Source organism: Thalia democratica, chromosome 2, assembly GCF_965202585.1.
Source record: "Thalia democratica chromosome 2, ktThaDemo2.hap1.1, whole genome shotgun sequence".
NCBI classification, from domain to species: domain Eukaryota; kingdom Metazoa; phylum Chordata; class Thaliacea; order Salpida; family Salpidae; genus Thalia; species Thalia democratica.
Genome location: NC_139166.1, coordinates 71137115 through 71209203, shown reverse-complemented (window position 1 = coordinate 71209203; position 72089 = coordinate 71137115). Strand labels below are relative to the sequence as shown.

Genomic DNA, 72089 nt, shown 5'->3' with positions numbered 1-72089 from the left:
TTGACAACAACCTATTTTGTATGGGAAATTTTAAGTTAACAAGTTAAAAATAAATATATAGTTAAAATTATTCGTACCTTTTATATGTAACAGTAGTTTTACTTGTGTAGAAATAAGATTACTTAAACCCAGTAATTGACAATGGGGTTCAGACGTGATACTATGACACTTTTACAACAAGAAATTTTGTAACTTTAATAAATAAAGGGTTGCCTTTGGCTCTTTGATGCAAAAAAGTCAGCCTGAGTTAGTTTTAGTTGATTGCATGAGATTAATTCTAAAGGAGTATTGTGAGATTAACTAACAACTTGAAATATCTATTATTCAAGCTTTAATACCTTAAAACACAAAAAATAATAATAGATAAAAAAATCATAAAAGTCAGCCACAGACTTAGTAAAAATATGTTAAGTAGTCTAAGTTTTTCAAAAATGTTTAAACTATCCAACTAGGCTTTAGTCAGTCATTGAGTTTTTTCTAATTTCAAGTTATCCTGAGTAGCTTGAGTGTGCAGAAATCCTGAAAATAACATCTTATTTAAAAAAAAGTTGGTTACTAATACTAAAAATTTAGTTTTAAGAACTGTAAGCATTATAACGAATCTAAAAAATAATTCAAAAGCTATTTAAGTATATATAAGCATTTATCTACTTATAAAACATAATTCTATTATTTAGCAAATGTTTTACTTGCGTACTATTGTGCAAACTTTAACTTCAAAATAAGTCAACAAATTACTTGACAAGACAGGCTGTGACTAATTTTGAGAACATAAAAATAGTTTTTTGTTAATATGACAGTTAAAGTAACTACAGTTATAATTACACAAAATATTTGAATAACTTTTATTTTTCATCTTCCACTTATAAGACTATTAATGCTTCAACAAATATTTCAAGAAAAAAAAAATAATTTCATTTCTACTTTAAATGCCTGATTTCATAAACTTAGTATAAAATGACATATTCATAAGTATAATTTACAGTCCAAATATTTTATCTTTATAATTTGAAAGACTTAAAAACTATATACTAATTCATCTTTTCATAAGAAGTTTAATACATTACAAGTTATGTATATAGTAGTTCTTTTAATTGTGAAGAGTAGAATGTACCTATTTCAAAATAGCATGCGCCTGTGCCCAGTAGAGAAACATTGGTATGAAGTACCAAGTAAGGTTACTAAATTTTTAATACTGCTCATAGCAAGCTTAAATTTTCTAGCATAAGTTCCAAAACATATGAATAAAAATATATATAATGTATTTAAATTATTAATTTATATTTACATTTTTTCTATTTAAAAAGTACAAAAGTTTTTTGATGATTACATAAAAACTTATTCAGTATTTTTCATGAATCAATATTTTGTTAAATACTGTTACTTAGTAGACAATTTGTATATTTAAAGTATATACTATAAAAATTAAATTAAATTATAACACAATCATTGGTTTACAGAACCTTATTACTAAAACCTTATTAAATGTTACTAAAACAATGTTAATAAAAAGATGCTTGTTTGACCTTTGTTTGTCCACACAAAGTTAGTAAAGTTTTATAGGTTAATATTGGGCTCTGAATCTTTAAGTATATCTAATACCATAAAAACAAAAAACACTACATTACAAAGTATTATTCTCTAAGTTTTAGCTAAAACCCTAAAAAATATTACTAACCAAGCTTTATTGCCTAAAAATAACAATAAATTATTATTAAAACACAACTTTTAAGAAGATTATTGACTTGAATGTCAAAAAAACTAGCCTGAGATTTTAAAATATATACTTAATTTAGCCCGAGTTTTACTGAATATATTCAAACAACCTTGTGTCAGCTAGAGTTTTTCATAAATAGCCTTAGCTGAGCTGAACTTTAACAAACTTTTAAACTAGCCTGAGTGTGTAGCTATTAGCCATTATTATATTACTTTATATATCTACAATTTACTAAGTTTACAGTTGAAAAAATTATATTACAGTTACTAAACTAAGTATTTTGTTTTAAATTCATTTCATTTATAAAATAAATTTATTCTTTTAATAATTTATTTTACAAATTAAGTTTCAGTCAAAGACTTCACCAGTGCTTAATTTCATTAATAATATATTTTACAGTAATTTCATTTATAAAATAAGTTGACACAAAAATAAAAAAATATTAATTGTGAAATGGTTGTCACTCTTTGAAGTAAAAAATCCGGCCTGAGCGACCAAAAATTACCCTGAGCAAAACTTTTTTGCAAAAAAGTTCAAACTACCCTGAGTTATCTTTAGAGCGTGGCAATCCTATTGTAGCTTATTTTCATTATTATAGACAGCTTCTTACTTTTTAAGCTGTAGTTTAAAGACCCTATAAGTTTGTGATTTTAAATTTGTACAATAAGGTCATTTTTCACTTAGATATTTTTCTAATAGGTTGGTATAAATATCATTACAATTCTTAAATATATCAGTCAGTTAATAACAGGGTTGCCAGTCTTAAGAGTCAAAAAAAAACTATCTTGAGTGATCTTAAACTATGCTGAGTATCAAAAAAAACTTATATCTCATACTAATTTTTCAACTAAATAATAAAAACAAAAGCAGTATGTACATTTGTTGTTTATTAAACTGACATAAAATACTGTTTTCAAAGATTAAAAATTTAAAACTTAAACCAATTCAGAACTATTAATTAATATAAACATTTATTATAAATTAAAAAAAGTTTGTTGGTAGTCCAATATAACCATGGTAGTTGAATTTACACTTGTTTTAATATTATTTTTAAGAAACTTTTATATGTCTAATTATATTTCTGTTTAACATTAATTTAAGTCACGATAAGTTCAAACTTTTGATTTTAAATATAAATTATATTGTTATTTCTAAGGTAGTGAAGAGCTAACCACAATGTTAAAAAAGATTGAAAGACTATTTTAAATTTAATAAAATTAAAGTTTATAAACAAATTTAGTTAAATGAGAAAATATTAAAACTTGATCAACAAAATCTCATTTAAGATGTAGAAAAAATGTGTTTTCAGATTTTAAAAAATCTTCTAACTATCAAGAATATTTAATTAAACAAAATTGTATATATAAATATACTGAGTCAGTATAAGTTCAAAAAACTTACAATATTTTGAGTTACCTTAGATTTTTTAAATTTTAAAATATTGTGAGTGTGTGGCAATCCTGCAATTAATAACAAAATCATGAAACTTAGAATTAAAACATATTATGTTTATTTTTTTTATATTAAAAATAGTTTCACATATATATTTCAGTCTTTTTTCAAGAAGGTTGATTTATATAGCAAGAAATTTTAATTATTTATTTATAAAAACTTTCTGAAAATTTAGGATGTCCAACTTATAAAACATTTAAAAACAGATTTTTTGTTAAACTTGAAACTTTGAAAAAAACACATATAAATTTTACCAAAAACTTTTTACATAATAGATTATAATTAAAAACTTTGCTTTTGTTTTTTTTTTCTTAAACATTTTGATAACAAATCTACAACAATTTATTTTACAGGGTTGCTTTCTATGAAAAAAGCCATGGTTAGAAAAAATAACTAGCTAAAATTATAACAACTTTTTAAAAAAAATAATAAGGGCATAAAACTTAAAAAGCTATTACATACCTAAAAATATCATTGTGACAAATTAAGGACTTAACCTTATGAAAAAACGTGTAACATGTCAGAAAAGCTAGCTCGAGTTTTGCAATGTTAATTTTAAAACAAAGACTTGAATAATTTTAAAAGCTTGGTTAATTTAAATAAATACTTGGTTCTCTTTTATGGCTTTCACATATTTGTGAATCTCTCAAGTTTAGAAACTTATTACTTTTGTATATTTGTAGTTTTTGATTTGATCAGTACTTAGTTTCACTTATATATTCCTGGGTACTTCTTCTATTATGATAGATAACAAGTACTACTTTATGCAGAGGTAAGCAAATTGCTGCCCATGGGCAATATGCAGCCCTCACAATTGAAATCTGCAGATCGCGACGTACATTTCAGCTCAAAAATACATCAAAAAAAAATTGTTGTAAAAGCTTACAATTAGGCTCCTAATTTTGTAATTAATCATCACTAGTGCTCTACTATTGCTTATTTTATCAAAACCCAGATTTAAAATATTATTTCTATGCTGATTAAAGCACACATTCTGAAATAAATAGGGCGTTTGAAGATTATTTTTTAATACAGTGCAGCCTTCAAACAACTTGACAGTTCAAATTTTTCTAAAAAGAGGAACTGTTTTATTTTTATTTAAGGGCATGGGGGTATAATAAAAACTTTTAAACTAATTTTTTAATTATTTCAACTAGGTCTAAACACATTTTTAAATTTTATTTAATTTTCAATAACTTTTTAAATAAGTTTGAAAGTGTAATAGGTTCCTTTAGAAAGGCAAAATTCAAAGAGGTAAATAGAAAACAAGTTCATTAAAAAAGTTTCCCTCCTATAAATTTAGAGCAATATTTTTAAAACCTTTCCAGTCCTTTTTTAATTTTATATAAATATGAAAAAAAAATTGTAAAATTATAAATTCAAGTGTAATTTTTTAGTTCCTTTTTTAATTAAACAAAAACTAGGTTTTTTACATTTTTATCTTGAAGTTGTTTTTGTTCAACTAAAAAATTACATAATATTTTTTTCAATGTTGCATGAAACACTTTCTACAAATTTGGAGTCTCTTGCTTAAAAAATAGAAATATTTTTAGTAATTTAAATTCTGATAGAAATTGACTTTAATAAATTGGTGTTCATAGTTTTGTAGTGGTTGTCACTCTTTGATGCAACTGAGCACCTAAATGACTTAAAAAACTTCTCTGTTACAAATTTGAATAAACTATAATATGGATGAAAAATAAAAAATATTTAATCATGTTCAGATATGTTAACAAACAGATCTTTAAAAGCTATTTTCAAGAAAAAAATTATCCTGATGTTTAAGAAAAAAATCTAAAATAGCTTGAGTTTTGCAAAACAGCTTAAAACAAGTTTATTTCATCCTTTTTTTAATCTAAAACTGGCCTAAGTTTGTCAAAGTATTTTTTACTAGTATCAAACTAACCTGAGTTACCATGAGCAGCATAGAGGTGTAGGAAAACTGTTGTACTAAATTTCATTTATAAATATGACTTGTCTCAAAGTTATATAAGAATTTTAATATTCAAAAAAAAAATGGACTGCTACTCTTTAAGACAGAAAATTGGGCTACTGTTGGCTTTAAAATTTTAAACTGTTTAGTTTTATACTACTGTTCTATACTAATGCTTAATAAAAATGTCTTTTTACAATTATAAATAATGCTTTATTGTTTATTGTAAGTTACCATATATATTTTTAAATGTTTCAGTAATTACCTAGGATGATGTTGCACCAATATCAAGCTGAAATTCTAATTCATTCAATGCCTTTTTCAACCATAATTCTAGGCTAAAGATTTATATTTTATAAAGACATAAATAAAATTAAAGTAATAAAACTTAAATTTTTAACTGCTGGATATTTTTCTACATGGAGAGATTATATATCAATACAAAAATTCATAATGACTATGATACTGTAAAATAGTATCAATTAAGAGCATAGGGGGAATAAAACACTTTTTTTCACAATTTGATTTTATTTTATATAGTTTTTACTAAGCTACAAGATGCTTTTTACAAAATAATAGAACTAAAAATAATTTTTGAGATATAACTGGCCAAATTTGGAGGCAACAATGGGTTCCTTATGGGAGGCCCATATAAAACGGCAAAAATAGACTATTTCACTAAAAATCTATATTTTTCTAGGTATTTTGTAATAGCTATCTCAATTTTTCAGAAATGTTCCTTGATATATTTAGAAAATTCTGTTAAAAAAATTATTTTAATATAAATTTTATATAGAAAATAAACAAAAAACAGTTTTTTTTTTGTTTTATTTGTTATAAAATTTCTATTTTTATTTTTTTTTAAATTACTTTCCAACAGAACTTTCTTAATATATCAAGAAACACTGAAATTTTGAGGAAGTTATCTCAAAAAACAAAGAAGAAGATAGATTTGTAATTTTTTCTATTTATTTGCCGTTTTAGTTTGCACCTTCCATAAGAAATGTATTGTTGCCTCCAAATTCGACCAGCAATATCTCAAAAATTATTTTAAATTTTTATATTTTGTAAAAAGCATCTTGTAGCTTTGTAAAAATTTTATAAAATAAAATCAAGTTGTGATAAAATCGTTTAACCCCCCTATGCCCTTCAATATTTTAGTCTAGAATAATTTTTCCTCTGTATTTATATAGCTTCTTAAATCAAAGTATCTTTTTAGATTAAACATATTAGGCTTAAAACATTGATTTTTAGCCTAAAATTATGGTTAAAAAAGACATCAATAAAGTATTATTTCAGCTTGATATTGGTGCAACATCATCCTAAGTAATTATTTATGTTTCTTCTTTGTGCTATCTTTTTTTATTGAATCAGTTTCTTATACTATGTACAATATTTTAAATAAAGTATAACTTAAAATTATCAATTACACAACAACATTTGTAATTATTTTTTCAATAAAAGTTAATGATGTTAAAGTGGCAGTTATTAAAGATGATTATTACAGTAAAAAAGGTTTTTCTTTTTTTAGTTCTTGGTATAGAAAAAACAATAATGAAAATCCAACAAGTTCTTGTTAAATATTTAAAATTTTGTTGAACAACTTTTGGCTATTAAACCAACACAGGGTTGCCACATGTTTTTTCAAAAAATTTTCAAGGTCTTCCAAACTTCTTCCAGATTTTTAAAAGTACACATTTCTGGGTCTATTCTTGGTATGTTTAAAGTAAGAAACTGTGTTAAATAGTATAAAAACATTAAAAAGATACTTTAAAGCTATTTTTGATATGTTTTTTAATAAAAAAAAATTTGATGACAAAATTTTTGTATTTATATGATAAATTTTTTGAGTCAAATCAAAATTTTACTACTGAACATGTGAATACTGTTAAAATTTTAGGTTTTTCCAGGTTTTTCTGCCTAAATTTTCAAATTCCAGGTTTTTCCAGGATTCCAGGTAAAGTGGCAACCCTGCCAACAGAAACCAAAAATTGGCCTACAGCAAGCTTCAACAAACTAAATCAAGAGGGAAATTTTTTGGCAAAATTGAGCAAACAAAACACTGATTAAATACTTAAAGTTGTTAAAAATAAAAAAAAGGATATAAAAAAAGACAGCAAAATGAGATTTAAGATGAACAGTCTGAGGTTTAGGAAAAAAGTCAAACTATCTTTGTTTTCCAAAAGAAATCAAACAGGCCTGAATCAGTAAGTTTTTTAAAAAGTTCAAACAACTTTGAGTTATCCTTAGTGAGTGAAGCTTCCTGCTAATTGTTCAAAAAAATATTTCATGTTATTTTTTTTGAAAAAATCAAAAAACTGATAAGTGTTTAGAAATCTGGTCAGAAAACAAGTGACTATTTTATAACAAACTACAGTTTTTATATACTTAAATCATGATTGACAATAAATTCAAAAAAAATAATTTCCAGATTTTTAAAAAACAAGTTTTGTTCCATTTTAAATAAAAATTAAACTAGGGGTAAAAAACTTTCATAAATTGTATAAAAAGATTAAAAAGATATTGAAAAGCTACTGTAAATACTTTTTTTATTAAACAAAATCTTGAGAGTTAAACTATATATTTTTATCTTTTGATAAATTTTAAATCTTATTGAAATTTTATTTTTTAACACATAAAAATAGTTTAAATTTAATTTTTTTGAGTTAACTTGGTTTAACATTTAAAATCCAAGTTTTTCATGTTTTTTAATTTATTAAATTGCAGGTTACTTCTGCCAAAATTGTCAAACTCAGATTTTTTGCAACCCTATTTAATTTAATAGGGATTGTAATAATGGTAAATGTGACTTTTTAAAACATTTATTTTAGGACATCACACAAAATGTGAGTCATCAAGAATTTTATTTCCTCAATACCTATATAACAAACTACTAAAAAATATAAACCATTTTGAAGTGATGTAGCCAAAATAAGAGTTTTACAATAAAATTATATTTAATATTTGTGTATTTATTTTCTATACATTATTTCTTCAGATTCAACATTCATTATTTTGTAAACTCTACATAAAGTTCTAACATTTTCGACCAAAATGGCTTTAACACTTTTCAAAACATAAGTATGAACACTTTTTTTGAAACAAAAGAAAATATAGTTTTTCACAAATTTTGGAAAGTATCATAAATAAAAATTGAGTTTATTAGAAAGTGATTAATTTAATTTAGAACATTTTAAGTAAAATTTCAAAGGGAAAACAACTTTTATCTATTTTGTTATACGTAATTTTGCTGTGTGGTTTGTTGGGTGTAATAATAAACTAAAATATAAAGTGGCTTATTCTTAAATAAACTTAGCATGGTAACCATACAAAATATAAAAGATAAAACAATAAATTTTAAAATTGATATATACAACAGACTTACTCTTAGATACACGTTATCTTAGATAAATAATTTCTAGTATTTCAATGAATAATTTTAACAAAGTTTTATTTAAAAACTAAACTAAAAAAAAATAAATTCAAACTGTAAATATCCGTTTTTGAAATTTCTTTTAGTTTTAAAAAAAAAATTCTTCATAAAGTTATGCTGTTTAGTGTTCAGTTTATGTAATTTTTAATAATTGTTTAACAAAGAAAGTTATACTATAAAATTTATAAAATAAAAAGATACAAAAAATTACTATCACGAAAACAAATTAAACATAATTTATAACTCGAATCGAATCAAATAACAAACCAAAATAATACTTAATATTTGAGAAATTAAACTTGTTTGATTAAATTATTTTTTAATGTTGTAAATAGATTAAATTGGTTGGTAAAATTAATTATTTTGTTAACTGTTTAATAATTACGTTAACTATTTATAAAAATCTTGCTGACTCAGCTTTTTTCAGCTCAGACTGATCTTTAAGTATACTTTCTTTTTTTTTTTTGTTGTGTTTGTTAGAAAACAAAGTCAAAAATTTTACTTTAAAAGAATACAAAAAATATTCAATGTTTTATCAGCATTAGTAAAACTATTCGACCTAATAAATGTTTTATTGCAACTGTTATTTAGATTAAATTATTAGTTTGAATCTGAAAACAAAAACTTTCTATTTTTTTAGCGTTGTACTAAATCTAATACTTTTATGCTACCTTACACTAGAACAATTATTTTTTAGCCGTTATTGTTTTTTTTTAAACTAAGTATTTTTATTAAGTATCAGTAGTACTTGCTGTTGTTTTTAAAACAATTATGCACTTTAATTACAAAACGAATAAAATAATTGTGTAACAAAAGTTCCAGGTTTTAATTTTGTTAATTGTTAAAAATGCTGTATATTTAGTTTTTCTAACATAAAAAGCATACAATCTATATATTATAAACTAGTTCTTATTTGTTTTTTGATTTGAACAATTTACAAAACTCTTCACAATCAACAAAGTTCGAAAATTTTATAAGAATATTTTTTAAAATTTTATGACTCTGTATTATAAAAACCAAACTTATTATGTGATAATTTATTACTACTTGTTTTGGAGACGGGTCAAATATGCACGAAGGGACGTAAATAAAATACCGACCAAGGGGTAGTTTTGGGCAACAGTGATGTGATAGTAACAAACGAAATAAATTTATTAACCAAAGGTTATGATTAGGAGTAACAGTGGAGAAATTAAGAAAATAGGAAGAAGAAAAAATAACTAACCGACTAAGAGTAAGGGTTCGAATTAACAGTGTGAGTAAAACAAAAAAAAAATCAACACAGAAAATTTTACCCATGCAAAAGTGACACTTCGTGCAAAAGTTTCTTTTTGTGATATTTGACACCTACCCACTTATATTAGGACTTGCTTCAGTTTATATTTCTAATCAGAACCGCTTTCAATAAAATTCCGATAAATCATATTATTTTAAAGCTTATAATTTTTGACCTTAATTTGTTAAAACTAGACGCTTAACGATCTAAGTTTCAGAAACTGTTGTGTTTACAACCGCATATTTTAATTTATTGTCAAATTTTGGCAGTTTTGACTAAAACTATTAACTATAACAAGTTCAAATTAAAGCTATATTTATATTTTTTAATGTTTTTTCAAATATATTTAATTTAAATTAAGGTATTTATAATGAGTGAGAGTAATATGAAAACATTTTTAGTAGTATAAAAAGATTTGGTAGTTTTATGAAATCGTTGTTGACTTATAACATTTTTTTTTGTGAATTTCTTTAGACTGGTTTTAGATTTGAATAACAAAGTTAAGTATTTTTTTTTTTTTCGAAAAACTTTTAAAGTAAAATGTTATTCTTCAAAATAGTTTATCAAATACTAGGAGTATTACACTTTATGATTTATCTTGAATTCTAAACTTAAATTACATATCGTTCTTATAATACTGTTTTAAAGTAATAAATTAAAAGTTATCTTTCTAAAAGACCATCTTATTCTTATTAAGCCTCCTAAATATTTTCGCACTGCAGAAAAATACTGCAAATAGCAGCAAAATTTTGTTTATTACCATATTTTTCAGATAAAATGCAAATTTTATAAACAAAAGAAATCTATTTAAAAATAAAAGTTAGTTGTAAACATGCAATGATGCTAACTTCTTTATTAGTTGTATACTCATGAAAATTTGTTTCCAAATTTTAAGCTTAAAAAAAACCGTAGTATCTTTACAAACGTTTTACTTATGTTAAGCAAGTATACTTAAAGTCAGTGTGTGCTAAAAAAACGATTCAGTAAAAAAGATTTTTTATGTTATTTCAAACTTTTGATTGGTTTTCGATATTTTTGGGTAAAGAGGGTTAGGGATAAGGGATAATCAAATAACAACAACAAGAAAAAATTGGTTGACCCAGCTTTTTAATTACTTTTTAAAAGATCAGACTGACTTTTAAGTATGCTTTCCCTTATATTGACGTCAACAATTTGTTTTATTGGTTAAAAGAGCAAGTATCTAGTTTTGTCAATATTTAATTAACATTTGCTTATTTGTCTTGTATGTTGAAAATTTAAAGTTAAGATTGGTACTGCTTGTAAATATGTATACATGTTGCTTAAATGTTTTACATATTAATGTGTTACACCCGAATATAAGTAAGACTAGTATTTTATTGTAAAACATATTTACAAAAAGCAGTTTTCAGAGTTTGATTAGAAATAAAGAATTTATCTGAAATCTTGTAAAACTTTTAACATGACCTTTAAGTTGTTAAATTCAAGTGCACGTAAGAAAGGATACAAATTACAACAGCTAGTTATAAAAAACTCAAAACATGGCAAGTTATGGCAGCCTTGCTATGTAGCATAGTTGCCAGAATGCTAACGTTGACATGCCAAACGTTCGTTGTGGCTTTCATATGGTGAAACCTGGCAATTAAGCTACATAGGAGTACAGTTTAGTACTTTTAGTGTAAAATTTAAAATCAGTAGTAGTAATTATTTAGTAAGTGATTTATATTTAAAGTAAGTAAGCTTGTTAAGCAAGCTCTTCTCATAAAATTTTTTATAACTAAAATATTTCTTAAATCAAGTTAAAAGTCAAAACTATTTATAATTTTATAGTCTTTAAACAAAATAGTTTAACTTACTAGCTTTTTAAATAATAAAATAGATAGAAAATACAAATTCAGCTAATTTTTAAATTAAATAAGTCTACTGAATAATTTTTTGTTAAAAAGCTTTAGTATTTGTTTTGATTTTACTTTATCAAGTAATTTCAAGTGAATAATTTAAAATTCTAGATATCAATGTATCTAGAAAATTTAATGTACTGTATCTAATTTGATCAGTGATAAATTAAATTGATATTTGAAACAGTTTTTTTAAGTTTAAAATTGCCTTACTAACTTCAGCTTTCTTTATGATTGTTTAAGGTACATAAATTGTGAAGTCTTTTCTTTCATTTAATTCTATTAAAGTGAAATTTTATCTTTTCTCCTGCAAATTTTTAACTTTCTGTTTTTTAAAAAGCTTTAGCATCAACCTGAGGTTTTAAAACAATCTTATTTAAAAAAAACTGAAATAACAACTTTTTATTTCAAGCACTGACGAGCACTTTTGGTGGAACTTAGTTTGTCAAAATAACCTTTTTAGAAAACAAAAAAGTGTTTATATTCGTGTAAACTTAAGTAAATTTTAATTGTTTTTGTATCAATAAATATAGAACAACCAGATTTAATAAACTTTGTAAAAGTTTCAATAAATGAACAATGCATGTTAGTTTACAAAATACAAAAAATGGAATTTTAACTATTGTCATTTGTATATTTTAAGTTATAAAATACTTCTCACATACCAATTAGGAATAAATGATATCGAGTAGATTTGTAGTTATTTAAAATTCGTGGTTAAAAGACTCACCAATCTGTACAAAGAAACGCTGCAAAATTTTAATGCATAGCTGATTGTTTAATATATCAGACAACAAAAGACTTTTAGACAGTTATAGTCAAAGCCTTTAAAAATTTCAATTTTTTTTAGACAACTATGAAATACTAATTAAAAAAATGTTATCTTCGTATCTTATTTACTGATACCACTAAATTTAATAGAAAAGTTATACGAATAATATTAAAAATACAAAAAAGACAACTAATTTTCGTTTTTTTTTTACTGCAGTTTCTATAATTTAATCATATCATCAAAACATTTTGAACATACTTTAATAATATCATCAAAACATTTTGAAAATACTTTAATCATATCATCAAAACATTTTGAACATACTTTAATAATATCATCAAAACATTTTGAAAATACTTTAATCATATCATCAAAACATTTTGAACATACTTTAATCATATCATCAGAACAATAGTATTTTGTATGATTTAGAACTTAATTGTAACTGAAGATCTCATTTATTAACTTACTGAAACATTGTTTAAAAAAAAAAACAAAATTGTATCAATCTCCTTGGTTCAAATAGAGAACTTTGACTGTTTATCTTAAAATAAGCGAAAGTTATACAAAATCATACAAACTAAAATGAACAAGTCATTTGCATTCAATCGAAACCGGGTTAAAGAAATTAAGCAAGTTTTCACAAGTTTAGGTCCAACATGGTTTTTGTGTCCCCTCTCAAATGGAACTTTTTTTTTTGTTTTATGCAGGCATGTGTCAACCCAACAGTCTTACAAAAATTACTCGAGCGTGTCACGTTTTAATTTAAAAACAAACTTTTTGTCAAGTTGGTATTAGCATTTGGTACCCTTATAACAAGTGTCTACTAAAGTATAAAATGATTCTTCAGTGTTTATTCGAAAACTTTCAGTTTTAATATTACTATTTTTTTAAAATAAAGTTTATTACTTTTTGAGAAGTTGTTTTGTAAACTTGGTTAAGCAATGGCTCATAAGATAGCAAGCTTACTCTAAAGATTTGTAAAACACAATCTTATAACACTACAGCTAAGAAGTAACGACATTATTTAAAGTCAAAATAAATACTTTTATATACCTTTGATACCTAGTAGCTATCTATGGCACCGATTAAATGCAAAATTTCAACAATCACTGGAACTATCAACTTTATAAAGGCAGGCCGCGGTGTGTTATAATTAACTGAATATATTTCCAAAATATTTTTACAAAAATAATGTAAAGCATCGTCCTAAGAGACATTTATTATGATATAACGATTTAATTATCACAGAAGCTTGTATAAAGAGAAATATATTTTGTCAAATTACTTTTAGGCATTTTTATTAAAGCTACTTTTTTACAATTAGATTTGATCGAATAAAACTATTTTAGGTTGTTAAAAAAACCGCGGGAAGAATTTTTTTTTGCCAGATGATAAGTTTTTCTCCACTGTATAAAAGTTTATCAAACCTTAATATGATAACAATTACTGATATACAACTTTTAGTTTTAAAATATTTACCGATATAAAAATAATACCTATTTAATAGGTACAACCGAGCTTAGTAACCACATTTAATAAAACTATTTTAAGCATATTTAACCAAATTAGGTAAATGCTATGTAGGTATTATAAAAAAATCGCGGGTCGGATTTTTCAATTTTCGGGCAGAATTTTACCCATTTATAAAAATTTGTCACATACTAAAATAATAATTAATGATATAAATATATAATATTGATATAAATAACAATTGAAAAAGCACTGATACAAATGCCTGCATTCACCTTATAAAGTGTTCGTTTTAAGTTTATTGACGAAAAGTAAAATATTTCTAAATCGAAATAGTATAAACTATCAGTAGTAAATCTCACGTATTAAAATTTTCAGTAACCTCAATAAATGTTATGAATTTTATTGTTACTAGAAAAGTTTAATGATTCAACAATTTTGAATTCTTTGGTGTAATTAAACAGTTTTAGAAAATTAAGTTCACTTGATACATTTAAATAAGAATAATTTATATTTTTTTGGACAAACGTACTTTGTAAATTAGTTCAACAATTTACTAATGCTTGAACAAGTTTTTTTTGCATAAAAAATAACAAAAAAGAAAGACAAACAAATGATGTAGATAGAAACAAATCCATGTAAAATTTGTACTAAGTATTTTTTGATATTTGTGTTAAACGTACTTAAACAACGCATAAACTTTAGTAAAATAATTAAAAAGTTTAATAAGGTATTTATAACATTCAGAACTATATAATTTCTTACTTAAGGTACTTTACAATAAAAAAAAAAAGTTTTGTTGAACTTGTATAAATATTTTGTACTACATGTACAAAATAAGGTAACAAAAAGTAAAAATAAATAAACTTGTATTAATAGCAGTAAATAAGGATATTAATTAGTGAGCAATATAAGAAAAATAAACCTTCAACGGGCAAATATTACAACCATTAAAACGGACCATTAATGGCAAACATGAAACCATTTATGACAACAAAATAGAACACTAATGGTTTCTAAAGCATAAAAACTGTTAAAAGAAATTTACGAAAATTTTTTATTCAGACAATATATAACAAGAACAAAACTATAATTTCAAAGATCATTAATGGCAAAACCATTAATAATTAAAAGAACCAGAGCTGGTCAAAAATACCATTAGTAACAAACGATTTGACCATTTTTAATAGAAATGAAAAAGTTTGGAGAAGAAAAATTCTACAAAGACAATAAGTATTTCGAAAAAAGTAAAGTTCTTGAACAATCTTGTTTTATAATAAAAACCATTTTTATTAACCTATATCGGACGTGTATATTTATTTTAACTGTTAATAGTGCATCTACCATATATGGACAAAATATCTTATAAATGGTGCAAACACCATTTGCAAGTTGGCAGTTTCATCAGTTCATGTCCTCGTGTCCGGCTAAAATGTACAAGTTCGAATATTCTTTGGGGTTTTCCGTCGGCTTGCTTTCAAGCACAATCACTCTGAAAATTATAAATATTTTTAAAATATTTTAGTATTAATTAAATGAAAATTTAAAAAACTCTTGTTGAATATTAACTGACCTTTTTTTAAAGCACCATTGCTAAAACAATTTAAATTTATAAGCTAATTAGCTTTGGACTTTTTAAATATTTGAATTTACTTTGTTAAGATATTTTATTTGATGCGAGTTTATATTAACACATGATCGCCGATGGTTTTCGCAAGTTATTTCGAATTTCTTCCAGGTTTTTTAAAGCACAAGTTTGTTTGTCAGTTTTTAGCTAAAAAAATTTAATTTAAGGCAAAGAACAGTTTTAAATAGTGTAAAAATACTGTAGTGCTACTTTAAATGTGTACTATATCAAACAAAGTTCAAATTACAAAAAAAAAATTGCATATGATAGATTGTTCGTATCTTATCTAAACGTTTTTCTTTTTTATGTAAAAATTTAATTAGATTTCGGTTTTTCGAGGGATTTTAGTGGTTTTGTTAAAAACTCCAGGTTTTTATAGTTTTTTTTCTACAAGGTTTCACAAATTCTAGGCTTTTTCAAGATTACAGGTTTAATGGAAAATTCTGTTAAAACGATTTAAACAACTTTTTAAAAGTTTCAAGATATACCCATGCTACTAGAAAGCTTTCTTTTAAATGATTTGAAATAAAAATAACTAATTACGTGTAAATACTTAGTAAAGTGAATATTCTTGTTGTATCACGTATTATTAACACCAGGAAAAAGTTTACAAATAAAAACAAATGTAAACCTGTAACTACTCAGTAATCTGAATATTCTTGTGGTGTCGCAGATTTCCTGAGTGACTTCCTGACTCCTGAAACTTTTTCCCTGCATTCCGTGTTCATGGAAGGCTAGTATGCTGTCTTGAAGGCACACTGTTGAAAATGCATTGATTAATTTTTAGTTTGTATGATTAATATATTGTTTTAAATTATTTATTCATAGAACGCTAGAATGCTGTCTTGGAGGCAAACTGTTGAAAATTTATTTATAATAAAAAAATATTTCAATGATTATTATATGTTCGTGGAATGCAACTACTGTCTCGCAAGCAAACCATGGGAAAATTTATATATATATAGTTATAAATATTATTAAGGTCCGTAATAAAAATTGTTGAACAAGCAAACTGTTGAAAAAAAATGTTTAGTTAAAACTATTTAAAAATCAAACATGAAAAAAAATTAGTAAATAAAAAATAACTTTTGACTGCAAAGACTAACAAAAAAATTAGTAGAAAAATAATTTAATATTCAGCAAAGAGTGTTCTTATTACATTCGTTTAAGACATTGTTTAGATGAAAGCTATAGTTCAACAGTTTACTATAAATTCATTTGTTTGTGCAGAGTGTATATGTAGTATGTGTAAAAACTGTAAAACAAACCGATATTTTTAGTTAAGAAATCGAACTGTAGTTGAGATGCGAGTTTTTTACTGGATTTCAACTGACCGGCCATGTTTATTATTTTCACTTCGTCTAAAACAATAATAAATGTTATTACAAATACAAAATAGTTTTATCTAATAAAACTTAGTTGGATAATCTGTAAAAATTAATAGACTATTAATTCAATTATTTACAGCTGTTTATTTTTTTAATAGTATTTATCAGGGTTGCCAAAGATTTTTTTGTAAATTTCTTCCAGGTTTTCTGAAATTCTTCCAGGTTAAAAAAAACAAGTATTTCGGTTCATTTTTGGTATAAAAAACTTAAGTTAAAAAAACTGTCTCAAATAATATAACAACATTGAAAAGACACTGTAGACCTACTTTAAATGTGTTTTTAATGAAAAATAAAAACAATAACATATTTTCATTTTTATGATAGATTTTTCGTATTTAATGAAAACTTTTTTAGTCTACATGTAAAAATAGTTTAAAATTCCAGGCTTTTCAGTGAATTTTGTTCGTATTTACAAAGATTTTTCTCAAATTTTCTCAAATTCCGAGTATTTTGGTAACCCTGACTTATTAAAGCAAAACATAATCTTATATGGTTAAGCAAAAAAAACTTAGTCGTTATTTTAAAGATAACAATTAATAAGGTCAATATTTTAAGTCTGAAAAAAAGCAAGTGTTTGAAACTTAATTTGTTAGGCCTTAAGCTTTGTAATTTAAAAACATTCTAACTTGGTTAAAAAAAGTCAAACAAACTTTCAAAAGATATGAGTAACGTGTCTTTTTCCAATTGCGTCACATTCACCACATTTAGTTGGGTCTTGCTCACCCCCGAACTTCCCTCGTTGTCATAGAAACTGGAATTCGTGTTCAGGTTGACCGTGTTAAGGTGGTACACGTGATCTTCTGCTCCCCCTAGTAGAAGAAAAAATAGACAAAAATTACATGATAATTTCATTACAAAAATGTGTTCAAAACTTTACACTTTACTAATTATTAATTTTACAAATATACAGTACACTATTGTAAAACTCATATATCAAGCTATTTGTAACAAATAAAAACAATATCATAAAATTCTATTTAAAATATTTAATATTATGAGGAGGTGAACGTGACCGTCTGCTCCCCCTAGTGGAGGAAAATTGAGTAAAGTTCATGTGTTAGTTCAACACATGGTCTTGATTGCTACTAGTGGTAAAAAAGCTGTTATAATTTAATTGTTTGAATCTATATCAGAAAATGTATATATTTTAATTCAAACGCTAAAATTAATTTCATTTGAATATTAATATAACAAAAATAGAACTTTATTAAACTTGATTTAGATAATTGTACAATTTGTGTTTTTTAGGTTTTGTTATGAACTGAAAATTAAAGTTTATTTATAAGCCATAATCATTGCATCACAAAAAAATTATGCTTAAGAAAATATTAACCAATTATCAAATATTTCAAATACAAAAACAGCAGAATAGATAAAAAAACTGTTAAATTTTTTTTAAACTTTTGCAAAACAAAACTAAAGTTTTACTTAAGCTTCCCTACAAAGTTCAAGATACTTTCAAAATTTAATACACTTTCTATACTGACCTAATAAATGACAAAAAAACCAGAGGTGTTTAAAACTGCTTTCAATTTTGAAGCTCCATAGAAAATATTCTACTAGGTGTGTGTTTAAAGAGGTTCATTGAGTAACAATGAATTAAGCTCTTAATCTCTTAAGATAACTTACTTAAATATTGAAACTATCTGTTTAGAATACTTGTAAAAAAAAAAAACATCTACCATAAAAATAATTTCAAAATAAGAATTGAAATAGTTATACAAAAGTTGTAGTAAAATATAATTAAATTAAAAAAAAATACTTTATAATTTTTCAAGAGTATGTTTATATCACACCAGACCTTTATTAAAACCGTAAGTTGATACTTTATTATTGTTTAAAAAATATATTGAAAATTGGATAACTGTTATGATATAGACATAGGGATTGTCACTAACATATTTACTAAATAAAAATTAATTTCACTAAAATAATAAATACTACTTTAAGTAGTTAATAACATAAGATATAAATACTAAAGGGAAAATATATAAAATTAAATAAATAAATAAAAAAAAACTGGCAAATATTTTACACAGTCTCATAAACAAACATCTAGTGCAGAAAACTATGATTAAGCAAAAAATGATAATAATAAAAATCATAAACAAAGTAAAACAATTTTTAACATTAAACTTGCAGCTGAAATATTTTAAAGCAAAAAAAGTTAAGACTATTTATAACAAATAGTAACTTTATTAAAGAATACTCATAAATAAAAAGTAAGCTAATATTCTAATTAAAAACATAATAACTAAACTAAATAAATATAGCTGAGACATGTCAAATCAATCATTTGACACTTACAAATACACAAGTTATCAAGTTAGCACGTTAAAGTTATAAATTTACGATGACTAATGCATTATATGGCTAGTAAACTTGTTTACTTCATATAATAATGTACAGTTTGAAATATAAGTTTAAAACTAATGCATTTTAAAAATAATTCAATATTTAAAATAAACTAAAAAATAGCTAAACAAGTTGTTTAGTTTTAAAAATATACTTTACTTAACTTATTTACAATAGTAATCTTATGCAGATAAAAAATATTTAAACATAAAGCTAAACAAGATTTATCATTATTTTCAAGTAAACTAGCTAACTAATTTTAGAGTACTTAGAAAACGAATTCATATATTACCACTGTACTTGCTACATTTACTTGAATGAATATTTTGTAAATTAACGTTCATACAAAATTAAATTCACATTTTTTATTGAATTAATATTAAAGTTTAAATTATTTTTTTAAATTAGATTTTAATAATATCAATAAATAATTTTTTTATTACCACAATAAAATGTGTAAAACACCAACAAGTTATTGGATCAATTTTGATGCTTAGGCTAACATAACTAATAATGCTTTACTTTAATACCTAATAATTTTAAAACCAGTGCTCAAACTAAGTTAGAAAACTATTTCTATTTATAAAAAATAAAAAATATCAATTTACAATAATTTAGTTAATATATACATATATATACTGTGTTAAAGAGTTTTTTTTTTGTATGACCAAAAATTGATTAAAATAGGGAAAACTATTTTAAGCTTCATTTATGTTTTTTCAATACTAAAAAGACAAAAGAAAACTTTTAAAGCAAATATCGCCTTCATGCAGCCAAAACTATAATTTGTAATGATATTTAATTGACTTTTTCAGACAAATATTTAAAGTGATTATTGTACAAGGTTTCATACCATAAAAAAAAAATTCTCAGAGTATTTTTGATAAAATTTGCTCTATAACGTACTGTGCAAAAAATAAAATACCAACACAACCTAGGAAATTAATAAAAAAAAAACAACAAACAAACTTGTTGGCGGAGATTTTTTCACAAGAGTGACTCCATAGCACACCATGGGAAATTCTTGGTCCGGCATCACTAGTAGTTCTAACACGTTGAGTGGGTTGGGCAGAGTTACATCGAACCTCTGTGAACAGTTACTCAATATCAAATTTGTAAATATTTTAGTTTTTATTATAATATTTAGAAGTTCTAAATATCTAGAAGGTAGAGATATATTAAGTCGTTGTGATCTTGTTTTAGTTTAAAATTTTCTATCATTCAAGGGTAAAGTTTAGATTTCCACTGTAAATTTTTTGCATGGGTAAATCACCTACTGTTATTATTAAACATATAAGTTTCTATCCACTTAATAGTATAGTAACTTAGGCTGGACTAATTTTACAAGACTTTTTGTGTTAAAAACAAGTTTCAACAGAATTTATTTCTTTAAATGTAATTCAAAAATTACTAAAAATATTATATTTACAGCTTTTAATTATTTATAAAACAAGTGTCTAAACAAATTTTATTTATATTAAGTCAATCATTACAAATAACATAAAAACTTGATAACCTTACGTATAAACATTCCTATAATACAAGAAAACATAAGTAAAATATTTGTAATACATGGGTTTATATTATTAAGAGTGCCTAGAGCAATTAAATAGTTGAAAATACATAAATGAACTTAAAAATCTTATTTATTTTCACTAGTTTGTTATTGATTAGAAGTTAATTCAAGCACTTACTTAGCGAAAGTTTAAATATTTATAAAAATTATTGATTGAAAACGAGTAGAAAAATGAACAGATTAAGTACTTAAATATTACTTTTTTTTGTAGAAAACTATCTAAACCAAGCAACAAATGTTTTATTTTAATTATAAAAAATTTGATACAATATAACATTGTAAAAATAGCTGACAATTAACAAAAATAACAAATGAAAATTTGACTAACTACAAAAACAGATCAAAAAAAGAGTAAATTATTATAAAACTCGCTTTAAAACCTACAAGCTTAGTATATGTCTGTTCTAGTAAATATTAATCTTCACTATACTAAGTCACGGAAATCTCATAAGAACCACACAAGTCTTTAGTATTAACGATACTTGAACTATTTTTTACAGTTTAGAATTTAGCAACTTTAACAAGCTTCTTATGGATTAAAAAGCATTTATTTTATCATATAAACACATTAGTGACTTAGCTTAGTAAATATAACTTAATAATTAAACTAAACTATTTTTATGAACTAGTAAATAACACATAAAATGCATTTTTAAAAGATTTTTACTGTCGTTATTCTTTTATAGTGTAGTTTTACAAAATAACTTAATACAATATTTTTTTAATAATTAAGTTTTTTAGATGATAACTGAAATCTTAAATTAATTTGTTAAGCCTACAAAGTCCTTATAAATTATAATTGAGCAAAAGGCTTTGATATTAATTTAAATAATTTGCTGAAATAAAAATTCAAAACATTAAAATATAAACTTTAAAAAAAAAAATAAAATAAAACTTGCAATTCTCCTATTTACAAAAAAAAAAAAACTAAGAGCAATTAAATAGAACAAATAACTTTTGAAATCAAAACTTTGTATATATAAAACTGATATTTTGTTTAATTACCTTTAGTAATTAACAGAAATTAATAAAAAAAAAAAACTAAACACAAATTATATACACTTGAACTTATCTTTAACTTTTGATAACTAGTTACTGATTAAACAATTTTAAAATAAGAAATTGTATTATTTAATTGCATAAAATTTAAACATTCAAAATCCACTGTGTCAATAAACTTACTTATTTAACACAACGAGTAAAAACTTTTGCACAATAACTAAAATAAAACAATTTTTAACAAGAACAAGTTTCTTGATAAGTTCATATCACTGGTAAAGTTATGTAGGATAAAAAAAAGTTTATGAATATCACCTTGATAAGACACATGAGTTATTTATATTTTAGCAAGGTTTTTAAAATATTTTTTTCAAATTCATACAACTATTAAGATAAAAAAAACTAACTATGATAAGAAAGAACTTTCTTATAATTAATATATCAAATAAATAAAACAAACTTTGATAAGCAGGAACTTTCGCATAGGTTCGTACCACTGAAGTAACACAATAGTGTTATGCAGTGCTGCACACAAGTACTTGTGCCCGTTGTACTGGTTTCTTACCACCGCGCATTTTCGACATCCTTTGGTGTCAGGTACCTTCGTCGAAACTGAGAACCTCCTAAAAAAATTGGGCAATCTATACAATGTTGAACTGTTAAAAACTTATTAAATAATAAATATAATAAAAGATAAATAAAAAAATCTTAAAAAAAGTTGTGGGATCTATGCAATGGTAAACTATTAAATAATTGTTAAATTAATTTACGATATTTATAAAATACTTTACAAAGTAGATACATTTGTTTTTACTTATAACCTCCTGCGAAATTAAGTAACTAAAACTAATTGAACAAATTTAAAAGTTTTTGCTGATATACATAGATAACATTGAATATAATTGTTAAAATACTGAAAAAAAACATATTTACAATACTTTAAATATCCTGAATAAAAATGTTTAGTAGTTATCAAAAAACTAAAATAAAACTTTGTAGTAAACTATTTAGGAAATTTATTAAAAATATACTACTTGAGAAAATCTATGCAACATTGCTACTGTATACATAATGAAGTAAACAGTTGAAATGTACTTGACTTAAAGTATATACTGTTTGATTTGTAATAGAAATATTAATAAATATAATAAGTATTAAACGTAATACTTCATGTTAACTACATTGTGATCAATTAAATGAGTTAAAGTTATAAAATAAAAAACAAATTAATTAAAGTAAAAAATTGATTTGAAAAAAAATCTTTATTTTTCTAGTTTTTATAAATACACTTAATATACTATTTTAAATTTTTAAATATACTAAATATTATTTTTTTAAAATTAGATGCTAAAATTTAGTAAAATAAAAACAACAGACATATTTTAAAAATATCTTTGTACCAATAAAATTTTGAATAATATCTAAATACTCAAAGCCAAATAGGAAACTACAGTTTCCCTAAAACGAAACAATAAAAACGATTTATTTATAAACATATACAAGACAACCCAGAAATTAGAGAAATTATTATAAACAAGACTATATTAATTAATTGAATTTTTATCAAGATATAATAAATTAATAACTATTGTTTGTTAAAACTTCAAAAGAAAACTGACATTTTAAAATGCCATATTATAATACTACTTCATAAACTTTAGTTTCTAAAGTTTACCTTATGTTTTATGTTTTTTAATATTTATGAGATGTTATTTTTAACATTTTATAGGTAGTTAAGAAATTAAAAAAATTTTTTATGGCTACTTTATTTAACTGTACTTTCTAAAAATTAGTATGCAGAAACATAACACTTGTTTTTATTATTTAAATTTTTGAACTTTGTTTTATTTGAACTAGTTTAAAAAAATACTTTCTAAAGTTACATAAATTCACATTGTTTTATATTTATAAATAGGCCAAAATTTTATAGAAAAAAAAATCAAAAAAGACTAACACCTTTAACTCATTTTAAATTGTTAAAGGTACATGAAATATTTGTTTAATTTTTTTCAGAAAAATATATGTTATAACAGTTTAAAATACTATATAGTAAAATTAACGCAAGTTAAACTATAAAACAGTCCTCAATAATTAAATATTAAAACCATACGGTTTATGTTTTGGTATTTTTATGAAACAAATCAAAAATAAATAAAATTGAAAAAAAAACATTAACAAAAACCATAATGTAGATGTAAAACTATGTGAGCTTTAAATTCCACTTTTACAAAAACAAACGCACTTAGTTCAAAGCGCAGAGGATATTCTAATAAACATCTTAGGACGATTTAATTCGATTAACATTAAAATTAATTAAGTCATGTGAAATATAACTGGCTGGTTTATTAATTTATGTGAACTTGGCAAGAGTTTTCATGTTGGAGAAAGTAATTGTTAAATGTATTTGAATAAACAAAACAATAAGTGAGTTTGAGTATTGGCATAAAATTTCTTTTTGAGGTTATTCACATAAAATTCTTTAAATTGGAGATACTGGTTCTTAGACAGAAAGAGGATAAACAAAACAAAAAATTATTTTTTATTAACAAGTATTATAAAACAGCTTTAATTTTTCGAACTTATTGTAATAAAAAAGTTTTAACAACGCAAATATATTTTATAAGCTTGTTGCACGTAAACTAAAGAGCAAAACATTTTCATTGGTAATTTAAATGAAAATTTAGAGTATAATACATTAACACCACAAACTTTTAATATGAGGGTTAATTTCATACAAACCTAGCTTAATTTAACATAAAATACTTTTATTTATTAAAAAAAATTCTATAAAACATTTTCATGTAGCAACAAAAATTAAAGGAGAAAGTAACATGGAAATACAATAAACCAATGAATTAACTGTTTAGTACAACTGTACCGGATTTTCACAATACAGGAACTAATTTTTATTTTATTGGTTTAAAAATCTTGAAATCTATGTTAATTAAACTACTATATGTAGGAGAAACTGTTATTTCACACCAATAGGAACAATGATAAACGAGATGGTATTTAACTTTATATCAATTTCTATATAATTAGAGTATTTCAATATGAATGTAACTTAACTAAACTAATATATTTTAGTAAAATAGAAAAATATCGTAGCCTTTTCTTAAAATCAATTCACACTTTTTTTTGTATTGACACTAATTATTTCTATGTTGGAATTAAAGTTTTTAAGAAATGTCCTAAACTTATGATTAACACTATTTGAAACAAGTTTCAGTATGTGGAATATTTCAATAACAGTGGTTAAACGTACAAACTAATAATTAATTGTGAAACAAAAATTTATTGCTTTTAAATAAATTTAACAGTTTAAACTAACTTAATTTAATATAAACCGGCTTTTAAAACTTATTTACATATATACATTTAACAAATTAAATTAACTTAAACATGAACTATTTTTATATAAGATTTTTTTATGTATCAATAACACTAAAAGATTATAAAAAAAAGTCGAGAAAACTTGTAAACTAGTTTGGTCTAAAAGTAGATAGTAGATTTCTAGTAATCCAAAAACAGATTTTTTATTAGGTAAAAATAGCTTTTAAAAATATTATTATAAAGTTAATTTGTCGTATTTGGACAATTATTAAAAATATAGTACCTTTACAATCTACACTAAGAAAACTTAAATTTTATCATACACATTAAATAACCGATGTGTGTGAGATTTAAATGAACATTGTAAAATTAATGAGTTGGAACTAATACTTTTGTGCAAGGATATATTTACAGCCTTTGAGTGAAAACTTGTAACTTACAAATAAAAAAACTAAAAATTTATGGCTAAATATTGAATGTATATGTTGCTTAAAACATATTTTAGATTTAAAGCTTTTTGCAAAATAAAATATGCTTATATATATATATATATATAATTATTAATAGTTTATTAAAAATAAGCAATTTTTTATGTATGTACAAAATTTATAACGTAATAAAGCAAGTTAAAGATGTTTGAAAAAATATAATATTTGCTGATAATATAAGATTAGTATTAACTATGATCAATTATGGCTTATGAAAAACAAAAACTTGTTCCAAATTATATCATCAAAGCTTAAGGATAAAAGTAATAAGTTAAAAAAACTGATAAATTAGTGCAAATTAAAAAAAAACAGATGGCTCAAATTTAAGTTTTAATGGTTATATGTTATAAGCGTGTAAGATGATGTAATTTCCGATATAAGTTATTATCTACCTTTTTATCGGTTTAAAGTTTTTTTAAGGTTTATGTAAGAATAAGGGGTTTTTAAGAAACTAAAATCTGTAAGTTCAATTTTGAAATATATGGTTAAACACCTGTAACAAAAAATAAAATAAATTGAACTCATAAAATTGAATGTATGTTACAAGTGAAACTCTGAACTTGTCTAGTTAAAGAGGATTTCTTAAAAAATTACAACTATGAAAACTTAAAATGTTGTACAAAACAGTGAAAAGTTGTATTCTTTAAAGTTATTATTTATTGTTAACAGTAAAATTTTAATTGTTTAGAACAATATTTTCTCACACTGTTTTTCAATCACACGATAGAAATTGATATTCAAAAAAGGATTTTGTAACTATATCAAAAATAAAAAAGCTTACGCATTTACTAACTTTAAAGTACTTAATAAAGTTAAGTTCTACTTGAATTTTGTTAATTTTATAAACTTAAAATTACAAACAAGAAATAGAAACAATAACTTACTTTGGTAACATTTTATCCGGCAAGGGTATTCTGTGGCTCCTTGCATTCTCGTGAAGTGGAATTAAATTGTGAGAATATAACTGTTGGTTTCTATCCCCTAAAAATAAATAAAATTATTTAATTTGTGTAAATATAACTGTTGGTTTCTATCCCCTAAAAATAAATAAAATTAATTAAATTGTGTAAATATAACTGCTGGTTTCTATCCCCTAAAAATAAATAAATTATTTAAGTTGTGTAAATATAACTGTTGGTTTCTATCCCCTAAAAATAAATAAAATTATTTAAGTTGTGTAAATATAACTGTTGGTTTCTATCCCCTAAAAATAAATAAAATTATTTAAATGTGTAAATATAACTGCTGGTTTCTATCCCCTAAAAATAAATAAAATTATTTAAGTTGTGTAAATATAACTGTTGGTTTCTATCCCCTAAAAATAAATAAAATTATTTAATTTGTGTAAATATAACTGTTGGTTTCTATCCCCTAAAAATAAATAAAATTATTTAATTTGTGTAAATATAACTGTTGGTTTCTATCCCCTAAAAATAAATAAAATTAATTAAATTGTGTAAATATAACTGCTGGTTTCTATCCCCTAAAAATAAATAAAATTATTTAAGTTGTGTAAATATAACTGTTGGTTTCTATCCCCTAAAAATAAATAAAATTATTTAAGTTGTGTAAATATAACTGTTGGTTTCTATCCCCTAAAAATAAATAAAATTATTTAAGTTGTGTAAATATAACTGCTGGTTTCTATCCCCTAAAAATAAATAAAATTATTTAAGTTGTGTAAATATAACTGCTGGTTTCTATCCCCTAAAAATAAATAAAATTATTTAAGTTGTGTAAATATAACTGCTGGTTTCTATCCCCTAAGAATAAATAAAAAAAAACTATAGAATGTAAATACTATTATTGGTTAATCCCATAAAAAATTTAATTTAATTATATTTTGTGAATATTACTATCGGTTTTATCCAAGAAAATTAAATAAAAATAACTATATTCTGTAAATATGATTATTGGTTTTATCCCCTTAATGTAAATAAAGTTATTTAAATTATGTGAACATTGGTTTCTGTCCCCTCAAAACAAATAAAAATACTTACATTTTATATACATATAACAATTTGTTTGTATCCCCTGAGAATAAATGAAAATAAATAAATTGTGTGAATACAATCATTGGTTTATATCCCCTTAAAATAAAGAAAATTATTTAAATTGCTGGAGTATAAAAACGTTGCTGATTTCTGTCCCTTAAAAAATAAAAATAAAAATTAACTTGTGTGGATAAAATTTTTGATTTCTATCTCCTAAAAAAACAATAACGTTTTGTGTTAACATATATAGTTGTTGATTTCTTTATTCTAAAAAGATATTCTAGTTGCATTTTTTCTTTCCCTTAATATAAAACAAAAAATAAAACATTGATAATTTTAGCATTTACTTCTAATAAGACTAATTACTTAGAAAAGCTGCAAAATTGATCAAACAAATCATAACATTGTTTGGTTAGGCAAAAAGTTTTAGACATTATTAAGTTTTGTAGACAATTTGGACGGATGTACTTTTTAATTTATTTTTTTAAATGTACCGAAATCCTCTTAGAAATTACAATATTTAAAAAAAATTATAAAAATTTAGACAAATAGTAAAAAAGTTTTCTAGACATTATGAATGGCAGACGTTTTTATAAATAATTTAACTCAAAAAACTTAGCAGATGATCGTATCTAATTTAAACGTTTGTAATTTAAAAAAATAAAACTTAAGTAGCTTTCATAATTTATTATTGTTACCTAGTATAAGAAAACTGCAATATTTAGTAAACAAAATCATTTGGTAAAAAAATTCTTTTAGGCTAATAATATAAACTTGTTTAAAAATACACACAGCAGATAAAGATACATACCTAAAATACACAAATTATTAAGTATGTATAAAGTTATTTTCTTTTGTTCAAACTAATTTTACAAGAAAATAAATGAAATATCAACCAAAAGATATGACAATATCTAACTTAATCAAATTAATCTTTAAAAAAAAAATAACCAGAAATAGATAAATGAATAAATTACTAGTAACCTAAAATTCATATAGTTTTATATAGGTATACATATAAATATGTTTTTTTTCTAAGTTTTGATCAATAATGCTCGACAAGTAAAATTAGAGCTAAATATCTAACTATATAATAAACAACAGTTTTACACAGCTGTTTCATATATGAGATATCTCTATCTTAAATAATCCTCGGTAAAGATTTAGTTTATAAAATTTATCTAGAACAAACTTAAGCTTTACTTGGGATTATATGAAACAGAAATCTCTCATGTATGAAACAGCTGTATAAAACTGTTGTTTATTATATAGTCTAATATATACATAATTTATTGCAAAAATTCAAATTTTCGAAAAAAATTATTTAAAAGTCCTTCAAGTGGGCTCTATGGAAGGTGTTTTGGTTTATATAATCACACTACTTTCTATATTTCTAATATAATATTATCATTATATACAAAGTAACCAAAAGTACTCATTAGCACGTTACTGATAACGTACAGTCATTTACTATTTATATGTATTTATATGTAACCTCAGCTATTTAACCTAAAAGTCATCAAAAAAACCAACCCAATATACTCATAAGTACATTTTTGATTAAGTAAAATTTAGCTACTTATATGAAAAAACCAACCCAATATAATCATAAGTACATTACTGATAATGTATAATAACAAAACAATTAGTTATTACATATATATATATATATATATATAAACCAACCAGAAATACTCATGAGGACGTTGCTGATAACGTACAGCCACACACACTTCCTGGGAAACAGCTGTTCCATGGTGTTTTCGTGCAACTCGTGCAAGTTGAGCGTGTATATTCCCTCGTCTGCGCCGAACAGTATGTACTGGTCGTTCGATTCCGGGTGGACCTAATAAAATAAAAACATTTATTTACATTACATATATATAGTACTGGAGAATGTAATAATTTTTACATTCTTTTCATTTTAATCATTTGACTTAGGGTGGACCTATGAATTGAACGATAAAATTTAACTATATTAGTTTATTTTTATTTATTTATTTTAAATTTAAAAATAGCACATACTACACACTATAAACTTAAAGGAAATATGCTTTGTGGCAGTATAAAATAATTTAATTATCTATAAGTTATACAAGTTGTGTTTAAAAAATAAAGCTAAAATAAAATAGATAAAAAAACACAACAATTCTTTAAAAATACAAAAAAAAATAACAAGTAGTTGCATATTTCGTTTTGCAAACATCAAACTTTAAGTTACTAAAAATAAAATTCTATCTACTTGTTTTATAATAAGTGCTATAAAAACATTGAAATTTTTTGAAGATAATTAACTGATAGAGTTTCTTTGATGTTTTAAAAATTGCAAAATATAGTAATTTTGCATTTTTAATTATGTATATGAAATTCTACTAGCGAACGCTTACATTGTTTATTGTAAGATAAACATACGAGTTTTGTTTATACAAAATTATTTTAATTTTCACAAGTGATTTGCATAAAAACAATGCTTTTATATTTTGTTTATTCTTAATCTTATATAGTTTGTAATATCAAACATACCCAGCTTGACGCACAGTTTATTTTCAGCGGGCATCCGTTGAACACTTTTGTGAAACAAGCTCCCATCTGAAAGTAAAAGTAACTTATTACAATAATAAAACTACAGTTTCTTATTATATAGCATGTATATGAAAAGAAATAGCTTAGTATAACCAAGTACGGTTGTAATAAGTTTACATTTGGAAAATATTCAAGTTCCTACTACACTCTAAAAACGGCTGGATTTAAACAAAACATAAAAAAATACCAAAACTAATCTCTAAAAATGCAGCATTTACAGATTAAAATCGAGTAAAACATCATTTGATAAGATTTAGGTAAGACTACTTAAATATGTTACAAAAGAGGGTTTAAAGTTTTTTAAATAAAATTTCTCTCTTTATATCCCAAAATGGAAGAAAAAAAAGTTTAAGTTTAATAACTTTTTATGTAACATTGATTTATTTACACATGATTAAACTTTAAAATGATGAAATATCTTGTCATTTTTATAAACTATATATCTCTTTCGAACTTGCTACAATTTACAAGTTTAACGTTAGATCTAAAAGTGTATTTATCATAGTTTTCTGAGTAATTTTTAAACATTTAATTACTTACACATGATTAAACTTTAAAATGATGAAACACCATTATATATATAATAAACTCTATACCTACTTTTAAACTTGCCACAATTTAAAATACAAGTTTAACGTTAAATTTTAGTGTACATTTATCATAGTTTTCTGAGTAATTTATTACAAACGTATAACAAAAAAGTATTTGTAACTTGTTAAATTATTTTAAAACAGTTTTTTAGATGTTAGTTTAAATACCTATATAGGTAAACATTATTTTCTTCTGCTACTTATAAATAAAACATCTACTTTAGATAAAATAGCTAAAAAAATTGTATCGACTATTAACTTGACTTTGTAAAGATAGTTTTGTTTTTTTTGTGTAAAAGAAAATCTGAAATAACTATTTTTTTTTTAATTTCAGTGTAAATTTACTATACATAATATTTAATACACATTTCAAAACGTTCTAAGTCTAATGCCAAGTTACATGTCAATTATGAGTGTTGTTTTTTTAATAAATGACAATAAGCACTTTGTTTTTGTTGTGTAACGGCTTTGTATTTTTTAGACTTTATGAGTAGCTTAAATCATGAAAAAACTTATGGACAATTAGCTTTTTTTGCCAAAAACTAGCAGTTAAACTTCTAGAATTATTATTTTAAGAATTATCCTAAAAACAGTTAGTTTTAGGTACAAAATCAATAAAATTTATTTTTTATTTTTTTTTTAACAAAAATCGAAACCATAACTAATTTGTTTAAAAAAGCTCTTTACACAACAAAAAAAAAGACAAATTTTTATGCATATAAATTAAAAAACTTTGAAACATTGAAATTTACACAATTTAAAAATACTTAAAATTTAATTTCAGCCGTTTTACTCTATTCTTTAATAAATGCTATTTATATTAATAAATTTAGATCTTCTTAGTCAAAAAAGACAATACTTAATATGGTTGTTCTAGCTTAGAGACAAAAATAAAACTCATAGAAAAATCTATATATATATATATATATATATTACATTAGCACAAAAAACTTCATTTGAAAGTTTTCACTTTGTTTTTATAGATAAGGATTTCCCAAACAGAATTCCTTAGGGGTGGTTTTGGCTATCATGGGGTGTTAAATAGTAAGGCCGGGAAGAACTTATGGGTATTAACTAGTGAAGGGGTGATACTCATAAAAAAAGGCGATTATTTTTAAATTTCTGTCAATTGGTCCTTTAAAAATTTTTGGAAACTTTTTATCATAGGTACTGGTAAGAAGGTGTTTTTTAACAAAATTCAGAAAATTTGTTTCTAAATACAGCATGCTATCATCAACAAAGTATCACTATTTTATAAAAACAATCAAAAATCTATATAACTAATTAATTAATAACATATTTATATATATAATATAAATACTAAGTATCTTTAAACATATTTTTAGCTATTTTAAACAAATTACATATATATTTAAAACTTACGTGAACTTTAGGAGTTCGTGGAAGGCCGTTGATTGGTTGTTGGGATTGTGAATGCTGCGAAATTAATAACTAGATATTTATTATAATCACATACATGCTTAAAATAAAAAACTAAAAGACTTGCTGGTTGCAAAAAAATAAATATATATATAAAATTAATCAAATCACAAAGCTTTTATTTTAAATGATACGTTAAATTTACTGATAAAAATATGAATAACTTTCTTGTAACTAAACTAAAGTAGAAAATACTAGCAAATCAAAGTAACCAACAAAATAATCATAAAAATAAAATAAAAACTTAATAAATAAAAAAATCAAAAAAAAATTACATTCAAGTTTTTCTCGTTGGGGTGGCGCATCACCGTCGCGTCCTTTCTCCTCTCCAAACTCCCCGTCGGCGTGACGTCATCCTCATCGTCAGTGACGTCATCGCGCACCGGAACGGGTGGTTCCCCTTTCTGGGGGTTCATGGGCGGCCGCGACGGGGGGTTGTCGTGGAAGTTTGACTTCCGCCTGGGCGGCACCTGGGGAGGGAACTCCCCCGAACCCTCTTCCTGGTTGTCGTGGTTACGTTGCAGCTGCGGGGGTTTGGGGGGCCGTGTGGGGGGATTTTGTTGGGTCGTGGTGTGGGAGGGGAGGTCGTCCACGGTGCGGCGGCTTATCAAGGGGGTGGACCCGAGGTGGGCCGGCTGTTGGGTTTGAACGCAAAATGAAAGAAAGTTTTTGATTTGGTACAAAAAAAAAGAATGTTGGTTTCTTGTCAGGTTTGCACGAATTGCCAGGTTTGCACGAATAGGTACTAACCCCATAAATTTAATTTTTTTACCCATAAACTTTGGCTGATTACCAACAAGTATAATACCTTGGCTGATAACTAATAAATTTAATTTGTTACCCATAAAAATTGGCTAACTACTTATTAATTTAAATTGTTACCCATAAATACTGACTGATTACCCACAAATTTAACTTGTTACCCATAAATCTTGGCTGATTACCCATAAATTTAACTTGTTACCCATAAAAATTGGCTGATTACTTATAAATGTTAGCTTTTTAACCATAAATAGTGACACAGCACCTTTTTACCTTAACATAAAATTCTTTACTCCTTAATCTTAATACCTTTTTTTTACCATTTAAAATAAAAAAAACTAAAAAACAAATTAATGTACAAGTCCCAAATTCAAACCCTTAAATCCAAGCTATTAATTCTGTCTGAGCAATTTTATAGCACTGTCAAGCAACTTAATTCTTATCACTTTCTTCACAGTTACATGCCTTTAAATATAATCTCTAAAACAAACCTTTTAACGAACCCTGCGCTAATCAATAAGTGCAAACCATCAAAAAGTGACTTCCAACAAAAAGGTGCTTAAGATTTTTATAAAAATAAAAATAAGTTTATAAAAAAAATCACCATTTTGGAAACTAGATCCGATTTAAATGTAAAGTAACCATTCTTAATTGTAAAGTTCATTTTAAGCTTTCTAAAATTTCAAACTGAAAATGACTTAAATAAAAAAACATTTTTTTAATTAAATTAGAACAATAAAAAGTTGAAAGTGACTTTATATAAAAAAAATCTATTTTTTTCATCAGAAAACAAAAATATGATATCATCATGCAAACAAACTTTAGGTGGGATGTTGGGTGCCTGCTGTTCCTGGTTGTTTCTGATTGTTCCCGAATTGTGCGACGTTGGTCGCATTGTGTTGCTGCCATCTCTATTGAAATAATATACAAAATAAAAAAAAAATTTTTACCTTTTAATTTATACTTCTTATATCAACTTACTTGGTTGCTTGTTCAATAAACGAATATCTAGTTTTAAAATAACAAGTTTTCGTTTAATAAGTTTAACACTACATTACTAAAACAAGCATGTATAACTCAAAAAAGAACGCTTTTAAAAAAAATACTATTTGGCTTGTAAAAAAATAAACTAATTGAGTAAAATAATGTTTTAATAATTTTTCTAACTTATAAGTTCTCATTATTAGATGTTATAAATGTAAAATAATGTTTACAATACTATTTTTTCTCACTTATAATTCTAGTTATCAGGTGTTATAAATAAAAAACGTATATGATAAATTTACATTAATCTTAATGCGGTTAATAGCTTGAAACATGCCTCTTAAATTATAATTTTAAGCCCTAGTTAAGCTGGAAGCAGATATTTTTTTTGAAGTTTGCAAAAAATCACCATACCAGTTAAACCTCCGAAATGTATTTTACAAGAAAATATGTTTGTACACAAAGAAAACTTAGTGTGGTATAAGGAAAAGTTTAGTAAGAAAGAAACAGAAGGAGATAAAGAAATAAATTTAGATATACCATTATAAGTTTCTGGCTAGATGCAGGTTAACAAATTGTACTTGGCAAGTTTAAAATTCTTTGTTTTATAGTTTTTAAATACAACAGCTTTATTTCAAATATCAATAATTTATAAAAATACAAAAACTCACTCTTGATCGAAATAAGATCGGTGGCCTCTGAAAAATTTAATAAGATGTTTAAAAGTATTAGATTTAAAAGTTGCTTACAGAAATTATAAAGAAAATATTTTGGTAAAAAATAACTTGAAGCAAAAACCGATTTCAAAAAAAAACAAACTAATTTCAATTCCATGCTCATTAAAATAATAGTATCAATCAAAAAAAAATCAAGCTCAAAGCAAATGGAAGTTTGTTAAAGAAGATCATGCTAAACTCATTAGTAGTTTGTAGCAATCAATATTTCTTAATACCTATAAATTTCACACCAGTTATCGAGCACATCAAGTAAAACAAAACATTAAATTGCATTTGAAGAACAAATTGAACATAAAATTTAAGATACAAACGAACCCGTTACCTTGGCAAGAAAAAGTTAAATGGATCGTGAAAATTAAACAGAACAATTTAAAAACCACCAAAGCAAAATAGAAATTAAAATAAGTTTAATTAAATGTTAAACAAATACTAAAATGTAACAGTTATAAAAAAAAAAGACAAAAGTCGATATGAATTTATTTCTTAATAAAGTAACCAAAATATAAGACATTGCTACCATAAGAAGGCCAAAACGAAGGAAAACAAAATATAAAGCTATCAATGTTTAAAAAAATTAGATAAATAAGTTATAATTCTGTGTGAAAACGTTTGGAAGATAGAAACTATTCCCCGTGACCATATTTTGACTATAAAGTGGTTAAAGTATCAGTGACCGCTTTCATAATGAACAATGTTAAATAAAAATATTTAAAACTATTAAAAGTCAGGTGTGCACCAAAGTTTAGTTTCTACCAAGAACGGTGGTAGTTAAACAACAGAAAAGATTAAAGATAAAATGACAAATAGTATTAACTGAAACTATTTATTATGAAACTAATTCTACTAACAAGAAATGTAAAAGTCAGGTTTGTACCACATTTTAGTTTCTTCCACCATAAAAGGCATTTTTAAAATAAATAAAACATAAGTTAAAAAAGCAATACAATAAAAAATTATGATTAAAAAACACTACTAACCGCTTGTAAAAAATAATTTGTTTGTTTATGCAATTGTAAATAAATAGGTTTAGTAAACAAATACTACGAATCATGTAATGTTTGATTATTTTTAAAAAAAACTAAAGATAAGAATTCAATCGTGATAAACTTACAAACAATCTTTTATAAAAAAACAGAGATTTAAATCTAATTTAAAACGATAGTACTATGTATATTGATGATAAGTAAAAAATTAAAAAGAGTTAATGTCTAAATAGAAACTGGTTAAAAAAATAACATAAACATTATTAACTTGGTTTAAATGTTCTTTGATTAAAAATAGGCAGAAATGAACTTAGCAAAGCTTTAACCAACAATTAAATTAAAGAATTCAAACTCAACACAAAAATTTAGGAACAATAAGAAGCTATTCGGCATATTTACCTTGTACACGCATGCACACTTGTTTGTAAATATGTAAACATGTATTGTATGCTTTTTAAAGAAGACAGAAATAAGATCATTATATTTAAACTTGGGTATTTAAATATGAGTGCAAACGTTTTGGTTATGTTTTGAAACTAAATATTTGACTTACAATTTATTTCAAATTGGTTTATAATTCCACTGATACTTTTTACTAATTTATTAAGTTTTAATTTTCACGAGTTTTTAGTAAAAGCAAATCTTGGCAAAAAGTAGATATTTTTGGAAATACCCGCAAACAAATTATCAATCTAGCAACAAGATGAAACTAAATTTAAAACTTAAAATATTTAAAAACCAAAAATTTCAAAGAAGAAATGTCATTGTATAAACTTGCAGTAAGTTTTAAGTGTAAAGCAATTTAAAACATATCAGCAACATACTATACAGTTTATGTGTGGCCTAAATGATAACGTAGATAGTAAAAGATAATTACATATGTGTGTTGAAGATAAAAATATACGTGAGTTAAATGTGATTGTATTTATATAGGACTTTACTGTAAAAAATATATAAACATAAACTTGGAAAAGAAGAATTTTCTTGTTTTTGTTTTATTTTATATTTTTAGATAAAAAAAAAACTTAAGTACTGTAAAAATAATATATTGGTCATATTCATGTAAGGTAATGTACGGGACATTACTGTTAATGTATACACATAAAACTTAGAGAAGTACAACTTTGCCCGTATTTTTTATTAAAGTTTAAGAAAAGTAAAACCGAGGTACTATATAATAATACTATATACATGAGCTTGTTTGTTTATGTGTAGCTGTATATAGTTTAATATGAACGTTTTATATATCTTTGCATGTGTTGCAAAGTAGACAAAACTTTCTAAAAACTACTTTCAAAAAAACACTTTCAAACTAGCAAGGTAAAAAAAAAAAGAAATTTATTGTAACCTTTTAAAACAGAAAATTTATTGTAAGTTTTGAACTCATATTAAACACTTGTTTTTGTGGCGTCAATGATGGCACATATAGCAAAAGATAAATTATTGTAATTACCTGTGGTATTGAGAAATAAATTCAGCATTATGCATTCATACAATTATGAATGTTTGTGTGAAAAGGCGGAAAAATTCCAATGTCAGAACTAGCTTTAAATATCAATCTAAATAAAGTTATCGATGGAAATAACTACTTTGCTCACTTCAGTAGTTCTTGAATATTTATGTAAGTTTTAACTACTTATAAATTGTGACTGATGACTTAATTAGTAGGGAGCTAGAATGAAATATACTTTTAGATTTTGGAGCTGGAGAAGTTTAAAAAAGTTTTAGATTGTTTGTGAAGTTTATAGTATAATTGATTTGATTTTTTTTTGCTTATAACTTACATTACTTCTAGTTCTAACTTTAGTTGCAAACCAAAAATTAACATTTTTTTATTTAAGCACTTTATATCAAATAACCTAGCTTGAAAGTATACAACTTTTAAAGTTTTTAATATTTAGGTTGAAAAAAGTAGAAAAACGAAAAGCATATACATAGCAAAGCAACTAAATAATAACTTGAAACTTTAAATGTTTTCTAACTTTCAAACTAACTGTGAGTAAAGTTGTTGTTTATAGATAAATAGTTTACGATGAATAATTAGGCTGACAAATAACCTAAAAACAGAATAAAACAAAAAACAAGAAATTGTGTAAAACAAATATTTTTAGCTAATTTATAATGGTCTCAAAATACTAAGTATGAGTAATATTACTGTATTTAGTAACAATTTAAAATTGAAAGCTATTCTGATAATTTATATTTCAAATAACCTAAATACGAAATAAAGAAAGAAATAAAAAATTATTGAAAACAATTATCTAAAAAAAATATTTTTAGATAAATTTTATGGTCTTAAGCACAAATATTATTAAGATTGTTGTATTCTAGCAACAATTAAAAAAAAATTTTAGATGACATATTTTTCAATTATAATAACCTAAATACGGAATGTTGTGTAAAACAAATGTTTTTAACACGTGTAAGAGCACTCATGTCTAATGTACGTAAATTACGCAGAAATATACGAAAATAAAAAAACATAGTCAAAAAATTTCAAACACAATAAACACGTTTCAAACAACAAGACACAACATTTATAAGTAAACGATATATCTTATGAGAATTTAAAAGTTTGAATATTGTGGTGATTAATTTAGAAAAAAGATAAAACGAAAGATTTGAAGATACACAAAAAATGTTGTTTTCGTATTCAAACAGAAAGTATAAATAAAAAGAAATTTTTATTTTATAGTTTTTTATGTGATTTTGATCAAGTATTTTCGGTGAAGCAAAAACTTTGAAAAACTCAATAAATTAGTCAAAAAAAAAACTTTAGTAGGTTTTTTGTCCGGTAACATTCATAATATAATTTTATAAGTAAACTTTTTTAATAAAAAGACATTTAGTAACAAAAACAAACAGTTGTTTGAGCATAAAGTATCACTGTTTAGAAATATATTTTATATCAAAGATAAAATAATTTAGTACTCTAAACACTGTTGGTGGACTAATAAACTACACGATTTAGTAGATATTAAAATTTTTAAAATAGACTTACATATATACTTCTCAAGATACAATCAATATTTAAGTGAAAAAATCAAAAGTGCTTATAAACTAATTTGTACTGTCTCACTGATTAGTAAACTTTAATATAAACATTTATTAGTTGCAATCAGCATTTTTCAATAACTGCAAAAACTCAGATTGCAAATCACAACCATTCATACTTTTTCTTCACATTCTTTTAATAATATTGTTTACTTATTATGTACAGCAAATCAATCAAGTATCAAAAACTTTGGTTAGTACACCAAGCAATCAGATGTTAGGAAATTTTTAATTTTTGTGCAAAATCACAAATTACTGATTGCAAATCAAGTAAAATAAAAATACCGTTGCAGTAACTCTTCTTCTACGCTTCTCAAAAGGCTCCTAATTGGTTTTTACATATTTTCATAAAATATCATATGAAATTGTATTTTCATCAAAAAATATGGTATAACTATTTTTTTATGTTCTTTTTACAAGGAACATATTGTTAAATGTTTTTAAGGAGTATTGTAAGAGTTTTCACTAAAAATTATTTTTAGATCAAGACTATAAACTATATGGCTCGTAATGTATTTGTTTTTCGTAACATATGTTACAGTTTCGTTTAACTGTTTGTATACTAAACATTAATTTTTAAATATTTTTCAACATTTAATTATTAAAAAATTTTCTTAAACATTTTTATATACATTTTTTTAAACCACTTAATTATTTACGCAAGATGTAAACTATGTAGTACTTAATAGAACATTTAAATATTTATATTACTAATTTATTAAATAAAAGATTCTTACTAAAATAATGAAAAAGTTCTAAAAAATCCCTAATAAGAATGACATAAAAGTTTTATAAAAATAACAACCTAAAATAAAATTATGTGAGTTCAAAAGTTTTTTTATTAAAATTATAATCTATTTCATTTTAAAATAAATTATGAGAGTTTACAAGTTTCCGGCCTTCTAAAGCACGATATTACGTCCTTGTGTCGTCATAATAAAAAAAATCACCATGATCAAAAAAAAAGAATTATATTCAAATATACACCAACATAATTTTTTTTTGTACATAAACTAAAAAAAAGTTTTATGGCTAGATTACTTATTAGATTGACACCAATAATATAAATAAATTTTAACATATATATAAAAATTATAAACTTGAGATAAACAATTTGTTTATTTCTAGGCGTTAGAAAAACATTTATTTTTTTCTTTTGTGTATCTATCTATGTGTTCAGGGTTGCCACTCATTTTTTCCAGGTTTTTAAAAGTATTAATTTTTGGGTTTATTTGTAGTTTAGATTTAAGTTAAAGGTAAGAAATTGTGTTAGATAGTATAAAAACTTTGAAAAGATAATGTAAAACTAATTTAAATATTATTAAAAAAAAAAAAATTGATGATGACAAACAATTTTTATTTATATGATAGATTTTTTGAGTCAAATCGAAATTTTACTACTGAACATGTCAAAATTGTTAAAATTCCAGGTTTTTTTTTGCCTAAATTATCAAATTTCAGGTTTTTCAAGGCTTTTCCTGGTAAAGTGGCAACCCTGTGTGTAATAAAACAAGCTGAAAAGCAAAAACAAAAGCTTTAAACATTACTGAACCATTACTGTGTAAAGCAGTAAAATTTATTTATTTAATTATATTTTGTATATTAAATGGAAAAAAAAATCTAAGTAATAACTATTTTTTAAAGTGTTTATTTTTCATTTATTTACCAAGATTTATTTATTTTAAATCTTTTTACGTTAAAGATAGAACTAAAACAAACTTAAAAATATCTTGACCGAATTTAACTGAGCTTAAATGCTAAATATAAAGTATAAGTGTCATATTTATATTAAAAAAATTTTACTAACTAAGATGTAATTAAAATAAACTTGAAAACATCTTAAGTTGTTTAAACTAACTAAAGGCTCAATACATTGTATTATTTATATATTTTTGTAAAAAATTATTTCTTACTTTGTTGTGTTTGCATCTTCTGTAGTCCATCTTTCGTTCGAAGTGTGCTGAAAAAAAAGTTGATATTAAAATTACAAAAAAAAAAGTATACATATTAAAAAAAACATAATTTGAATAGTCGATTTGCAATAAAATCGATGTAAATCTAAAATCTCATATTTTTACAGCTGTTGGCATTCACGTGCTGAACTGCAATTTTCACTTGAACTTTTTGAAAAAACTTTTTGATTTAACAAAAAAAAATGTTTTTAAACAATCGGAAAAGCTCACATTTCAAAATTAGTTAGTAAAGTGTTAAAAAGTTGTTTCAGCAACAGGGTTTAAAATATGAATTTGATTCAGAGTATTGATTATAAACCTTAACTTAGATTTTCAACGAATGAAGAAATTAAAAATTTTAAACTACAAAAAAATAAGTGAAACATTTTAATAGTTTTTAGACTACATTTTTATATAATATCACTGTATAATGCTAATGGTAAAGTTTAAATTTCTGTAAAAACTAATATAATTGAAAGGCTTAAAAATATAATAATTATTTCTTACTTGATGATCAGATGGAACGGGTTGGTGAATTTGTACATTTTCCACTGAAAAAACAAAAAGTTAAATTTCAAGTGGAGAAAAATAAGTTATTTGATTGTACTTTTCAGTGAAATTAAATGTTTGTGATAGACCAAAAAAACTAACAAAAAAAATAACTCAGATACTTTACAATCAACATACTTATATAGACTTCATAACTGTTTCCTTTGAGTAAATAATAAAAAATAATAGCTAAACTTCAGGTCTAATTTAAAAATAATTTGAAGCAAAAATTAGATTGAAGTTAGTAATTTTAGATAGAATTTAGTTAGTTTAGGAGTTTGTGATAAAACACCACACGAATGTTAATTAAAACAAAAAATTAACATAAAACATATCTATATATTTTATTCAACAGAACAAAGTAATTTTTATTTAAAACTAAACGGAATTTCAACTCACAACCTCAAATTTAGTTATAATTTTGAGATATTTAATAAATAAATATTTCAAATATTTATAACTACATGCTTTTATTTTCATTGTTTGAATTTTCCATAAAATACCCATACAATACTTAATAAATTATTTTAAAAATTAGAAAAGAACTAACTCATAACTTCTGATTTGGTTTTCTTTATAACTTTATTTAACTTTAATTTTCCAAAAAACAACATAAAACCACCTAATAAATTGTTTTATTTATTATTTTATAGCTATAACATTTTATGTTAACACGTAACAAAATAATTAACTTATGACTATAAATTTGGTATATATTAAGTATATAAATTTTCAAAATATCTAAAACTATGTTTTGTAGTTTTGATTACCTAAAAAAACAAAACTTTTTATAATAGTTTTTTTTTAAATAACTCATCACTTCAAAATTACTTAAAATTAAATCTTAGAAAATAAACTTTTAATGTACTATATTCGTTTTCATAACTTTTATACATCATGACAATAAAATAAAAAACACTAACTCATGACTACAGACTTGGTTAAAACCTTGTTTTAATATTTTTTGAACTTTTATATATTGCACCAACAAATTAAAAAAACCAACTCATGACTTCAGACTTTGTTAAAACCTTGTTTTAATATTTTTTTTTACTTTTATATATTGCACCAACAAATTAAAAAAAAACAACTCATGACTTCAGACTCGGCTAAAACTTTATCTTAATATTTTTTTAAGTTTTTACAAGAATTACAGCAACAAAACATTCAAATACCAACTCATGACTTCAGACTTGGTTTTGTTCTGGCGGTCCTGGGTGGATCTCTGCGGCCTGATGAACACTTTTCCGACTTGATCGTTCAGTAACACGTCTTCATCCTCGTCAATACCGTCTGGTAGAACCATCTGTAGATAACAACTTTTTATAAATTTTATGATATGTAGTTTAAAATCGTTGAGTAATATGCATTCATCCTCGACAATTACGTATAGGAGAACCATCTGTGAAGTATTTTTTTACAAATTTGTGACTGATATTTGATATAACAACTTTTATAAACTTAGTATTATGTGATTTCAGATCGTTTAGTAATACGTCTTTATATATACGGTCAAAAAATTTGTCTTAAATGAGTAACTTTGGTTGCTGTTCTCAACGTAATTAATTATTTTTCTTAGCATACTTAATTGAAAATAAACTAGTACAATTAAGACTATTTAATTATGTTCGTGTTTTATATCTTTTACCTTGCCCTTCTGTAAGGTTAAACTTAATGAATGTTTTTTACAACTAGAAAAATAAAAACTATTACTATTTCATCTAGAAGTAATAGGCCTTCAAACCAAGAATTTGTATAAATATAAACTGAGCTATAAAATTATAAAACTTTTTATAAGATGGAAAAACCAATAAAATTTTAATTTAAAATCTTATATCACAATAAAACTAATTCCAAAACACTTGAAAAGCTCATAAACATGTTTTTACATAAAAACAACAATAAAGTATATTCAGGAATTTTGCAATTATATGAGTAATATATTATATCACGAATTTATTCCAATATTTATTTGTTTACAAACATCCTTGAACAAGTAAATATAAGATGCACATAATTTATATACCTTGCATAGATATCGTAAATATTAAAAAAAACAGTAAACTGTATTAAAAATAACGGTAAGGTTTTTTAAATCAAAGAAGTAAACAAAGGTTGTTTAAAATCTGCAGCAAATATTGTTTTATAAAACACTTAAGAGGTTAATAAAACAAAAACCAAGCAATTATACTTTCATAAAAAATATAATATCTTGAAAATTTTTAGTAAAAAATATGTTTTTATACCAATAAACTTAATTTTATTTCTTAAACAGTAAAAAGTTTGGAAATACGAGTTTAATGAAAAAATTAAAATCATCCCTTCTAGCTAAACAAGAGAGCTTAGTAGGAGTTTTTGTAATATTATTGTTACTATTAACAAACCATGTACAATGTCAATTTATTTTAACGGCCTCTTCAACCAGTTTTTAAACCACTTAAAACATCGAATGCCGCTAAAGCTGTAGCTAATGTTTAGTTATTGTCCACTTGAATAAAATAATTCTGAACTGATATAGATAGACTAAAAACATTGTTCTAAAATAAATATAAAACTTATAAAACATAACAAGTGTATAATATTTATTAATAAAAAAATATTTTACTTACAACTTGACCTAATTGTGGATTCCTACATTTTCTTAACGTTTTAACAATTCTAAACTAACGTAATTAATAAAAAATAAATTCAACTTACATCTTGACCTAATTGTGGATTCCTACATTTTCTTAACGTTTTAACTATTCTAAACTAACGTAATTAATAAAAAATAAATTCAACTTACAACTTGACCTAATTGTGGATTCCTACATTTTCTTAACGCTTTAACTATTCTAAACTAACGTAATTAATAAAAAAATAAATTCAACTTACATCTTGTCCCAATTGTGGATTCCTACATTTTCTTAATATTTCGACTCCGAGTCTCGATCCCAAGCCGTCTTGAGTCAAGAAGGAATGCTGTGATGTAAATAAAAAATAAAATTTTGATAGTGATAAAAAAAGATTTGTAATGAAATTATAATAAGTAAATACTTGTTTGAACTACTTTAAAACAAACTTTTACTCAAAATCTTCATAGTTTTAATAAAAACGTTTTAAAGACAGATCAGTTAATCAAGTTATTGGAAAAGAAAAAAAAACGAGCCAGTTATAAAACATTTTCGCTGCAATAAATAAGTCTTAAAATGACCTAAATATTTTTAAGCTAAAAATAATGGGAACAACTTTAGATGTTTTTATTTGGGTTAAAACATTTTACATAAAAATTTCAATAATCATAATAATATTAGATTATCTTTTATTTCAGTCTATTTATTATGAAAAATATTACTTAAAGTTACGGTTACAATATTCCATTTTAGAAACTATTAACATAAATTAATTAAAAAACACAATATCTATAAAAATAAATGAGTAACAAAAACTAAAAATTATTTGTCATACAAGTGTAGTAATTAAGTCATTAAAACCTAATTAAATACTAACAATATAATTTTTAAAAAAATCTCTATTCTAAAACAAATTTGTTTTACCAAACTGATTACTTATCAACTAATTAAAAAAATTTGCATAAACAGAAAATATCATACGTTAACTAAAAAATGAATTGACTTTTGTTTATCAAAACTTAAATGAATAATAATTTATTGAATTTCATTCAAAATGTTTTTTTAAGCAGTATGTAGAAATTTAATACATTATGTATCTACTTTTTGTAGTTTACATAATTTAGCTTAAAAATAAATACATCTCAATTTACCTGTAACGATATAATGTATCAATCATTTATTTTTTTATACTTACAGGTTTTTAAACTTAAACAACAAACAAACTTGCTAGGAGTAGTATTTATTTAACTTTATAAAAAATTTATGACTCACTTGTAGCAACTTATCAGGTGGTGGTCGTTTTCTTGGGTTTTTTGTCAACGCGATCTTCAAAAATGAATGGAAATCGTGAGACCATCTATGAAAATATTATCTAGTTGTAAGACGATAAACTTTTCAAATTTATTTCTAATATTTCTATTTGTAATAAGTTTAAGAGGCTGAAAATTTAACATGACAATAAAACAACAATAAACTTAAAGTATGACAGCTTTAAAACAAACTAGAAATTGAAAAATTTTGTTTGACCTTAGTTATTCAAATTAGACACAAGGAACAGCAAAAGTTATTAGTTTTGAAAATGTATTTGCCCATAAAGTAGACATCAAACTTGTTTATCAATAACTACTACATTTTCATACAGATTTTAAATAAAATACACAAAAATAAAGCTAACTTTTGCTTATCCTTGAGTTTAGGAGGCTGGAAATTACTTTTACTCATCAGGAAAAGTGCTCTCATCGGATGCAGATCGAACATGGGAGGCTGCAATTCTGCAAACTCGATTGCAGTGATTCCCACTGCCCACACATCACACTGAAAAATTTACAACGTCACACTGAAAATCATTGATAATTTACACCAAAATATAAAACAATTAAACTACTATTAAACATTTTTGCTTCTCAGCAAATTCAAGTGCAGTGATTCTAACTGCTCACACTGTTCGAAAATTAAATAATAAAATACTTAATATCACACTACAAGTAATACTATTTAAGTGATTTTATAGTGCTAGTTTATAACAGCACTAGTTCTAAGTGTACAGATCATTGATGTTATTAAATCTACAAATTTAATAACAGTGAAGCTAAAGTAAAACCTGTAAACAAAGGAATATGTTAAATAAAACAAGAAGAAAATTTTCTTTTTCTATTTATTCTTCATTGATAGCTATAGCTCTTATTATATTTCATTATCTGCATCAGTTTATTGATATATTTATTAATTATGATAGACATATCCTTAGTTGTAACAGATTTTAAACTTTTAATTCACCTGCTGTTTATACTCAAGTAAAGTTAGTAACACAACATTAAAATATTACAATTTATATTTTCTCACCTGCTGATTATATCCTCCCTTTCTCTCAACAGCCGCAACCTCGGGAGCCATCCAGTACGGAGTTCCAATGAAGGATTTTCTCTTCGACATCGAGTGGCTTATTTGCGCTGATACGCCAAAATCTGCCAGTTTGACACTACCAGTGTCGTTCAGTAGGATGTTGGCGCCCTTAAGAATAAAGCAGTGATATAAAACAATTTTGTTCATGATTTAAACACATCGAAATACTTGGCTATAATATTTTTAACAAGATCTTTGCTAGTTTTACTTTACCCGTGTTGTTGAGTAGGATATTGGCTTCTTGTTGAAATAAAAAGGTAATAAAGGATATTAAACAACTTTTATTTGTATAAAATCTATATATGTTACTATATTAGGTTAAGATGTTGATGTTATAATAACTGACAATATAATATTTAATTTAGTTTAAATTACAGTACAACATCATAAACAAAGCAGTAAAGTTGTATTTATAAGTACATACAAGATTATAAGACTTTGAATTATTTTATAGTTCTATTTTAAAGTAATGTTTTCATTCAAATTATTATTTTTTAATCAAAAAAAATTGTAAAAAACTAACTTTTATATCTCGATGCATTTTCCCTTTACTGTGCAAATATTTGAGACCCTGTAAGCATTTTTTATAACATCAAAGGAGTAAATTCTCTAAAAAAGCTTAGTTAGTGTTTCAAACTAAATATGATAGATAGTGTATAAACATTTAATGATATTTTGAAAACGTTAGAATAAAATAAATAAATGAAATACATTTTTATATGGTTAATTTTTCTTTAAGAAATTAAAAAAACACATTAAAATCAAACCCTCAGTGTTTCTCTGCAGACATAGGCGATTACTTTTTCATCTAACGGGCCTGTGTCTATAAAAATAATGTAATTAAATAACTTTCATTCAGAAACCATTTGCTGCTGTAAAAGTCTGCAAGTTCGTATTTATCGTTGTTTTCTCTTTTGAACTTTAAAAATTAATACAATTAATTAATATTTAAACAAATTTTCTAATTTTCAAATTGCTGGTTTATAAAAAAAAATTAAAATTTTGCTGGTTTACACTTAAAATATTAGGGTACATAAATCAAAGTTAAAACAATAAAGTTAAATAAATAACAATGTTTCTCACTAAAAAAAGAGTTAAGAAAATTAAAACTAGTTAGTACTCATATTTGAAAACCATGTTAACTAAGTTTAAAGCATTTTAAAACTGTCAATACATGTTGCCATTATTATAAAGGTTTTTTTTAAACTTATTTCATTTTATTAAGAGGCTTAGTGGTGGTCAAAGTACTACTGAGAAACCGCAGAAAACTTTTAAAAACTACTTGAAAATTTAAGTCTTAAACTATATTAACAACTGTCAATATGCTTTGTTTTTTAAGTGTACTTAGGTAAGTAGTAAGAGCGATTCTGAAAAATAAAAGTATATAGAAGAATTTTAAACAAAAACTTGAATGATTAGTAAAATTACATTAATAATCAGTCAAACATTTACTTTATCTAAAAATTTTTGAAAAAATTATACATTTATGTTTACTAACTGTAATAAATATTTTACATTTAAATTGTTTAGGTAATTGACTAAAAAATATTTTTACAAAATTATACTAACTTTGCCAATATATTGCATAGAAATCAGTCTGTGACTTATATAAATAAACAATTTATTCTTATAAAAAAACTATTTATTTTTAATAAAATTTTTACTTGCTGTGATAAACATCATGCATTAATCTACAACCACAATGCTTTATATTTATTGTTAATTAAGTTAATAAATAAAATTAATTATTATTTTTTAACTTACTATGATAAATATCTTGCATTGATCCACCACCGCAGTATTCCATTGCAATCCATAACTTATCTCTCCTGTTAAAAAAAATAATTATAGAAATTAAAAAAACATCTTGTTTTTATTATCACCAGATAAATATGAATAACAATCGTGTCTCTTTTGGTAATTAGTTACTTCATTAAGTAATTAAGTTAATGATAGTGTCACATATGTTTCTTCTAGTTTTAAAACAAGGTTACGGCAAAAATGTTATGGTTAGAAGTTTTACGGTTACACAATCAACTATTGGTTATAATATTAAATAATCTTTTATATAGGCTTCAAACTAGCAAAATCAACTCAAAATTGTAACAGAGTGCATTTATTACTTAAGTATGAAAGTTATGTAAAACATTACTCATCTGTAAAAATACATTTTTATACAAATACTCTTAACTGCTTTGTTAATGTTTTTTATGTGACACAATTAATTCTAGGTCTTTTAGCCTAAATTGTCAAATTTCAAGTTTTTCCCGGTTTCAAGGTTTTTTGGCAACCCTGATAGTTACTTTGTTAATACTAATACTTTTTACGTGACACAAACACTTTATGCTCTGTTGCTGCATATTAAAAATTGAGATATTGTTGTACTGTTTAAACTAACTCGTTTACATTAATATTTTGTTATAACTAAACGGTAAAAACAAAAATTTATTCAAAACACTATGCACTGTATTTGTAGTTGAATTTAATGCATCATCAATATAAAACAGAATTTTTACAAATGATAGCCATATTTTTTAACTGCCTAGTAAGATGTTAAGAAAATAATTTAAATCATGCCTACTTACAGAATGAGATAAACTTGATCATAAGTATAGCTGAATTTTGTAAATTAATTTCTCAGTTCTATAATTAAAAGTTTAAGATAATGTTTATTTCTTATTTACATAAACTTTTATGTGAAAATAGTCATAAACAATTTTTACTATATAAATTTTTAAAATTATAAACTTGTTAAAACATCTGTCAACAATTGTAACTTTATAATTTACAACAACACACTTTTTAACTTTTATATATAAAACAATTAATTAAAAATATAAAATTTATTGAAATTTTGCTATTTTGATTTAAAAAAAATTCCAAAAAAATATTAAAAAAGATATAAACAAAATCTACTACAACAAATAATATTTCATAAATATAATGATTAAAATTATATATTTGGTTTGAAGTTATTACACATCCATTAAAACATTTTGAAACAAAATTGCAAAATTTACATAAAAAAGTATACTTAAACTTAGTTGTAAATAAAAAAATTTTTTTATAGTAAAATAGTGATCAACAGGTTAAAAAAATATATATACAAAGTTAAAAAGCTCAAAGTACATACATGGAGAAATCAACTTTATTATTAATGTTACAAAAAAGTTTCAACTTTATAAGTAATAAATAGTTTCACCACAATAAGTTCAGGTAAAGTTGTACAACATGAATGGAAACAACATCATATAGTTAAAAAAAATTCTACATAACATATTTTATACACAAAAACAAAATTTGGTTGAACTTGAAAATTTTCAAATTCTAAAATAAAAATACTATTTAAAAAATACAATTTAAAACATCAATTTGAAAATATGGACATGGCTCATGCATTGCACATTTTGAAAAGTTTAGAGCACCATTATACATTGGCAAGAATAGAATATCATTTTTTACCTGAGATAACTACCAAAATACTTTACAATGTTGAGATATGTACTTGAATGAAGTTTAAAACTTTTCAAACTTTAAACTAATACTGTAAAAAAAACGAACGAGTTACAGCATAGACTTAGTTCTGCAATATAAAAATGTAGAGCATAACTATACAAAAGTCAAAAAAAAAAAAAAATTTTTGTGATAGATGCCAGAATATTTGACGGTATTGGGATGCTTGCAATTTTTCGTCAATTTAAAACAATTTTATAATACGGTCATATTTTTGTAATGTACAGTATGAAAAAAGGTACAGTTCAAATGAGAAAAAAAATCAATAACATTACTCACCTCAAATAACTGCCAAAATACTTGACAATGTTGGGATGCTGACAGTCCTTCATCATGATTATTTCCTGCTGAATTACTGAGAAATCATCACCCGGTTCCAACTTGATCACCTTTGTAATAACATATTGATTAATTTAGTTTTGTAAAACTTACAAAAATAATATATTTGACAATTCATGTTTTAGAAACAGTTATTTGAAACACTAAGAGTCAAAATTAAGAGTTTTCATGTAGTTTAAAAACTTCTCAGTTTAACATCAAGTAGCTAAAATTTAAAGCAGCAAACTCTCATAATAAACAATTATTTCAGGAACTATTGATTTAAACAACAAAAGATAACGACTATAATTTTATTAACCTCTTTAAATTCAAAAATATTTATTTTCAAACGCAAACATTTAGAGCATAAAGTTTATTTGTTTTAATAAAATGTTTTAACAAAATACCCACCTTTATTGCTGCCATTTCTTTGGATTGGTTGTGCTGTGCTTTGTACACGTCACCATAGGTCCCACTTCCCACTCTGTTCATCAGTGAAAACTCTTCTGTGGGGTTCTTGCGGGAAATGTCGGCTGACAAGTGTGCGTTCATCATTTTGTTTAATTAGTATTTGCTAAGTTACTTAGTTCTGTGTAAAATTAGTAAATATTATCTATTATTTCTATACAAAGTATTATAACTAAATACTTTAAAATTAATTTTACTTGCGGGATACGTCTGCAAATGTGTGTTTTTTGTGTTTACTATTTGCTTATTTACTTAATTCTTTTAAAATTTCTGTTTGATTTAACAAAAATTTTTAAATTACAAAACTATTAAAGTTTTATTATTTAATAAGAGATTTTTCTGGAAATGACAGTTGATAAGTGTTTGCTCATCATTTCATTTAGTTCTGATAACAAGTATTTAGATTTAATTTATTTGTATAAAATTTTAAAGGATTTAAAGTATTAAAATGAAATACTTTTTTTAATTTGTTTCTGTGTACAATATATCTGCTGACAGATGCACGTTCAAACATTTTTAAAAACACTGTTTTTTATTTATTTGCTCAACTCTGAATAAAAATAAATAGCTTGTATTTTGCTTTAACTGTAAACAACTAATTTTAATATTAGTTTTTTTTCTAAAACTGAGTTTTATTTATAATTTAAATTATTGCTTTGTTTGTTAAATTTGTTTAATTAGTATAAAAAAGAAATTTTTTTGATTTTCTTGTATTATTTTGATTTTCTTTGTTTATTTTAATTTTTGATTATATCTTTTTTTAGTTACTTATTCTATGTTAAGATTACTTGCTTGAATTATATTTTGCTTATATTTCTAAATAGTTTGTCATTGTTGCTAGTTTTTCTTATGTTTTAACAATGGATTAGTTTTTTTCTTGTAAGACTAAATAAGATGTTTTTTACTATGTTAAAAATTAAATAAAAATTACATACATTACAATACTGAAAAGTATTAACAACTTGGACAACTAATTTGGTTATTTTTATATAAATCCATAATAAAAACTCATAGATGATTTTTGGATTAAAAGCTAATTTAATACACTTCACAAGCAGTTAAACAACAAGAGCTTAAAATTTACTTGTTAATTACTTATTTCAAACTACTTAGTATCTTATTTAGTTTGTTTATAAAACTTAAATGTTTTTCAACATATTTGAATTAGTGATGTAAATCAGTTTTACAAACAAAGATTATCAATTTTTAGATACATCGGTTATTTACAAATTCAAAGTTTTTAGGTTTTTTAATTGCATAGTTACTTATTTTTGTAAAGAAAATCAGTGTTTTTAAGTATTAATAATAATCAAGTTGACTAAAATATGTATTGTTATTACATAAAAACAAACTAGTTACATACTTACTTAAGTTTATTATTTTAACATAAAATCTAACCAAAAATATTTTACTACCTGTGTCTAGTCTTGTATTAATTTATTTGTAGTAAATTAAAAAAAAAACTTTGATTCAGCTACTCTAACCTGTATAAAGTATACTTAATTTATCCATAGATTTTTGTAAATAAAAATGAACATACTAAATTTAAGAATCAAAACTGCTAATTTCAAGTATATGAGCACAGAAAATAAAAATAAACTTATTATGAATTATTATTTGATTTGAGAAGCATATATAAATTTGATAGTTTTGAACTCTAACTGTTTATATTCTTGTAATCAAAAAAGAATCAAAAAGGCTCATAACTATAGTCAATAATGTATATATTAAAAATGGTAAGCACCTTTTTAGCAACCAATTTTGATCACAAAACATAGAGTCTACTATGCTAATAACTTGCAACATAATCAAAAGATTACTATATAAAATGTATACAAAATTTAAAACAACTAATACATGTCAAATCAATTAGTTAAAAAAAAAATCATAACTTGTTAAAACTGGGGTGCTTTAATTTAAGTGAAACTTATTTTATGACAAAAAAAAATCATAACTTGTTAAAACTAGGGTGCTTTAATTTAAGTGAAACTTATTTTATGAAGAATTCAACTAGTCAACACTTTAGTTTGCATGAGTGTTTGGCAACCTAGGGTCATATAAGGTTCAAAAAAATTATACAAAAAATAGCAATCTTAAATCCTAGTTGAAATTTATTCCTTATAGTACTTTTTAAAGAATAAATAATACAACAATTTTATTTATAAACTTTATAAAGTTTATTTTTAAGTTTCCAGCACAAACGTATGAAGAAGTAATTTTTAGTTGCTAAATGTTCTCTTGGTTTTGAAAAAATTATTACAAATATATCTATATTTCAAAATACATTTTCTTAAAAATTCTAGGAGATGTGTTTTGCATTATTCTAAAGAAATTGTAAGATGTCATCAATGAATAAAAACAAAAAAAACTTTATTTGTTTGTTTATTTATGAAAAAGGATAAGAGCATTTATGAGTTCCTTTTTTATTTTCAATTAATAGTGCTCTGTAGGGAACATAATAAACTCTCTAATTTTGGTTGTCTAAAACTTTAAATAAAAAGTAGTAAAAATATGTGGTAGCTGAGTGTTTAATATATGAAAAACATAACTTATAAATAAAATGAGTAAATTACCCTCCCCATTTGCCTCATAAGAAAACTTTTGTTTTACCCTTAAACAGTTTGAAAACAAAACTCAACTCATGCATCTAGTCTACTGGTAAATAAAAATTGTGCAACAAAAAGATTAATCTTTAACATGAGTCTTAATAAAAAAAATACATGCAATAAACTCTATATAAACTTAACAAAAATCTTTTTTTTAAGCCTTCAGTTTTTTAAGAGCTATTTGATATATAAGAAAAAGTTACTACCGTTTACTTTTAACATGTGTATATAAACGTTTATTGATTAAACAAATTATTAATGTGAATTACAACTAATAACTTTATAAGCATATTAGTATAAACTCTTTAAAACAGCTACATTTTCAAGTCAAAAATTCTTTTTAAACTTAATATTTGAAGATTTGTATGATGGAAATTAATGTTTTTTACATAACATAATCTAATTTATTACAGCATAATTGTTTTGAATAAGTTTTAATATGCATGTTACTATTTGTAAACAAGTAAAATTATTCTTTAAGAAAAAATACCAGAGATTAATATTAGCTAATAAATATCAGTTAAAGTAATTAGATTATTAGCTGCAATTGATAGCAAATCTGCATAGAAAAATTTCAAACTAAGTCTTTTAGGATTTTGTTTTTGCTTTATAGTTGAGTATCAAAGCTTAAACAAAATATCAGATAATACTTTGAAGAAGTTTAAAGTTTTTTATATAAGTTGAATTTGAATTGAAAGTTATATTAATAATAATTATTATAGTTTTATTGAAAAATGTTTTTAATAAAAAGAACTATAAGAAAAATTATTCATATAACCTTAGAAAAATTTAATTCATATAATAGTCTTTAAATCGTTCTTGTATTCAAATAACACTTATTAAAAAAATTTAGTTTCAGATATGCAATAAAATAATAAATTTGTAATAAAAACTGAGAGCAGTCAATTTGAAAGCCAAAGCCAACATCAAAGTGAAACAACTTTTATGATATTATATGAAAAATTTTAATAACTGAAAAAAATAAAAAATTTCTTTGCAATAACAACTCAAAAAAAGTTTTAAATATTATTAACATATTGTGAAATAGTGTTGTAAAAAATATTTTATATTTTGTACTTGAAAATTTCTGTCTCAAACTCATCCCTTATCAACAAACATTTTCAGAAAGTTGTTCACCATCATCAAAAAGTTTTTTTACAAAAGAAATTGATTAGAAAGTTCACAACTATGGCCAAAGAATTGAAGTGAAGAAAGACCTTTCAGTTTTCAACCCTCACATTTTACAAACAATTCTGTAGCAGTTTTAATTTTGAAGTATGATTTCTTTTTACTTAGATATTTACATCGGCTTAACTTTTTACAAGAATTACAGTTATGAAAATTAGCAATCATAACTCAATTTTAACATATATTAGAAGTACTAAATATTTATTTATTTTTAATAAATTTAAACACATACAAGAAAATATACATACGACTATATAGTATGATTTACAGTTTTTGTTTTATACTCATGTTTGTTCTTGTTTATATATTTAAAGATGGGATATACGTTTTTATTTTTCACAGCATTTTTACCACTTCTCCCTTTTTATATTATTATGGAATTTTACATTGCATTTTTGTGGTTGTTCTTGTAAAAAGTGCAACAAAAAAATGTGAACATACCTGATTGTAAAAATTAAAATCTAAGGGAAGAGAGGGTGTCATGTGAATGGACTCTATGATCTCCATTGTAAATATTGGCAGAAATGTGTATATGTGTAAGAGTGCACACCATTTTTTTTCTAAAAAAAAAATATTTTTTTAAAGATAATTTAAATTATAATACTTTAAACTATTAATTAATAGTACTATTGGTTTTTAATTGATATTAAGTTTCTCTTTTAATGTTTTAATTAAAACTGCTCAAAAAATGTTATAAAATGTATGGTGTGAGGCTTGATTATCGAAAGGTCTTTCTTCACATTAATCTATTGACCATAGTTGTGAATGTTCACATTTTCTTTCTTTTTTAAAACAGCTATAAGAATAGAAATAACACTTGTTAATGTATAACTAAATATTTAAAAAAAATTGAAATTTAATTATCTCTTGTGCTGATGAACAGTAGTTCAAATAAATATTTGTATCAAACTAAAAAATTGGTGTGGTTTAAAACAAATTTAATCTCATTTTTATAAAAGCATCATGTTCTATTTCTAATTAAAATTAATTATTTTAGCTTAGTTGGCTACACCAGCTGTCTGAGTTTGTTTTTGTTTCTTTCATTGTGCCAAAACGGCTTATTAATGTTTTGAATGCAATCTATGTAGGGTCGGATGCAGTTGTAAGCTTTTGGAAATGTTACCATTCATAACATTTTGCAAATTTATGCAAACGAAATAAGCTGATAATACAGCAGAACACTTATAACATTATCCCTAACCCACCTTACACAGTTTTTTTTAATCTACACCGTTATCGCTAACCCACCTTACCCAAGTTTATAAAAAAAAATTAATTACTTTAAACTTCAAATAAAATTAAGTAAAACATTAGCCAATCAGAAGCGACCTTAGAACTACAGCTGACGCTCCTATAGTCCTATGTATGTTATTTTAGGGAGCCAGTAATTTGCAATCAAAGTGTTTCAATCCTACAATTGTTTACCTTATTTTTTCTTACCTTTATCACCTTCAGGTTGACCTTTTTTAAAACTGTTTTTCAATACAATTAAAGTTTTCATAAACTAACTTTCTACGAATTTATTTCGGTTTTAAGTAAATTTTTTAGTAAAATACGCCTTAAGTTCTAGTCTCAATTAGTTATCGTATTTTTATTTATAAAAAAAATAAGTGAAATTTAAAAATATCTATTTTTTAATAAAAAATGACTCATTCCGAATCTATTGGTTTGCAGACGTGCGAGTCACTTTTTGTTTAGTTCTAGTTTTTAATTTTAAAGTTTTTATATCAATTTAGCTGGCTGTTCTACCAACTCAAAAAAATAAAACTATAATTTTGTTTTATGTCATTTATAAATCTTTAAACCTTAATAACTTTTCGAAAACATTTCATTTCTAATTCTTATGTATTTTAAATTGCTACTACTATTTAATTAGTTGAAGAATTGTAATTTTGATAATAAAAACAAATTGCAAAAATATGTTAAAAGTGAAATGTAACTGTAAGACGTGTAAAAAAGGAGTTGCATGGTAAATGAAACAACCAAATACGAAACAACAATTGCGGTTTTTAAAACTTGAAAGTATGTACTTTTAACAAAAAAGTACTTCCTCTAAAATACAAGAAGTTATTTAACATAAAAGACTTTTTTTAAAGACTTTTCGGCATATTGGTTAAAGAATTCCTTGACGTTCGTTGACAAAATAAAAGATATGGAAGCAAATAGTACGTTTATTGCGTCGTTTGACCTTAAAAGTCTTTTTACTAACGTACCGTTAGAAGATGTCATTGAAAATCGTGTTGATACATTGTATAAAATTGAGTCAACAAAAAGAAAATCAATGTTATTTGAAGTTTTGTTACTAAAAAGTTATTTTATAATTAGTTTTGATATGTTTGGGTGAAATGGTTAGGGATAAGGGTATAAACAAATAAAAAAATAAATAAGCTTTAAAAAAGTTTTTTTGAGTCAGCAAATATTAAGCGAAACACTTTGAAGTTAAAATCGGACCGGCAGTCACCGACCGAGAATGGGCAATAGTGTCCATGGAAACCAGGGTCGTTTTGACAACTCGAACACAAACCAGTGAAGTTTTTCGTGGTAAGTTGGACAGTTTGTTTTAAGTTGATTTTCCTTTTTGCGTTTTTTATAACTCGTTCTGTTTTCTAGCCGATCTATTTCTCGATTATTTTTGTTCCATTTTTAATTTCACTGTGTCATAAGAGCTTTAGTTCAAAATCATGATGAAGAAGTGTTTCTAAATAACTTTTTTTTTTGGTTCCGTGGTAAATCGAGTAAAAAATTATTGGTAATAAAAACTAGAGTTGTTTTTACCAGTGTACCAAACCTTGAATCGATTATTACTTTAAAGTAAATGCAAAACATGATTTTTGGAAAAAAACTACAAACACAACTTCTAAAACTATATAAGCTATGATTGTTTTTTCTTTAACTACACTTACAGTTAAAAATACTCAAAGTTTAAGTACTAAATAAGTATATATAAAATTAATTAACATAATTTAATGATAGTGATTTAAAATTAAAAGTAAAAGTTTTGAAACAATCAGACTTGATGACATCTACAAATTATGATACAACTATATAAAGACAAATTTTTAATAAAAATTATGATAAGCATAAAAAAAAAATTTTGTTTTAAATGTTTAAACTTTTGACAACCAATATTTTTACTTAAAATTTTAATCTTTGCCTTCGCTAATTTACTTCTCATCGTAGTGTTGAAAGTTATAAAAAGAAATTACTTAAACTATAAGAAATATGTCTTTTAACATACTTGAATGTTTTATCTTATTTTAAGTTTGGTATATATTTATAAACACATGCTCACTATTTTGTATCATTATAATAAAATCTTTAAGCATTAATGCTGGTACGTCTATAGATTAAAAAAATTATAAATATTTTAAATATAAAAGTGATAAAACTAATATAAAAAATTTAATAGTTCTCAAAATAAATCTAACAAAGGTTTTTTTTATACAAGTTTCGATGGTTACTTTTTCTAGATCCTAAAAGTGCTTTGAGCTAATTGAATATTAAGTATATTGTTGAAAAAAAGTAGGACTTATTAATCAAATGGCCAAAAATAATTTAGGGAAATTGTAACAAAAGTTATTAATAAAATGAAAATAATTTTATTTGCAAATATGTGAGAAGCTTTTATGACGCATTATTAGATATAAAAAAAGTACAAAAAATAAACTGTTGTTGCTAATTCATGGATCGACAAACTGCGGCCCGCGATGTATTTTTCAGCCGAAAACATACTTTTGTTTTAACAACAATTTTTTTTTTAAATTGTAAAAACTTACAATAAAGCTCTCACCTTAATAATTTGTAGTTATTAGTGTTTTATTGTTACATAACTTTTTACATATTTTATCGCACTTTCGATTTGAAAATGTGAGTTTTTGGGTTGCTAAAATTATTCTAAATAACTGCGGCCGCTTAAGACATTATTCTGGTAACAGTACGACTCAAATTCTGACAAGTTAAGTTAAAAAAGAAAGTATAAAAGGCAATGTCTCACAATATAAATTATATTTGAAAACAATTATAAAATGATTGTATTTCTAATGAATGAGATTATGATAATAAAAAAATTGCAAAAAAAAAAAAATAATGGAAATTTAAAGAATTAATGCATTTATAAATTTTTTTCAGCCATATCTAAGAAAATATTGAAAAAAAAAAAAAAAATAAAAAGCATTAAAAAGCAAAAAAAAAACAACAGAGTGGCAAATGCTTTGTTTGATTTGGTTAAACACACATTACTTTTTGAGGTATGGTATCCTAAAAACATTTTTTTTTTAAGAATTTTACTTGCCGGAGCTTGAATTTTTGAATTTGAATAGTTGTGCACCTCTTTGTACAATACAGTGTGGCTCTTGGGCGGTTCCACGGATTATAACTTATTTACTCTGGCTTTGCAATGATATAAAATTTTCAATTATTTGAAAACTGAAAAAAAATTATTATACTAACGTATGATGACTAAAAAATTAGTTTTTTAGTGTATTATTATATATGTTACATATTTTACGATTTAGTCTTTATTTTTATATAAAAATCTTGTTTTTTAAGAGACTGTGGTCGAAATAATAAAAGTTTTAATATACAGTTTAATTGTTACTACTTTAAACTTTAAAATAAATTAACTCATGGTCAATTACAACCATCAAAACTATTTTTTGATTTTATTGCAAAGTCTTCTATAACGGTTTTTAGTTAACTATTTTTATTTAAAACTTGTTGCATCAAATATAACAGCTTTTTAACTAGAATTTCGATATTTTTTTTTAACTTACATGCACTAATTAACTTTATTAAGATATATGTATATTTAAAAAATAAAATGACATTAGTTCAAAAAGTAAAGTGATAACATACATCTGACTAGAATAAATTCTGAGCTTGATAATAATTAATAAAAATTATATACTTAACAAATAGTAAAACAATAAACAAGAGTAGTTGTTATTCGTAGTTTATTCGTATCTACATAACTAATACATATTTACAATTATACAAAATCAAATAAAGCTTTTGTTTTTCAATATCTTCTAGTGTTAAGATTGCGCTTAACAATGGAAGACACATGAGTGGAGTGATGGAGCACAGAGTCTCCAGTTGAGGCAAAGTCTCATGCATGGGACCTTGTAGTGGATGTTGATTCTGTGGGTACAGCAGTAGTTGACAATGATTCTTGGGTCCCAGTAAAGGTGGAAGTAGTCGTATTTGTCAAGGACCTTTTGGACCTTTTCCATGACGCAAGCGCAGTAGTGAGTTCTCAAACTCTTGATCAAATCATGTGGGTTAGTACCGAAAGCACTGTAGAAGAACTTGTCGAACTGGATCAAGTGACAACGGGCACGCTGCAAAATAAAATAAGTTATAGAGTTTGTAATTAATCTTTAGCATATTAGCAGTACAATACTTACTTCCTTCAATCTTTGTTCAAGACAAGCACGAGTGTGATCACGTTTACCGTAAAGGCACTTAGTGAAGACTGAGACCTTTGATTTTCTTGAGACCATGCAAGCTTCCCATTTAGCCTTGACACTGTAGACCATTTGTTCGGAGCACAATTTCCATTGTTTGATGCGGGCGTCCCATTTTTGGTAGAGGCATTCGACTTGACGGTAGAGTTTGTCCTTTTGGAGACGGACCCAGACCTTAGCTTGTTCTCTGAGGAGATCATGGAATTGGTCGATTTGAGCTTGAGTTGGGGCTCTGTGTTAAAATATTGCTGATAAAATTAATACGATTAGTGTAGAGCTATATTTGAATTATAATTATATGTTATTATCATATACCACTAAGTAGCCCATATGTTATTCATCCCTATAATTTAAAAATGCATTATTGAATTGTATTATTTTTATACATAAAATAATCAATGTTGTCTTAAAAAGAAATTATACATTATAGCTACTAACTGTCAGTAAAAGTTACTTACTTGTAGTATCTTGGGTGTTTGCACAAGATGATTTGTTCAAGACCAACCAAAGCTTTACCGCACCATTCATCGATTTGTCTGTGCCATTCAGTGTAAGCCAAAACGAGTTCTCTGTTGTAACCTTCGAATTTCTTGTTGATTTCGTCGATGTAGAATTGGTAAGGGAAGAGACCTCCAACAATTTGTTCTAAACATTCAAGTTGATAATGTTAACAAACATTTAATTTGTTTTTTGGCTATCTTTTATTTTTGTTGATGTTTTTCTAAACTAACAAACATCAAAATTTAAAAATATTTTTATTCAGTTTCTCTTTTTCAATAATCTTACCTTTAGCACAGGTCTTGAGGTTTCTGTAACCGCAGTGGTTCCAGTCGGCCTTGAAAGCACTGACACCGCAAAGTCCGAATTTGGTTGATGGGGCACATGGCAAACGGACACTGAAAACATTATATTTGTCAAACCTTATTTTGAAAAGAACTATATATACACAATTACCAAACTTACCATGATCTTCTGCGGTGCATTCTTGACAAACCGTAGCAGTTGCCTCTGAAGTAGACTTTGTAGAAACATCTGTAGTCGCATTCGATGGTGTAGACGGCTCTGTAGACTTCATTGTAGAATCCTTGAACCAAAACTTGGTTGTAACGGACCATTTCTTCGCTCCAGTGAGTGATGACTTCTTCGAAGTTTTCTGGCATAGCTTTACCGGCTGTCAAAAAAAAAGAGTTAGATTATACTAGTAAGCAAGCATAATTATCCTTTTTTCCAAGGCTTACCGTAAAGACAGGTGAAGATGTTTCTGACGAAAGCGATCTTTCTCAAACGAAGTTTTTCAAGAGCTTCCTTGTAGCAAGCGATCATTCTGTCGGCTTTTTTGTACAATCTGTCGTGGAAACAGGTGACACGGGTCTTACGGGTGGCAAGAGCTTGTCTGAATCTGTATTTTTTATTAGTTATAGTAACATTTTGTTCGTTTATATACAAGTGAGCTAATGTAAATTACTCACTGAGCAATGATTTGGTTGTGGAAGTGTTCAATTCTGAGCATGAATGAGTGAATTTGGTTGATGTAGCGGCCTTCGGCTTGTTTCTTGAGAGATTCAAGTTCAGCTTTGTAAGCACCGACTCTTTGTTCGTACATGTTCATGGTGTAAGCTTGGTAAGCACGGCGGAAGTATTCTCTGAAGATTTCAACGTAGTATTCGTTGACTTCGCAGACTTGTTTTTTCCATTGTTGCATTTGAGCGAAGAGTTCCAATTGGATTTGGGCTCTGGCTTCGGTGAGCTTTTCGATCATTTCGTTGACACGAGTATCGGCTTGGTCCTCTAAGAATTCAATACAATTATCAAAATGATTTGAAGTTTTATAAAGTTATAGAAACTCGATAGATTGTTTTAAAAAATTGTAGATTTTGATATACTTCAAATAATGGTTATACTTATCATATAGATATGGATCGTTTGACAAGTAAGTAAAAACAGCTAACAAGATAAAAATGTCATAGATAACTAAAAGTATAAAAAAAACAGGTTTGGTCTGAATGCTATTAAGTAACGCTGTTTGAAATAAGAATTGTAGTTAAAACTTTTAATAAATCAGACGTTTTTTTATTAATGTACCATTTTACTAAAAGTTTATCTCTCAAATGAAAAGTAAACCCATTTAATTAAGTATTTAGTCCATTAAAAGCCTGTGTTTGTTATAAAAAGAACAATTAAAGTTTGTACAACTTGGAAACTAACCGGCTTCACAACCCTTTGGAATAAAGCATTTTGGGAATTCAACAAGGATGTCTCTGTAGTAAGCACCGGTGCACCAAGCGTGGTTGAAGTGAATTCTGTAGCAGTAGTAGCTGTTTCTGGGCAACACATGGAAGTTGTGAGCGCACCAGTAATCGTATGATGGGCAGCTAAAGGTAGCGGCTTGGGCAGCCTGTTAAATAATTAGATTTACAATAGTTTGTTTAGTATGTTCTTTACAAAACCAGACAAGTTATTTATAAAGAATATAAAGCAAATTCATAGCTTATTTTTCAGTTGCATTTAAATCAATAAAACTTTTAACTTTTCTGAATTTAAATAGTTAAGACAACTTATATAAATATAGCTTGTTAAAAAATAGGTTAACAGTATCTTTACAAAAACTTTATTAAAGTTGTAAAAAATTTATTTAGATCAATGAAAGTATATGTATATGTATACACTTACAACAATGCATGCCAAAAAGGCAACGACAAATTTCATTTTTATTGATTGTCTGTACACCAAACACTCAATAACAATGTGTACTATCAATTGAATTTCTAGCTCTTATATAGCGCATTGCGTGGTACTTGCTTATACAAACAAATATTAATGTTATAACTTATAATTGGGTATTGAAGCTTAAATTAGAACAACTATCTGAAGTAGCTAATTATTCGTGTTTGAAATGGAATTTGTTTTTCACATAGTTGTCATGGAAGCTAAAGTGCTGTGTTTTTATTACCGTTGGATTTAAAACAACAGCTTTTAACAATTTGTTTTACTGTTTGTTTTTATCCTATTGTAATCATACTAAATTAATAAAAATATAGTTACCTTTAAAAAATTGAAAAAAAAAACATTATTGCTTAAAAAGCTTTTAATTTGAAAATCTTAAGCTGTGAGCAAAAACTTTTTTATAAACTTATTAGTTTCAAACTTGTATACGCTACAACGTAAAATCGATGTACCTAAGATTTTGAATAAAAAAAATATTCTAAAATCTGTTCACTTTATTTTTATTTAGAAACAAATCCAATAGCTAAGCTTAAATTTGTACAGCTGTTTGACTAATAAATAAAACTATTTATTGTTTTTTTCAGACACTGCAGTAAACATTGCTAAAATTGAAGATATTTTTAGAGAAAATTATTTAGTTTACAAAACACCTGTTATAACTATTTTTCATTTATGCTTTTTATTAATAAATAATTTTAATTAATCATGTTAATTTTGCTAATGAATGATTTATCTTTAGTGCTAGAATATAGTAATTTAAACTAAGCTAAAGCGTTACACTTTGTTTAAATAAACTAAAAACTTTGGTTCTATACTTTTTGTTCTTATTCAAATAATTATTTTTTTCAAATAATATAGTTACAAAAAATAAAATTTGCGGGATTAAACAAATTCACATTTTCAAAAGACGATGTTTCACCAAGTCCTTAGTATTTATATTTATTCCAGTTACTTATTTAAAACTAATAACAAAATATTTTTTACCATAGTAAAATAACTAAATCTTTATTATAAAACAATGAAATTGTACTTCTGAAAAAATAAATGACATGTTAGGTATATTAAACGCGTTTTTACCCATGTTGCCAAAAACACGGTAGGATTAATGTACAACAGCTAAAAAATTTTTAACTAGATTATCTAAACATTGTTATCTAATTGTAAAAATTTATCATTGCTTTTGAGGATATTTTGGTGGTTTTACGTTAAATTTGAAAAAAAATGTACAATAGTGTTTGTTTTTACTCCAAATATAATGTCAATGTTATGTCTGTATGCTGTTTGGATTTATGAGTTTAATGATGCAAAGTGTTTAAAAAACAAAACAGTATAATTAAAATAAAGCTATCATTTTTTTAGCTTTTTAGTTGGTGCAATTGAATGTTTAGTTTAAAACTTTTTTTGATGAATATCTTAGTAAAATTAAAATATCTGAAATCTTTTGGCATATTTAATTCTTGTGCTTATTTCTTTAAAGTTTTAGCACAAATTTAAGTTTTTTTTCTTACCTAATATTTTATAAGATACATTAAGTTTCTTTTCCTTCTTAAAATTATTTATAATAAGACTCTCCAAAGTTTTTGATTTTTTTTGTAAATTAAAAGAACGTCTAAATTAATGCTTTTGAGTGATACTTTGTACTTTTCTACGTTTTTTAGTCTTTTTTAAACTACAATAAGTAATCTATACTAAGATTATAAATATATACTTAATTTTTAGTTGAAAGCTATTGTGTTTTATACTTTTAATCAAACAACTTTTATTTATTAATGATAGAAAATTAAAAAAAGTCAAACTTATGTAAATTTGTAATACCTCAGATTAATACTGCGCATAAAACTTCTGTTTTTATCTTAAGTAAATGAAATAAGTTAAGCTTTTGTTTTAAAACAGTTTATAGCTCGATATTGATCATCTTAAGTGTGTGTTTTTTATACCTTAATACATTCATATTCATTACATTTCTATGTTACCAGAAAATAGTTTGACAAATAGACTATACGAAAAATTCATTTAATAACTCTGACTAAGGTTGTAAATAGATAAAGCATATATTTTTTAAATAAAGAAACAATATTAAGAAACTGTTTATAGTACTTGCTTGTTTGTAATATTAAAAAACTTTTTAAACGAAGGATTTTTTTATGTTTTTGAGCAAAAAAAACTTGTAATTTCTAGCTCAAACTAATTAAACATAATACTTGGTTCATATTCAAAATAGGTGTTTTAATCTCAAAACTTAACTGTTTGATACCTAGTGAGAATTATTTTATTACATTTAAAACACAATTTCATATTAATTAGAAAGCTTTTTCAAACAATTAAGTTTATTATCCAGGACCTAAGATCATTTTGTTATAGAAAATTTAGTTACTCTACTAAAAGAAACACATAAGTTTTGAATTACTTAATTTAATCTACAACTATTATATACGTTTCATTTTAAATATGTTTTACATTTACAAGTTCTTTGTAAATAATAAAAATGACTTATAAAAATAGTGCTTATTTTGTAGTTAAGAACTGTTATGTTTTAAATACTTGAATTTTCATATATTGTATAAAAGTCAGTATCGTGTAAAAATAGTTAAAAATAGTTTCTGTGAAAAAAAATTGAAAAGTATTATAATATATACTAATTTGCCAGGAAGCCTAGCACAAAACAAAAACATTAATTTATTTCAGTCAAAATAATTTTCTACTTTAAAGGCTTTAAAAAGTTTTATGTATTATACTTTAACAAAGTACAAACTTGATGTTATAATTAGCTCTGTAAAAAGTATTTCTAATATTTATAAAGAAAAACAAAACAAAAAATTTTGTGAAAACAACTTAAATTATATGATTGTCAATCAATAATTACCAGCAAAATATCTGGTACATGTGTTAAAATAATAATTAACGTCAGTTAATTAAAATGTTTATTTAAAACATCAATCAAATGTCATGCTGAGTAACTGACACCGAACAAACAATACACATAGTTGCAATTATTACTGGAAACACCACAAAAAACAGGAACAATAAGCTACTTCACTTAGTTGTTTTAATAGAAGTTTCAAGTGGTTTTTAGAATAAAGTGATACGTTGGTTTAAAAAAGACAGAAATAAATAATTAACTTACAATTTATTATATAAGGCCATCAGCTTCAACTTACAGTACACATTGATATTGAGTGTTTGGTATACAGACAATCAATAAAAATGAAATTTGTCGTTGCCTTCTTGGCATGCATTGTTGTAAGTTTTTTTTTAAATGTTGCTTTTGTACAAGTAAAAACATAAAAGTTTTTTTTTGAGGCTAAAAATTTAAAAACGTGCTGTTAAATATTTCAAAACTATAGAAAAAAGATACATTGTTTATTTTATGTATGATTTTTTCTCTAGGATAATATATAGTTATAATACTATATAAACATTTCTCAATATTGTACACTTTTAACTATTTCAGTTATTTATTTATATAAAATTATATAAAAAGATGTTAAGTATATCACCTGTGACATTATAAAATAGTAAGCACTTTTTAGAAAGTTATTTTTAATAAATTGTTTCTCAGGCTGCCCAAGCCGCTACTTTTAGCTGCCCATCATACGATTACTGGTGCGCTCACAACTTCCATGTGTTGCCCAGAAACAGCTACTACTGCTACAGAATTCACTTCAACCACGCTTGGTGCACCGGTGCTTACTACAGAGACATCCTTGTTGAATTCCCAAAATGCTTTATTCCAAAGGGTTGTGAAGCCGGTTAGTTCTAAACTTATTTAAACTTTAGTCATTCATTAAATTGTAACTTAAATTTTTATAAAGACTTATTATTTAGAATTAAATGCTTATTTTCTCATTAAAAAGTCGATAATATAGAAATACTTATAACAGTTTATGACTTTACAAACTTCTGCAAATGATAATAAGTTTTAGGTAGTTTTACTAATGATAGTTAAAAGCAAACCCTCTAATTAAAAGCTAGGTAATTTAATATTAATCTGCAAATCTAAAAAACATTTTATGGAATTTCTACAATTTTTTGAAACTTCAAACCATTTTGTTAATTGTATTGAATTCTTAGAGGACCAAGCCGATACTCGTGTCAACGAAATGATCGAAAAGCTCACCGAATCCAGAGCCCAGATCCAATTGGAACTCTTCGCTCAAATGCAACAATGGAAAAAACAAGTCTGCGAAGTCAACGAATACTACGTTGAAATCTTCAGAGAATACTTCCGTCGTGCTTACCAAGCTTACACCATGAACATGTACGAACAAAGAGTCGGTGCTTACAAAGCTGAACTTGAATCTCTCAAGAAACAAGCCGAAGGCCGCTACATCAACCAAATTCACTCATTCATGCTCAGAATTGAACACTTCCACAACCAAATCATTGCTCAGTAAGTTATTTGCAATAAGTACGTGTTCCTGCGAATAAAATTATACCTAACAAAACAAAAACACAGATTCAGACAAGCTCTTGCCACCCGTAAGACCCGTGTCACCTGTTTCCACGACAGATTGTACAAAAAAGCCGACAGAATGATCGCTTGCTACAAGGAAGCTCTTGAAAAACTTCGTTTGAGAAAGATCGCTTTCGTCAGAAACATCTTCACCTGTCTTTACGGTAAGCCTTAGAAAATAAGATAATTATGCTTGCTTACAAGTATAATTTAACTCATTTTATTTTTGACAGCCGGTAAAGCTATGCCAGAAAACTTCGAAGAAGTCATCACTCACTGGAGCGAAGAAATGGTCCGTTACAACCAAGTTTTGGTCCAAGGATTCTACAATGAAGTCTACAGAGCCGTCTACACCATCGAATGCGACTACAGATGTTTCTACAAAGTCTACTTCAGAGGCAACTGCTACGGTTTGTCAAGAATGCACCGCAGAAGATCATGGTAAGTTTTGTAACATTGTAAACATATATGTTTATTAAATATGATTCTATGACTATAATGTTTTCCAGTGTCCGTTTGCCATGTGCCCCATCAACCAAATTCGGACTTTGCGGTGTCAGTGCTTTCAAGGCCGACTGGAACCACTGCGGTTACAGAAACCTCAAGACCTGTGCTAAAGGTAAAATTATTGTAAAAAGGAAACTTAATAAAAATATTTTTAAATTTTGATGTTTGTTAGTTTAGAAACACATCAACAAAAATAATAAATAGTCAAAAGATAATTTTAATGTTTGTTAACATTACCAACTTGAATGTTTAGAACAAATCGTTGGAGGTCTCTTCCCATACCAATTCTACATCGACGAAATCAACAAGAAATTCGAAGGTTACAACAGAGAACTCGTCTTGGCTTACACTGAATGGCACAGACAAATCGATGAATGGTGCACTAAAGCTTTGGTCGGTCTTGAACAAATCCTCTTGTGCAAACATCCAAGATACTACAAGTAAGTAACTTTTACTGACAGTTAGTAGCTTTAATGCCTTATTTGTTTAAGACAACATTGATCATTTCATTTAAAAAAATGAATCAGTTTAAAATAATTCTTTAAATTGTAGGAATGACTAACAAATGGGCTACTTGGCAGTATATGATTATAACATAAAATTATAAGTCAAATATAGCTCTACACTAGCCGTAATAATTTTATTAGCAATATTTTGACACAGATCACCAACTCAAGCTCAAATCGACCAATTCCATGATCTCCTCAGAGAACAAGCTAAGGTTTGGGTCCGTCTCCAAAAAGACAAACTCTACCGTCAAGTCGAGTGCCTCTACCAAAAATGGGACGCCCGCATCAAACAATGGAAATTGTGCTCCGAACAAATGGTCTACAGTGTCAAGGCTAAATGGGAAGCTTGCATGGTCTCAAGAAAATCAAAGGTCTCAGTCTTCACTAAGTGCCTTTACGGTAAACGTGATCACACTCGTGCTTGTCTTGAACAAAGATTGAAGGAAGTAAGTATTGTACTACTAGTATCTTAAATATTAATTACAAACTCTATAACTTATTTTATTTTGCAGCGTGCCCGTTGTCACTTGATCCAATTCGACAAGTTCTTCTACAGTGCTTTCGGTACTAACCCACATGATTTGATCAAGACTTTGAGAACTCACTACTGCGCTTGCGTCATGGAAAAGGTCCAAAAGGTCCTTGACAAATACGACTACTTCCACCTTTACTGGGACCCAAGAATCATTGTCAACTACTGCTGTACCCACAGAATCAACATCCACTACAAGGTCCCATGCATGAGACTTTGCCTCAACTGGAGACTCTGTGCCCCATCGCTCCACTCATGTGTCTTCCATTGTTAAGCGCAATCTCAACACTAGAAGATATTGAAAAAAAGCTTTATTTGATTTTGTATAATTGTAAATATGTATTAGTTATGTAGATACGAATAAACTACGAATACCAACTATTTTTGTTTACTGTTTTATATTCAACTATTTTGTTAATTATATAATTTTTGTTAACTTTTACCTAGTTTAGAATTCATCATTTTAGCAAGTTATTTGTCGTTACTCATGTTTTTAACCTCACGCACAGTAACCTCACTTAAAGCACTCGTGACTGTCATTGTACAGTTGACGTTAGTAAATACAATAAAACAGTACTTTCAAATATAATATATAAAGATAAAATAGAATAGTTTTGTTAGTAAAAACTAAATCCAACGTTGTTTTGTATGCACATAGTTTTATAAGTAATTTACTGTTCAAAGTTTTTAACGTTTTATATAACCACTAGTTCCTCTAGTTTAATTTAATTTAAAGCAAATTTTATTCTTTTATACTTTGTCATTACAAATAATTGAATCACACTTGAAGTAATTGTTTCTGAGAAAAAGTAGTTGCTCACTAGTATTCTAAAATGCTTGAACTAAGGACGTAATACTAAACAGTGTTACGAACCCACTATACCGAACTACTGCCTGTTATAAAGGTTTTGTTCTTAAATTTAAATCCGGAGTTGCAATATAGTCAACTGTACAATAAAACTAGTTAGTACTGTCAAATATAATATAAAAAAATGTGTATTACACGTTTATTTTAAAACACTCCTGTTGCTCATCAAACATTTGTGCACAGTTAAATAGTTCTACAAATATAAATTTGAAGTGAGTACTTTGATAAACACTGCCTGATCAACATGCAAATGCAGAAGTCCATTTTGAGGTTTTTCTTATTCAACATTCAAAAGTTTTTACTTTATTACCAATAATGAAGAAAAAAAACGAGGGTTACTTTGGCTTAAGTAGCTATTTTGCATTTTTTAAAAAACGTCCAAACTTTAGACCCGATAATTGTCTTTATTTTTGAATTTAACTTGAAACTTTTTTGTTTTAATTGTTGTTTCGTTTTAATTATGTCAATTTATTTTTTTCTTGAAACTGAAATTTTTTTTTTTAATTTTTTTGCTAACATTTTAAAAACCTGACCCGTTATAAAAGTTACACAAATCTGCAATACACAAAAGAGTTTCCAAAAAAAACAATTAAAATAAATTTAGTTTCTAGCATTAATAATAGTTTGATAGTCTCTGTGATCAGCTTTTTTTTTTCTTTTTTGTGACTTCATTTATGGTTTTGAGGTCATGAATATACCGTGGTGTCTTATAAGAATAAAAATTATTTAGTTAAACGTTCTTTTGTTAGATTCTTAATTAGATAACATACAATTTAATAATATATTGTTTATTTAGTTCTCAAAAAGTTTAAAGTGCTTTGATTTGTTGTGTAAAAAAAAAGAAAACCACTTTAAGTAGTAAATAACAAAACAAATAAAATTCAAACATTTTATTGAAAGAGGCGAATAATTTTGACATTAAAACAGATCGTTGTTTGTTGTAAATATAAGCAGAAAAACCATTGGATAACATTAAAACTACAATGTATTGTTCGTTTGATTTTAAAGAAATATAAAATATTTTGAATTAATTTGTAACAAAATAGATTATTTAAGTAAGTTAACAATTGAAACAAACATTTTATTTTATAAGAGGCAAATAACTTTGATTAAAAGATACAACTGTTTGTTAATGAAAGCAGAAGAAAAAACAAACAAGATTATTTATTAACAAACATTTTTAGAATTAATTTCTTATAACTTAAGGCTTAGTGTTTAAAAAAAACTTAATTTGTGTTTAATAAATGATTTTTTGTGTTTGAAAAATAGCAAGTTTGATCCAAATTAAATTAGTATTCACAAATAAACCAATGTGAGTAGTCAAGGTAGTTGATGATGGTATTTTTGTGTGCGTTATTCCAGAAGTACCACAACAAAAAGTCATAGCGATCGCTGTTAATAGGAAAGCCAGGCTGCCAGCCATCTAAACTAACTTGAACTCCATCACTGCTTCTCCTCCAGACGGTTTTGTTCTTATCTCTTCTGATTCCCGTGAAGTAGCTATCAATCGGCAATCCTAACTCTTTGGAAAGTTCACTAAAATATTTTTTGTTGAAAAATTGATGTAAAATAAGTTAATATAATTATAGTTATCAGTTTGTATTATAATATAACTGAGTTGAATGAAACTGTTTACTTATACTAAAACTCTGTTTAGCTTTCTAACTGTACTTTTAAGTAAAAGTTGATACGAGATTTGTTTTTTATTAGACTTGATGAAAAAGTTAATAACTAATTTATAAAAATAGTAAGACTACCTAACTGTTTTCACTAAGTTCATAAAATAAGGTATTTGGCGTTATTTGTACTATTTTAAACATGATAACAAGTGAAAAATATTTTATATTACAGAATAATATTTAAATTATATCAACCTTCTTTACAAATCCAAACGTTAATCAACACTTTAAAGTTGAACATAATTGATTTAGTTATAATTTTTAAGCAACTAACATTCTTCCACGTTTAGTCAAAACCCTTGGGTCTTTTTGAAGTAAGTCTCCACTTTTTTCCTGGCAGTAATTTCTTGCTGCCTGCCACTTCATTCCTTGCCTGATAACTTCGAATCTATACTCTTTTGATTGTTTATTTTGTAACTTATGTTTTATATATGCATTTTTTAATTACTATTCTGTAAAACTTATTTACTGACAGACAACTAGTTTTAAAGTTCTCTCAACTAGACACTTAATTTGTAACTTTTTTAATTTTAATTGAAAGCAAAAACCTTAATCTTAATTGAAACAGTTTGCTTGTAACGATTATTATCTGAATAAAAAAACTACATCAATGAAACTTTAGAAACTTTTTAATCTTAGTTTAGTATTTGACTTTAACTTTTATTTAATGTTAGATATGTTTTAGTATGTATTTTTGAAATATTTAACCTCATCAAAAAGTAATAATGCTCTTTAGTAAAATTATGTGCTATATCTATTTAAAAGCTTTTTTTTTCTAGTTTTAATAAATTTCACTGCAAATAATTTGTCACACAAGATTTAAAAAAGGTAAGCAATATTTTTCTTTGTTTCACCAAACCACCGTCTGCTTCAAGTAAATAGTTTTTCTTAACAGTTTATTTATTTTAGTTATGTTG

General features: G+C 24.9%; 3 protein-coding genes across 8 annotated transcripts; 1 reads left to right on the top strand and 2 right to left on the bottom strand.

The window, feature by feature from the left end:
- Window positions 1-14561: 14561 nt before the first annotated feature.
- Window positions 14562-50756, bottom strand: LOC145849649 (mitogen-activated protein kinase kinase kinase kinase 5-like). Of its 6 annotated transcripts, XM_082954651.1 has the most exons (26): window positions 50585-50756; window positions 50135-50244; window positions 48107-48171; window positions 47110-47165; window positions 46866-46913; window positions 46283-46450; window positions 45615-45754; window positions 45212-45296; window positions 44202-44288; window positions 42507-42633; window positions 41286-41329; window positions 40740-40786; window positions 39112-39150; window positions 34724-34750; window positions 33889-33979; window positions 32582-32941; window positions 32250-32303; window positions 30217-30282; window positions 29380-29539; window positions 26584-26680; window positions 22339-22501; window positions 20273-20390; window positions 17599-17757; window positions 16829-16921; window positions 16192-16318; window positions 14562-15425 (listed from the first exon to the last, which is right to left on the bottom strand). In XM_082954651.1, exons 1-26 carry the CDS (start codon window positions 50726-50728, stop codon window positions 15338-15340), a joined length of 2763 nt encoding a protein of 920 aa, XP_082810777.1. In that variant the 5' UTR covers window positions 50729-50756; the 3' UTR covers window positions 14562-15337. The 6 variants fall into 6 exon arrangements, with proteins under 6 accessions (XP_082810777.1, XP_082810781.1, XP_082810778.1 ...); XM_082954655.1 differs by lacking the exon at window positions 32582-32941; XM_082954652.1 differs by lacking the exon at window positions 34724-34750.
- An 8614-nt stretch (window positions 50757-59370) lies between these two features.
- LOC145829596 (uncharacterized) lies at window positions 59371-62724 on the bottom strand. The gene is made up of 9 exons (XM_082937437.1): window positions 62571-62724; window positions 62106-62295; window positions 61370-61688; window positions 61139-61299; window positions 60864-61071; window positions 60687-60796; window positions 60359-60545; window positions 59841-60132; window positions 59371-59774 (listed from the first exon to the last, which is right to left on the bottom strand). Exons 1-9 carry the CDS (start codon window positions 62604-62606, stop codon window positions 59481-59483), a joined length of 1797 nt encoding a protein of 598 aa, XP_082793563.1. The 5' UTR covers window positions 62607-62724; the 3' UTR covers window positions 59371-59480.
- A 3005-nt stretch (window positions 62725-65729) lies between these two features.
- On the top strand, window positions 65730-69006 carry LOC145829640 (uncharacterized). The gene is made up of 9 exons (XM_082937492.1): window positions 65730-65864; window positions 66184-66373; window positions 66696-67014; window positions 67081-67241; window positions 67311-67518; window positions 67587-67696; window positions 67838-68024; window positions 68248-68539; window positions 68606-69006. Exons 1-9 carry the CDS (start codon window positions 65829-65831, stop codon window positions 68897-68899), a joined length of 1797 nt encoding a protein of 598 aa, XP_082793618.1. The 5' UTR covers window positions 65730-65828; the 3' UTR covers window positions 68900-69006.
- The last annotated feature ends 3083 nt before the right edge of the window (window positions 69007-72089 follow it).

What these genes read in the sequence shown, in the direction of transcription:
- LOC145849649 (XM_082954651.1), bottom strand. Translation starts at nt 50,728, where the DNA reads ATGATGAACGCACACTTGTCAGCCGACATTTCCCGCAAGAACCCCACA. An exon ending in CACCCAACATCCCACCTAAA is followed by an intron (nt 32,942 to 33,888) that starts GTTTGTTTGCAT and finishes CAAACCCAACAG; the next exon opens with CCGGCCCACCTCGGGTCCAC. An exon ending in GAAAGTTCCTGCTTATCAAA is followed by an intron (nt 20,391 to 22,338) that starts GTTTGTTTTATT and finishes AACTGTTCACAG; the next exon opens with AGGTTCGATGTAACTCTGCC.
- LOC145829596 (XM_082937437.1), bottom strand. Translation starts at nt 62,606, where the DNA reads ATGAAATTTGTCGTTGCCTTTTTGGCATGCATTGTT. An exon ending in CACAACCAAATCATTGCTCA is followed by an intron (nt 61,300 to 61,369) that starts GTGAGTAATTTA and finishes TAAAAAATACAG; the next exon opens with ATTCAGACAAGCTCTTGCCA. An exon ending in CCTCAAGACCTGTGCTAAAG is followed by an intron (nt 60,546 to 60,686) that starts GTAAGATTATTG and finishes TTGAATGTTTAG; the next exon opens with AACAAATTGTTGGAGGTCTC.
- LOC145829640 (XM_082937492.1), top strand. Translation starts at nt 65,829, where the DNA reads ATGAAATTTGTCGTTGCCTTCTTGGCATGCATTGTT. An exon ending in CACAACCAAATCATTGCTCA is followed by an intron (nt 67,015 to 67,080) that starts GTAAGTTATTTG and finishes ACAAAAACACAG; the next exon opens with ATTCAGACAAGCTCTTGCCA. An exon ending in CATCTTCACCTGTCTTTACG is followed by an intron (nt 67,242 to 67,310) that starts GTAAGCCTTAGA and finishes TATTTTTGACAG; the next exon opens with CCGGTAAAGCTATGCCAGAA.